The 71238-nt window shown below is 39.5% G+C and overlaps 8 protein-coding genes across 8 annotated transcripts in view; 2 read left to right on the top strand and 6 right to left on the bottom strand.

Moving 5' to 3' along the window:
- Positions 1-305, bottom strand: part of LOC144666215 (uncharacterized) — an 11862-nt gene extending 11557 nt beyond the window's left edge. Inside the window, exon 1 of the mRNA XM_078527609.1 lies at positions 197-305. The gene's annotated coding sequence lies outside the window, so the exon portion shown is untranslated. The remainder of the gene's footprint in view (positions 1-196) is intronic.
- A 2835-nt stretch (positions 306-3140) lies between these two features.
- LOC144666267 (N-acetyltransferase 8-like) lies at positions 3141-9876 on the bottom strand. The gene is made up of 2 exons (XM_078527682.1): positions 9765-9876; positions 3141-3916 (listed from the first exon to the last, which is right to left on the bottom strand). Exon 2 carries the CDS (start codon positions 3912-3914, stop codon positions 3165-3167), a length of 750 nt encoding a protein of 249 aa, XP_078383808.1. The 5' UTR covers positions 3915-3916; positions 9765-9876; the 3' UTR covers positions 3141-3164.
- Positions 9877-21124: 11248 nt separating this feature from the next.
- Positions 21125-23064, bottom strand: LOC144665617 (uncharacterized). The gene is made up of 2 exons (XM_078526877.1): positions 22736-23064; positions 21125-21518 (listed from the first exon to the last, which is right to left on the bottom strand). Exons 1-2 carry the CDS (start codon positions 22818-22820, stop codon positions 21301-21303), a joined length of 303 nt encoding a protein of 100 aa, XP_078383003.1. The 5' UTR covers positions 22821-23064; the 3' UTR covers positions 21125-21300.
- Positions 23065-33361: 10297 nt separating this feature from the next.
- LOC144665882 (beta-parvin-like) lies at positions 33362-44750 on the bottom strand. The gene is made up of 13 exons (XM_078527164.1): positions 44610-44750; positions 43474-43557; positions 42928-42998; positions 40854-40956; positions 40489-40550; positions 39151-39232; positions 38347-38530; positions 37912-37931; positions 37708-37769; positions 37191-37259; positions 36299-36400; positions 35190-35259; positions 33362-34212 (listed from the first exon to the last, which is right to left on the bottom strand). Exons 1-13 carry the CDS (start codon positions 44731-44733, stop codon positions 34136-34138), a joined length of 1110 nt encoding a protein of 369 aa, XP_078383290.1. The 5' UTR covers positions 44734-44750; the 3' UTR covers positions 33362-34135.
- A 10508-nt stretch (positions 44751-55258) lies between these two features.
- LOC144666032 (melatonin receptor type 1B-like) lies at positions 55259-64412 on the top strand. Its single transcript, XM_078527387.1, has 2 exons — positions 55259-55324; positions 62993-64412. The coding sequence occupies exon 2, from the start codon at positions 63212-63214 to the stop codon at positions 64232-64234; it is 1023 nt and encodes a 340-aa protein (XP_078383513.1). The 5' UTR covers positions 55259-55324; positions 62993-63211; the 3' UTR covers positions 64235-64412.
- LOC144664951 (melatonin receptor type 1A-like) lies at positions 55362-56414 on the bottom strand. The gene has a single exon (XM_078526145.1). The coding sequence runs from the start codon at positions 56412-56414 to the stop codon at positions 55362-55364; it is 1053 nt and encodes a 350-aa protein (XP_078382271.1).
- Positions 57457-58509, bottom strand: LOC144664950 (melatonin receptor type 1B-like). Its single transcript, XM_078526144.1, has one exon. It carries the CDS (start codon positions 58507-58509, stop codon positions 57457-57459), a length of 1053 nt encoding a protein of 350 aa, XP_078382270.1.
- Positions 64413-65555: 1143 nt separating the features above from the next.
- LOC144664949 (N-acetyltransferase 8F1-like) lies at positions 65556-70406 on the top strand. Its single transcript, XM_078526143.1, has 2 exons — positions 65556-65635; positions 69557-70406. Exons 1-2 carry the CDS (start codon positions 65556-65558, stop codon positions 70404-70406), a joined length of 930 nt encoding a protein of 309 aa, XP_078382269.1.
- Positions 70407-71238: the final 832 nt, after the last annotated feature.

The following is a 71238-nucleotide window of genomic DNA, read 5'->3' as shown; positions in this document are numbered from 1 at the left end:
GGAACAGCTCGTTCATCTTTACTGAGCCACAACAAATAACTACCAAAGGTGATCCTATGCCCAAACATCGTAAGATTAATACAATTTGTATGCTATGATGCTTGAGTGTTGCGGGTTCTTCAGATTCCTAGATTCGCCTGGTATTCATGATAACTGAATACATTTTGAATGTCGTTTGACAAACCCTAAACCTTACCTTCTTATAGTATCGTTTGTTGTCCAAAATCAGCCTTTCTATCCTGCATCTTCACGCCTTGAAAGTCTATAAACTGCTTGTTTTCAAACTTCGCCAAACAATTCGCTTACCAAAGCAAAAACTGAAACCGGAAGTACATCTTTCGTTTTCTATACGAAGAGGGGCTGGGTACAAGAACCTTGTATCCTGGTGACCGGGGGTTTAGGAGAGGTGTTAGGATGGGGTGGGTGATGGCCACTAACAGGGCCGCTATAGATCATGTAGCGCTAGTCCAAAATTTTAGACCTCCTATTTATTAATGACATTCTCGGGGAGGGAAGTGTTCTAATTTGGTGCTTTTGCTACCCTACGCCCTATAAAGGTACTTGTACTGAGAAATTCACAGCCGCTATTTTCTTAAGTTTTCTTCGATTGTTGAACGTGCGAAAAGAATCGCGAGAGAAAATTAACCCCTTTGCTATTCACGCTTGGGATGACTGGGTCTGTGGGCTGGGTCTCTAAAGTGAACGCCCTGGGAACGAGGTTGAGCCTGGTAAACACTGAAGACAATGAACAGCCTAGGGCAACAATATATTTTCCCCTTCAGTTCATAATTTCGCAAAATTCTGCTGAGAAACTACCCATTAGGGCACCAGTCACTCACTTTATTGTCCGACTGCGAAGGTCGAAGAAGGACGCGTGTGGCGAGAGCGGAGCGTGTGTTACGCGCCCGAAGAACATCGTTCGCGCGAGTATTGTTTCTCATTGTCATGTCACACGCGTGCTTGTTTTCAGCACCCCAAGGTCAGTTTCATGAATCACAGAAAACTAATTACAACTTAAAAATATTGAAGATCCGATACCAGGATTCATTATAAGAAGATAAAAAGCGTTCTCTGGCAAAATTTTATCCGTCGAAGACAGCAGTCTGGCTGTCTTCAACGCTTTTTATCTAATTACAACTTGTTGCCAAATCGTCTCAAGGAATTTCCACAAGAGAGATAGAAAGAAGAACGAAAACGACAACCTGGAATGAAAGCGTGCACGAAAGGTTCTATTTTTGCAAAAATTGCATTGGAAATGCTTGACTTTGTCATTCACGTCAAACTTAAATACATACTTAAATGAAATATAATTAGTGATAAGTCATTTCACACAAGAATCGTGCTAATACAGTTAACACCAATTGGATTATAGGAAAGAAATGTTTCACGCTGCGTAGCTAGTATAAACGTATAAAACGATAGCTGATCGACATAATCCAGCCAAGGATGTCTTCATAGTAAGATGAATCCAGTCAAATCTTGACATCTTGTAAACAATACAAAGCCAATGCCCTAAAAGCCTGCGTCTCCTCGGGTATCAAGCCGACAGTTTCAAAACACGCTTTCTTTGAGGACTTTGAGTCTTTTCTCGCTCAAACTCCGAAGGGGCTCCACGTTGAAGGTAGCTGTCTTTCAAACCATTCCAATTTGTCTTTTTAAAATGCCTCCTTTTGTTGTGGTTTTCTTGCCTAAACGACGCTGGTTTCCGGCTTGGTGCGACACTTTCGACTCGTTCTTTGTCCCATAAACGTCGCTCCAGCGCAACAAGTCTTGAATCAAAGCGGTACAAGAAATAACACATGAAGCCTATCGTGCACAGGGCAACCAATAAATTAAAGATGAAGCCATAGCAAAGCGAATTGGGGTAGCTTTTCTTGTTCATCGCAACTGCGGCGGGGAAAAATTCACATCAAACATTCCTTCTTCACTTGAAGTTCATCGTGATGTCAAGGTTTATTATGCATAAGCAGCCTTTGTGTAACTGATAAGGTGATAGACGGATTAAATTTCAGTTAAAACATGCTGTGGTAAAATAAATATTTTGTCTCTTGGAATGCGTGCAATCCTCTTTGGTTTATGCTTTGTTATGATCCACCGCATAGGTTCATATGGAATGTTATTAATTGCAGAAACGTGAGAAAAAAAGGAAAAAGAAACGGGAAAGGAGTAAATGTATGAAAGATTAATTGTCAGCTGTCACTAGACCGGTATTTATCATCATTTTTGTTCTTTTCAGTTCAGATGTCAATTCCATTAATCCTCTTAATGACAAATACTGCGGATTTTTTTTTTAAATACTTATAAACATAGTTTCGAGTTCCGTATAACAATAGGCTAATTCTTGGGTGCTCAAACTGAATGGTTCCGTAACATGTCTGTACAAAAATAGAATTCAATTTTCTCTGTCTTCTGGATCTGTAGCCCCTCTCAGTACTGTAAAACTGTATGGTCTGTATGGGTCAATTGTCTGGTTGTTTGCAAAGTACATCAATCCTTTGAATGAAAACATGATACAAGGCACTGGAGGGCGAGCCCCCTCCCTGGGGCGATGAAACACGTACAATACAAAAACGACCGAGATGAAGGGAGATACAGTGGAACCCCGATATAACGATATGCCAAGGGAGCAGTAAATTTATATCGTTATATTGAGGAATCGTTATATCGAAGTTCCCGATATCGCCGTAAAATAACCGAAAATATCGTTATATCGGGGTGAACCAAACATATACTTTTTTACTGGATGAAGAGGCTTAGAATATATTGTCGTATATCATCGTACAAAAGACTTGCAAAGCTGTTGTCAGAAACGTTAGAGATAACCCCTTTACTGTTATGTTATTATAGTAAATTCAATATTTTGCTTAAATTGTGACTGTGAACTGAAAATATCGTTATATCGGGGAAGATTTCTCGTTCGGTGCGCTAAATTTCGAAGATCCGGCGTTATATCGGGGTTCTGTCCCATACATTTTACTGTAACTTTTGCGAGGACATAGAATATTCATCGTTATATCGGGAATATCGTTATATCGAGGATCGTTATATCGGGGTTCCACTGTATAAAGTAAATTGTTGATAAATTTTAAGTGTTTTCCAGTCCACAAGAAAAAAAAAACACTACCTCGACTATCTTCAAGCTATATATGGAAGAAATTACACCTTCATATAACTTTATTTAGTCTTTCAAGATCGTAACAGTAAACATAATGATAAAATCCTCTCAGAGCTATATTAGCAAGTCTTTTGGAGACCAACTGAAACCCGTGCTTTGGATAAAATCTAAGGGCTGCCTCTTGAGCGCTCGTTGTCAACAATACGATTTCTTTATAACCTATCTCTCTTGAATAATTCAAAAGTTCTCTAAGCAGTTTCTTAGCTACTCCTAGTCGACGAAACTCGGGCAAAACGGCCATTCTCCGAAGTCTTCCGACGGCTTCCCGAGGTTTTCCGAAGCTGTCCTCGTGGTCGGGAACAAGAGCGACCATGCCGATGATGTTTCCATTGAGCTCCGCTACCCACATGTGGGACCTCTTTTGACACAAATAAATACTTTCCACGTTGTCTAAATCAGTGTGTAAGCATTTCTGAATGTATCTCGAGAAACCAGTCTGTAATCCAGCAAACAAGGCAAGCAATAAAGCAAAACAGACGAAAAAATAGAGCGTCAAGAACCAAGAAAACCACACAAAATTCAAAACCGCTGCGGGTAGTGATAAACACAGTCCATAAAGTACACCCTGGCACATGACGTCACGGACAAGCGGACCACGCATTTCTCCCATACTTTCTGCAAAGATTTTGCGAACCACGTGACTGTCACGTGATTGGAACGAGCGAATAATGACGTCAGTGTTTCTGAGTTGTTTGACTTCCGATTGAGTCGAATTGTAATGGGCGCTTTGTAGTTTCATATCTGCATGGAAAAAAAAATTAACAACCATTATGATAATCATTATAAATTTAAATATTTATTAGCAAGTTTGATGCCATATTCAGAGTTACCACGCAAAATGAGCCAATTTGATAGATAAATCCAAAATTTGGACATATGAAATATGGGCCAGGATTATTTTTTCAATTTTTTTTTGTTCGTGATAGGAAATGAGTAACATCATATTAATACCTTAAAAATTTGTTATGGAAACTTGTTATGTCAGCATATAAATAAAATTCTCTTTTTTATATCACATTTTCTTACAGTACCATATCATGAAGACAGTTTTCTCTTGGTGATCAGTTAACTTTATATGGAGGACCCACATATATACAAGCAGCTCCTTTTTTCTCTTAGTTTATTTTATTTTATTTCATTTTATCAAACAGCTTAAGAAAGAGAGAGTAAAAATTGCCTCTGGGGTTGAGTTGTAGGCATTTTACCCCAAACAATTTGTCCCTCTTGTTTAATTTTTGGTCTGTCATCAGTCTTACCCCAACAAAGGTAAGGTTAAGTCTGCATTCTAGCCTAGTGGCCTAGTACATCCTTTACAGCATTCAATACCCATTTTAACACCTGGTTGACTGACTTAGACAGTGTCTTCCCGAAGAACACAACATATTAAATGGGATCAATTTAGGTTTCTGGGAAACTGCTCACCTACCCCTCCCCAAACCTAACATTAACCCTTACTTATCGCTTTGGACAAAATGTTAGGTTTGGGGAGGGGTAGGTGAGCAGTTTCCCAGAAACCTAAATTGATCCACATAATGACCCTGACCAGGGATTTAACCACTCGATCCGGAGTCCAGCACGCTAACAGTAACTATAAGTCAGACCACCACACCTAACAAACATTACTAACAATACTAAACAATGTCATTTTATTTTTTAACTGAGTGTTTTGTATGGACACTTAGGGAGAAATTGTGTGAAATGCTGTGGCCTAGTTGTTCACCACACTCAGACTGGACTTCAGATCAAGCAGTCTGGGTTCCAGCCCTGGCCAGGGTCATTGTTTCAAGTCTTTATTTCGCCTTCAATAATTCATTACATCACATATGATATACATTCTAAATACGGCAGGAGATCTAGCAAGCTCTGCAGAGCTTTTTTAAAGATCCCCACTTAATTATAATTATATTATTCATAATAGTTAACTAATATTAGAAGGCGGATATTAGTGTCTTGTTCAAGGATCAGGGATTTGTTTCATATATATATATTTCACATTCTCTTAAGTAATGATATATAATACTCATATTTATCTATCTTGTATCATTACTTTGAACATATAACTTAAAGGATTTTTTGAAAAGATTGTAAGAATTTATTTTTCTTATCTCACTCGGAAGACTGTTCCATACAATAGCTCCCCTATATCTCATAGAAAATTTACCATAATTTGTCCTGTTAAATTTAATATGTATCTGTGTTACTGAGCGTGTATTATAAGAGTGTAAGTTATCATTGGTAATAAAAAAGTTATTAAAAAATGCTGGAAGCTTGTAATTGTGCATTGTGTTTCATTGTGTTGGGTTCTTGGGCAAGTCACTACTCTCAAAGTACCTCTCTACCCAGGTTTTTAATGTTAATGCTGGAAAGGGGGTTTGGGGGGGGGGGGGGGCTGGGGGGTAACCCTGCATGGACTAGCATCCTTTTTGGCTATAGGTCGCTTAGGTAACCCCAAGCGACCTAAGCTAAATTAGGCTAACAAGAGAGCTCTTTAAGCTTACCAAATGCTAATTAGGCTAACCGGAGTGCTGTTTAGGCTAACCAGAATGGTAGTTAGGCTAACCCATGTACTGTTTAATAGTATTCACCGCCTACATGAACTGAGTGGTACATGATATAATACCAGTATTTCATGAGCTGTCCCACTATTGTTTCACTACATGAAATGAGTGCAAAAAAGCCAGTCCCAAGTAGAAATACTCCTAATTCCTTCCTTCTACAGACACTAGGATAAGCTCTGGTACCATGTCCCATGGACTTTTTAAGGAGAAATTACACATAGATGCTGATCCATGGCAGTGCTATCCAATGATAAAAAAAAATTCAGAGTTTTAAAAGAAGTCTGTCGGCTGAGCAGCTTCACCTGGTGGTGGACAAAACACTGACCCCCAGTCCATGGACTACCCCCATGGACTACCCAAATGGACTACCTAAAATGGACTACCCCTAAAAAATGGACTACCCTTAAAGTACTATTCCGAGTGTGTACCACTTACTGAGCTGTTGTTATACACACATAATTTGCACTTACGTCTTACCTTGTTTATTTTCAAGCCGTATGTATCCCTCTAGCCGCCATTTTGAATATATTATACTAAATGAACATCCGCTGATCACGAAAGTGTAGACTCAAATCAAGCAATCAATCTTTGGACTCATAGAGACAGACAAAACAGGCACTGCACTGCACTACAGAAGATCCAAACTTTTATAAATAGTATCAGATAGTTGCTTGAGACGCATCTTAAACATTTGGTGGCCAGAGAAAATTTTTGAATGAATAACTTTGGCAGCGCAGCGAGGAGAACAGAACCGGTAGGCAGACAGACCCTGAGGAAAAAATAGTGCTGAGTCTGGGCATGAGTCTTCGCTTTTTGAGGTCAGCAGATGTATAGTGTAATTCATTCAAAATGGCGGCTAGAATTGTCGAAAGTAACGGAAGTAAGTGAAAATTATGTGCGTATAACAACAGCTCAGTAAGTAGTACACACTCGGAATAGTACTTTAAGGGGTAGTCCATTTTTTAGGGGTAGTCCATTTTAGGTAGTCCATTTGGGTAGTCCATGGGGTAGTCCATGGGGGTAGTCCATGGACTGGGGGTCAGTATTTTGTCCACCACCGCTTCACCTTCCCCTGTAGCCTAAAGTTCAGTCATAATATCTCCTCTGGTCGCTTTCTTTTGAGAAAGTTGCCTGAACCAAATACACTAGTCCTGTAGTCACTAATACATGTACCCTTTGGTGACATCATATTGGTCTAGCTTTAATTCACGTTGAAAAGATACTGTTAAGGCCATCAGTTGTGAGAGAAAGATCTATTGAACAACAGAATCGTTGTACATCTAGCAAACTGACACATAATGCATGAGATTATAATCGACTGCATGCAATTTTCTGGTTGATTCTGATTTGTTTTTTTATGTACTAGCAATAACAAGAAATTATGACTTGAAAAAAATGATACACTCTTGAGTATTCTTGCTTTGCTTTAATTGGAATGAAGCCACATAGTCCATAAACATTTTGGCAGTTATAAGGAAAGAAATTATAAATACACTACAAGAGCATTCTGCTTGTTATGCGGCTGATGGACACTGGCTGGACAAAAGCTTGCTAGCAATAAAAGAAATTTAATTTGGAAAATGTATTGATAATTTTTGCATCTGGAGGTACAATATATGATAATTATTGCAAATTAAAAAAATGGCATAGATGGAAGTAAAGAACTAATAAAATCAATTTCCCTGAGTGTTTACAATACAAATTTGTGAAATTTGAACCCTTTGCATGCATTTTCAAATAATTTTTAGATTGTGCTAAAACCAAATTAATTAATAATTACACATTATAAACAAAGAATGATGTAGGTGGTTTCATACAATGGTAGGAGTGCTCAATGCAAATACATGCAGGGCCGAATACTAAATTAAAGATAGAGACTGTATGGACAGTTACTCAAGCTTCACGCACAAGGCGATCATCAGAAAGTGCCGTTAGTGGCAGTCGAAAGAAAATTTAAACTACACTCATGGCAGGTGGTTTGAGCAATCCTGCTTCTGATTGGCTGCATAAAATTTGTTTTTGTGCCTGCATTTGGTGATCAATTTAGATCTCTTATTGAAGAGAGTAGCAGATGTCATTAGCCAAGTTCTTTGGTTCAGTTGCCGTCTGTCTCCTGTCACACGGTTAATGTGAATTTGTGTGACAAAGGAAATAAACTAAACTAAACTAAAACTAATTTCAGGATAACCCCCCTTGGGTATAAAGCATGGTTTACTTTATACAACAGCCTGGATACACTGTGTGCAGCTTTGATCAGTAGCATAACGATTAGTTAAATATTTTATTTTATCTGGGCCATTCTATTTTATATCAATCCTCCCCCCCCCCTCACAACCTGTTGATGAATTCGGTCAAAATCTCCCCCCCCCCTTCCTCTTCTTGGAAGATTTGACAACCAAAACATTCATTATTTTCTTAGACTACGAGCAGTCCCTCGAAGAGTCCGTCGAGCTTGAAGCGAAAAAATGAACATGCAGGGGAGAAGGCGGGGTGAGGTGAGAAGTGAAAAAAATAGCAACTACCCGCAAAGCCACAGCGTTTGACCTTTCATGGCCAAGTGACTTTTGACTACAATTTCAAATCTAATTTGCCATGTACCAAATTTTTTCCACATTTTAAGGTACTGTCAATTGACACCACTGCACTTAGTTGGGTTTGTCACATACGCATAAAACTCAAAACTTTTTCCACAAATCGTCTGCAAAGTTTTATCTGTGGCAATTTATACAGTTCCAGCAATGTTTATTTTTTTAACACTGATTCACCTCAGTCTATGGGCTAATTAATGTTAAGGCAACTTGATGTAAGTGTTTAAAGTGTTTTTGTTTGTTTAAATTTGTTAATTCCTGGCTTGTGCTATAAACAGCAGTAACGTCTTGTTTACGAGCCTTGAATTTCGGTGGAATAAAGCATCTTTTAGTTGAAATTTCTTCTCTATTATTTTCGCTCCGTACTTTGGCAGACTTGCTGCACATACACTGAATTAAAAATGTTCTTGGGTGATGCAATTATATAGCGACAAAGTAAGTCTCAAGAAGAGATTTTGAGAGCTCAAAAGCTCCTGCTCCCATCGCTTCGCAATATGACTGACACGCAAGTGTTGACATCTTGCTGTCAAAGCTCCTGGGGGGAGGGGGTACTCCCATATAAGGGCTATACGGTCGGGGTATGTGCTGCTCAACAGGGTATGCTTTTTGCCTCTCTGACTCTGGAACAGGGTATACAATTCAGCCTTTTGACTCTGGAACAGGGTCGAATTTTTTCCCAGAATCCTGATTAAACATGATCAAATTTAGCTATGAAACTCCGCTCCTCTTATCGCTTTATCTCCAAGCCACAGACAAAGTCAAGTGAGCTCTTTGTAATATACGCTAGTGTTTTTTTTTATCTATCTATGTTTAATTCCATTGTGGATATTGTCTGGAACAGGGCCACCTATTTTGCAATGTTCGTAGGGAACAGGGTCGCAAATTCATATTTTTTTCTCTGGAACAGGTCCAGAGTCTCAGAGACTCAGCGGCACACCCCCATAGTAAATTCTAGGGAGTAACCCACCTCCCCCCCCCCCCGGGGCAACGCTCCAAGCGTTAGCCAATCGTATTTTTGCATTGTGAGAGCAAACACACTGACTTTGCCTGGCTTTGCGGGTAGTTCCCCTTTTTTTTCGCTTCTCGCCTCGCCCCGCCTCCTCCCCCCGCGAGTTTTTTTTTTTTCGCTTCAAGCTAGAGAGACTCTTCGAAAAAAAATTTTCGCTTCAAGCTCGACGGACTCTGCGAAAAATAGGGACTGCTCGTAGTCTATTATTTTCTTATGTTCCGAGGGTTCCCACAGCGACGATACTCGAAGTCAAAAATCAATGAATTTCCAATGTGCGAGCTTAAAATTATTTATTTAAAATGAGGATTTACAACAGAATAAAAAAAGCTGGCCATGCACCATGCCCCTTCTCGCATAACGGGCGATTACTCCTCTTGTGAACATTTTTGTATGCCAAAAAAATTCCCCTGACAAGCTAAGTAAAATGTACTAACCTTTAGAAAGAAATCCTGGAAAAAAATTTGAAGATTTCAGCAAATTTCACCTCAAGAAGACGAAGATCCGAAAGAACAAACTTCTCGAACATCAACATCCCACGGGCGCGTAAACTGGTCAGCTGTTTTGTTACGTCATATAAGCCACAACGTAATGTCATCATCAGTAAACTCGGTAGGGAAACAGTGATCGATTGAGTCATGCAGAGGCCTAAGGAAAAGACTTAAATTGATTTAAATTTTTGGGAGATTTGAGAAATCGGGATCCCACCCAGACCTGTACACCTTTGAAGCAATACATGCACTGCACGATACTGCTGGCCACGCTGAGACTGTCCCTTTTCCTCCTAAATTATAAAGGGAGCTTTCTGATGTAGCTTTGTCGCTCGTTTCAGCTCGTTTCCAGGGGCCCTGTCAGGGTAAATTTCGAGAAGCGACACGAAGGAAACGTTATCCCTGTCGCAATATACACCCTTTCAGTGCTAGTTTTTGTCGGCTGTCAGTACTCTGGAACAAGATTGTCGTTACATTTTTAGCTATTTTGGAGCAATTTTTTCGCCTGTCGCCAAAACCCCTTGGAAGGCCTCAAAAAGTGGAGGATATCATCTGTCTTGATTTGACAAAACGTGGACTCCATGAACCAACAGAGTCAGCCTTTAAGCAAGATTGGCGACCGAAAAAATTGAGGGGGTGTTCCATTGAATACAAATGGGGCAGGTAGCCTAGGCCATCATGTCCTAACAGCCCTAGGGAGCCGTGGGTCAGCTGTTGCCAGCTGATTGCAGGCTGGCTGAAGGGGTGGTTAAAGTCAGCTTTTCCTTGTTTCAGGAAAGACTTTGCTTTGAAATGTGGCCAGGACGACCTCCAGGACGGGTTCCCGCTTTTCATTTTTAGCAGTTGGGCTCACCAGCCTTGGGCCTCTGATAGGTTAGCTGTCAGTGACCAGGCATGGGAAGGCTCTCTAGCAGTGCCCCTGGACAGGTGGAGGGGGAGGGGAGGGTAAGTCCAAGGGAGTTGTAGACTGGTTGTTGGCCTTTGGTAGTTCTCAAGCCATGTTTGCTTAGATCAGGACAATCATATAAACATCGATTTCGCTCATATTGTTTGGTACGCAGTCTGTAAATTAGCTCAGTTGGTAGAGCGCCGAACTGTCGTGCGGGAGGTCTCGGGTTCGACTCCCAGACCGGACCAACACTCAGGGTCTTAGAATAACTGAGGAGAACGGGCTTTGTAATGACATCTGCGAATGGTTAGACTTTCTAGTCTTCTCTGATAAGGACGATAAACCGTAGGCCCCGTCTCCTGCTTCTTCAGTATTATGATCAGCATCGAATCAGCAGGGGACGTTAAAAAACCCACACACTATTAAATCGTAAAGAGTATGGCACGAAGTTCCTGGTGTTGTGGTCTGTTCTTTCACATGTATCTCTGGGTGGGGTGGTGGGTTGAGATCATACATATGGACGGATAGCGGCTGCCCAAGGCGCCTGATATGCGGATGTCCTGTCTCATCCTATAATTCTAATTGTAAAGCGCATCAGCGTCACATGACGTAACAAACCAAAACTGAATATCAAGTCTAGCCGGTAAACGAGGCTGAACCCACGCGCGAGAAAAGAGAGCCCAAGATAACTCCAAAAGCTTCAAAACTATGTACTGATATTGTCTTTGGACACGATCTGTTCGTCCAAGATCACAGTTTTCAACGAGCTTAGCTCTCGAAACCGTTCGCTTCTCGGAACAGATAATATCCTCATACCGTAATGATTCGATTTAGCGCCCGGGGCGCTTATTTACTTTTGGCACCTCAAGGGAGGGCGCTTATTAGAATGGGGGCGCTTATTGGAATAGGGCGCTTATTGACAAAAAAAAACATTCAAAGGGGGGCGCTTATTCAGAAGGGGCGCTTATTGGAAGGAGGGCGCTAAATCGAATCATTACGGTATGAATATCAATGCACATTTTCGCGCCAAATGTAGGTCATTGTTTATACATTACCTCTTTATGACAAACTATCGATCTACTTGAGCTTACCATTCGAATTGTACTCAATTTGTTTACCTTTTCTTATTCTTTCACAAGACATATTTTTGCTGAACCCATTCACGTTCGAACCCTTAATGCAGTAAAATGCCAATCGTGCGCTACAGGGAGTTTCCCTTAGTATTTAATGATTCCAAGCAATTTCCTGTCTGAAAATGTTCAGTCCAAAAAAGTTCAGGTAACTCGATTCTTAACTTTTCTTTATCCTATATACTGACGTTCAGTTTCACTTTACAGTCGGATTACGTTATTTTACGCCGTTTGCAGTTTCTACCCGGCGGTACTGAAAAAAGTTTTATACGGGGAGGCTCCGCCCAGAGGTTCAACCTGTTACCATTTTATACACTATTTTGACAGAAAAGTTACTCCTTTCGTTTACCTTTTTTTTTAAAAAAAGGTACCCCTTTTATATACCTACATGACATAAAACAGTATGTCTTCTTGTCAATTGCTTGTAGCGCTTAATAAACTGCGCCTCTTTATTTGAATATATAATACAGACTCTTTTATATACCTAAATAAGAGATTTCCCTACCCTTTCATATACTTAAAGTTGTGAAATCTCTACACTTTTATATACCTTAGGGCTGGAAAAGGTACCCCCTTTTGGGCGGAGGTCCCCCGTACAGATCATCGTAGGGAGTACCCCTGGGAGTTTCTTCAGTAGATCTCCCAACGCCCCCCGCCCACTCCAACCAAATCTCAGTGTGACTTTAAAATGGGTGAAAAGTGAGTAGGAGGAGACGAGGGTGCTAAGAAGAGTCTTGAACAATCCGGTTCGCCACATTAATTTTATTTTCTGTTGTCAAACGTAAAAACAAACAACGAAATAACAATCAGATGACTTTATACAAAAAATATCTAGATAAATAACGCTTTGATCTGAATAGTGTACAGCTCAAAAGAGTCCGATCTTTTCTAAATTAACCTTCGCAAAGTCAGTCATGTTCCAAAAAAAAAAGGACAGAGGCCTGGAAACTATCTTTTGGATTGTTGGCGGAGCGGTCCTGTGATCAATCAGAGCTGCTTGACCCTTTGCCAAATACTTCCTCAAATTTCCTGTTCCACTGATTTAAGTATTCTGTTTCTGCCCTCTGTTGCTGTTCCTCTTTGCGGAGTAGTTCTTTCAGTTTATTTCTCGAGTCTTGCCCTGCTCCTTGGCTAAATTCAAAACCATTTCGTTTGCTTTCTCGATTTCTTTCAGTTCTTATTTGATGGTAGTTGTTGTCATCTAAAAACAAAAGAACCTTTTTATTGTAAGCTTTACAGCGACTGAGCCGAGCTACAAGTAAGGGTTAAGGTGACAACATCGAGGCAGAAAATCGAGTATAAACCAACAAAGAAAACAAAAAGGCGATTAGTTTTTTTTTATAAAATGAAGCACTTAGAGAGGATAATTTCAACGAGTGCTGCAAAGATGGCGATTGAAAAAGCCGGAGTCTAAACAGGGTAGCAAACTAATAAGCCGCACTTAACGCAGGACACTGACCTCTCAAAGTGCTTCACTTCACCAGGATTAAAAAAATGAATTCTGGCAAATTAAATGCAGCATGGGGGCTTAATGAATCTGAAATGTTATTATCTTCAGTTCTCTGTAATCCAGAGGCCCCGGGTTTAAATCCACTTCCCTGCCACTAGATGGATTTGTCTTCGGTGGTCCCAAATTCAACTCCCCCACGCTTTGTAAATAGCCAACTGGTTAGCCTACTGCCAGTTGGGGTTTTTAACGTTTATGTTCGATTTGCAATATTTGTTTATTTATTTACAGTGTCTACAATTAGCACAACAGTGCTAAATACATTGACACTGGGCGTACTTTTTGCTATTTATTCATTTTTTTTTTTTTTGGGGGGGGGGGGGGATTGGGCGGGAAGGGGGGTACTTATTTTCGGAACTTTACAGTACAATCAGTCCTTAGGGTATTCCACCTACCTGAGTCTGCAATTTGTGGGAGTACTACTCGGCATGAAAATCCACAAATAAAGTTGAAGAGGACAAGAAGGGCGATAAGTTTCTGCATGGCTAAGAGGGAGAACAGAGCGAACAATTAACTTTCAGGCCACTAATCTACACTTAGGAAATCTCAAAAAATAACACGTCAAGAATTTGAAATGTTATACTGAGAGAATCGTTGTATATTCTACTAGTCCAAGCCTCAAGTCTATGCGGTATTCTGTACTCGAGGTATCCGTCAAAATGTTTCACGCAAATTTATAGAGCTCAGTATGGAAACACCATATTAGTACCTCTCGGAAAGACACTTATACGGGAGGGGGGGGGGGAGGAGACTCAATAAGACCCCGTAGAATTCTCTTCTACTTTAAAACATTCACCCTTCGTCAACTAATAAACATTTGCATAAGCACTTCTCTCAGTACCTCAAATGTTGCAATTGCTAAAATCACAGAATGAGTCCTTTTTTTATAAAACGTACATCTGGTAGCCATCATGGTGGCGCGTGGCATCAAAACTTCAAAATTCAAAATACTATACTTTAAAGGTCTTTAAAAAAAGATGCTATGGAGCTAACAAATCCTAGAACAAGATATATATTTAGATCGACTAATAGCCAATTAAAGATAAGAACTTAGGGGCGTTGCTAGTAAAACGTTTTTCGTTTCTTAATGCACTGGTTTTAAAGGATCTTTTTTGTATAAGAACGTTGAGGCTGAGATAGCCTCCCACGCAGTCGTTTTTAGGGGTGATCGTGTTCCACTCAAGATCGCCCCTAAAAACGACTGCAGGGAGGCTAAAAGAACATGCTAATGCTAATATAGAAATTTTTATTAAAAATGGACTATTATTTTTAGGTTTCCTGCGACACAAATATAAAATTTGGCTGTTCAAAAATTTGGTAAAATCCGTGACATAGTCCCTTTCTGATCTCTGTTTTAGTGTTAGGATGCTACCGTATTTATTCAATAAAGCGCCCTGGGCGCTTATTACATTTTTGGACCTTGAGAGTGGGCGCTTATTTGAGGTTGGGCGCTTAATCGAATAAATACCGTAGTTGTATAAAGCTATTCTAGGACCGTTATATATGTCTCATCAATAAACAAGATGCCCCCTCTTATACACCCTTTTAATAAGTCGAGGGGCCATTTTGAATTTTTTTTTCCGCGAATGACGTCATTAATAAAATATTCAAAATTTCACCTCGGCTTTCATTTTAACAACGTCATTCGCTGTTTTCACCGTTCCCATAATACATCTTGTTTACCCCCCAAAATTTTTGCATAAGCATTGTTTTCAATTTCTCTTGGGATTTACAGTGACGTGCAATCGTCCCCAGAGAAATTGAAAACAATGCTTATGCAAAAATTTTGGAGGGTTATTTAAATAAAACAAGATGTATTATGGGATCGTGAAAAAAGCGAATTCGCGGAAAGTTAAATATTCAAAATGGTGTCTCGACTTATTAAAATGGTGTCTCGACTCTGGTTTTCTTACTAGTATTAAGTTGGAAATCATTTTGTTTTCGTTTTACTGCAGAGTGATTAAACAACAAACACTATATCAGTCGTTCATTTGCCGTGCACGGAACTGTGTGAATGTATTGATTGAAGAATGACCCAAGCGCACATTACTGATCATAGAACACTGCTATAAATGCAATTTAAGAGAATTCCCTTAAAGGGATACTGTCACGACTTCACTTAAAAAATTCAAGAGCCCAAAAACGTATGGAGACCCTCAATTAGTGGTCTAGTGTTGTTTAAAATTACCATGCTAGTGTACTGGAGCTATGAATAAGTAACATTATTTTGATGCCATCAGGAATTTTAGATCTCAACTTGAAAATGTCAGGCTAAGAAAAAAAAAAACAGCGAAAACTTACAACGGCTTCCCTCTTCCTTCAGTTAAAGCTTTATTTTGATGTTCTATGCGCATTTCATGTACGAGCTATAGTGCCTCGCCAAGTTTAGTACTTTTTCCTGAAAAGCATAAAAATCCCCGTGACAGTGTCACTTTAACCCCTCTTACCTTGACCGGGGAAAGATCAATAGATTTTGTATTTGACTGGTTCTCGACAACACTCGGCCCCTTCTTAGCTATTTTGTAACCTTCTCAAATCAAGTGAGCTCTGGAGGGCGTTTAATTATAGGCATTGACATACAGTGTAGGCGTTTGGAGCGTTTAGAAAGGGCTCTAATTTGTGTAAATGCTTGCGGAAACTGAAGATCAATGACTCATTAAAAAGACCTTAACCATGCCTTGTCCTGCTAAAAAGCACCTGATGAAGTGGCGAGAGCGCATAGAATATGAGACAAAAGGCGAGGTATATTGTGCGCTCTCGCAAGCAAAACAGCAGCAGCCCATGCCACACATTTGCGTGGCCAAGAAAGCCAATAAAGTTGTTTCATCAGAGAGAAAAAAGGATTTTCGTGCGAAAAATCTGGTAGTGATAAAAGGGGAAATTCACTGCGCTATTACAGGAGTAGAAGTTTACGGATTGTCTGGTTTACTTACGTTAGTTACACAATATAAATTATGAATTCAACCTCCTTTTCAATCACAAATTACACGGGATTGGATGAAAGCTGAAAAGGGACTGTATTTCTTACAGTTTTTTAATTAATTTGTTTGTGTTCTATTTTTCCGCTTGCAGGATAAAAGTTGACGAAACAAACTGCAATTATAGCAATATACATACAGGATATTACATGGCGGCCAGAAGATATGAACAAAAAATTCACGTCTTTGAGCCAACGTGTAATGTTGTTTTTTCTTAAATAGCCAACAACTACAGAAGTGTCGAAAGCAAAGACCTTTAACCCTTAGAATCCTAAGGTTCTGGTATTTTTTAAACAGTTTTCTGGGCTCAAACTAATCTGTCGAATTTCGTGATTGTATATAAGAAGCCCAAGTAAAAATGTGTGCTGTTTCAAAACACTGAGGGCTCAAAGTTTCATTGTGACGTCAGCATTCAACCGTTTCTTTCTTGTTGAGCGAGCATACGGGCTCGAATCTGGCGAATATTTCGTTTATAAGTGTTTTTTTCGAGTCATTTTCCACTGCAGAAGCCCCCAGGCTGGCATCATTAAGCTAAAATGGTGGGTAGAGGCCAGCATCTGAAAGAAACCAGAGGTGAGAGATGATTTTGTCTTGATTGGAACGCCAGAAATATTCGAATCGAAAGATGGCGGTTCATTGGTAAAGTTGTCTCTCTGGCCGTTCTGTGGGTGGATTCCAAGACCTGCCAAGGCATTTTGGACGAGTTCTGACTTCCAAAGAATGCAATCGGTGCAACATTTTGCCGGCAGGATTGGGTGGCTCGACACTTATAAAAAATATATGGAATAAAGGTAGGAAGCCTTTCATGCCGCCGCCATGACTGTTTTTCCCAAGCATCCCTTTCGGTCAGCAACGAGGAAATTACAGGTTTGCAAGCATAGCTCTAATCGAATAGTAATTGCTGAGTCTGCTGAATGATTGATGGGAAATTTCCTTGGTGAACGGAAGGGAATAGGGTCAAAGTTTGCTGCAAATGTATATTTTTGAAGTCAGAATTATTTTTTCATTAAAAAAAATGGAGGCAAAGATGTGTGTTTTTTGTTGTTGTCCTGTTACGTAGAAAACGGACATTTTCAGATTTGCTGCTGAACAAACAACCATATGCAACAGAAATCAAGAGTTTTAGTCAGTTTGTTGGCTTTTAAAGCTATGAAAATTATCACTTTGCCATAAAAAGCAGTCATTACTATCATGTGCCCAGATATGTAAAAGCTAGAGCTTTTTCAATCACTGCTGGTATTTTCCACGCACATATGCGTGGTTAGGACTTAAAGGGTTAATATGGTAACTCTTGCACTTTGGCCGGGATGGAACCTCTTTTAAATATTTCTCCTTTTTTCCGTACACTTTTCAAGAAATTTAACTCCTTGAATTGTTTTGAGTCAAGTGAAGTTTCCTCCTTTATGTTTGTATTTTAATGCAGTTCTTAGTGAACGATTTAAAGTTGGTTCAGTAAATATAACTTATTTGACACTTGCCATCTTTCAACCGGTGTTTGGTAAAGTTTGACAGCTGTGCAATGGCGCGAATGACGTCATCGTAATCCTCACCAGTGAGGACATAGAAAATACGCCACTACGGTCCCGGATGTTTGTTTGTATGAATTTTTTACAGTGGTCTATTTTCCAGTAAAACACTCGCGTCTGTATAATTGCGGGCCCAAGAGAGGCCCGCAACCCTAATCTTGACAGTGACCAGCGGATTGCTTTTTACGCGTGCGCGCCACGGTAATAGAAGGCAAACAGAAAACGGAAGTTGAAAATTTTGTTCTTCCACTAAGAACGATCGGAATGCGAAAAATGTGTCAATCACGACAGTTTGTCGTAACACCGGAAGAGAAAAATCTGTTCTCCAAGAACGATTGTCACACAAGATCTAGGCTCCTGTCAGTCTGTCACATGGAAGATTGCAAACATTGCAATTTGCAGACTTGTATTACAGGTGTTGCTTTTGAGAAAGTTTGCTCTGATTGTATCACACATAAACCACGCCACGGCGAAGCGAATGATTCCAGCAACGGTTATTCTCGTGAAATTCGTTATAACACTGACAACATAGCGAGTTTATCGACCGAGGAAAATCACATCTCAATTCACACCGCGTGCTCGTCTACACTTCAAAAAAACTGTCAATCAAAAAACAACTCTGACTGGTTCGCGGCCGGTTCGAGGCAATTAAGCGTGACGCGTTAGTCGGAATAATTGTCTTTTGTCCAGTGATTTATCATTAATCGCGCCACGTTAATAAAAGGCGAGCACAACATAGCGAGTTTACCGACTGAGAAAAATCACATCTCAATTCAGACCGCGTGCTCGATTACACTTCCCAAAACGATAAAAACATGCATTCCTTGCTTGATGCATTACTCGGAAGAATTGTCTTTTGTCCATTTCTAAGTGCGTCAAGGCCCGCACTTTCTAACCTGTGGTTACCACAGGTTATAGCTACTGCGCACACTCGGTTGCGCGGCACCGCTATGACCACTTTTTGAGTCGTGTAACAAAGGAAGTTTCTTCCCCCCCCCCCTCACCCCCTGGATGAAGATTGCATTGGTCTTGCACCAAAAACAGATCATGTTTTTTTCGAATAGCTCTGTCAGAATGCAGTTGATATTTTAAGTGGAGAGTCGCGCGAAAAGATATATCACATCTGTATTAGTTGGTTCAACATCTCACGGGCGCGTAAACTGGCCAGCTGTTTTGTTACTTCATATAAGCCATCACATAATGTCATCATCACCATCGGGCGTAAAAATACACATGAAATTGATCGGCTCAGGCCCCGTTTACACGGGTCCGGACAAGTTTTTGCACGGAAAAAAACTTGCACGGTTCCACCTTGCGTTTACACGGGACCGGCAGAACTGGACGAATTTTTGAACGGCTAAGTGTGCAAGTTTTGGACCTGAAAAAAGCAGGTCAAATTTTTGACCGGCACGGTTCCATATTTCATACGGACTCGTGTAAACACCCGAACCGTGCAACTTTTTGCTCATGATCAGTTAGCGCTGTTAAGGCCTGGAATCTAGTTATGTTTTGCCTGGTTGCTTATCGAAAATGAAAGATTTTGTTCCATTTTGTCACATTTAAGATAAAAGAAGCAAAAACGTAGATTGCAGATATGAGGAGACGAGCGGCAGCAGCATGCATCGCTATTTTGGCCGGATTAGCTAGGCTTTTGCAGTACACGTTGCTGCAAATGGCTATTGTTTCCGATCTTCTTCATCAATCGAGGCATCTTACACATTTGAATTTCTTGGTAAGCATGTACAGCTTACGAAACAACCAACCGAGGAAAAAGTCACGGGCCAGAAAGCCAAAGCCAAAGTTTTTGTCTGCCGCCTTGTTTTATTTATCGCGTACTTCATCAGCTGCAACATGATTGGCTTAAAACATTAGCGATAACCAATCACAACAGAGACGTAAAAAAGCCATTCAAATGCCGCGACTGGTCTAAAATTTGCACGGATCCGTGTAAACACCACTGCAATCTGTAACAGAATTTGCACGGATCCATGTAAACAGGCGGTCCAGGAACAAAATTCATCCGTGCAAAAATTTGTCCGGAAACTACGTTTGATTTGAGTTCTTGTGAGGTTTGAGAAATCGGGATCATGCGGACCAGCTCTTAGACAGATACAAGATACTTCATGGTGTAGCGCCTAGCTATCTTAAGGACCTAGTCTCTGTCTTACCGGCCTCACATTATCAACTACGCCGTAACAATAGTGGTATATTGTTAGAAAGACCTCGGCTGAAAACGAAAAAGACTTTGGGAGATCGCGCGTTTTTGATAGCTGCCCCATTCTTATGGAACAGTCTTCCTCTGCCAATAAGACAGGAAACATCCATCGAGTCTTTTAAACGTTCTGTTAAAACATATTTATTTAGAAAGGCTTTTAGTTAGATTTGTTATTCGTTTGATTTAATATTGTGATTCTTAAATTTTACTATTTACTACCTTTCACTATTACTCTGGAAATTTTAATATGTAAATATTGTAATTTTAAATTCATTTTTACTGTGTAACTTTTTTAATTTAGTTTAATAATAATTATTGTAATGCGCTTTTGAATATTTTTATAGAAAAAGCGCAATATAAGTATTAAATATTATTATTATTATTATTATTATTATTATTATTATTATTATTATTATTATTATTATTATTATTATTATTATTATTATTATTATTATTATCTGCCGAAAATCTGTCTGAAAAGGTTCAGCTCAATATCTGAAATATGGGTTTAACGGAAATATCTCTTTCGCGTTTCAGGGAATCCAGAAACGCTTCACTCATCCCATATATCTATTTTTTGCGGTGTTTTGTAAATTTTTGGGTGATTTTTAGGGATTTTTGGGAAGAGATAGCTTTTCTTAAAGGATTAGTAAAATTTAGAGAAAAAAGAAATATTGGGGAGTAATGTGATTTTAAAATTAGAATTCTTCAATCCCTTTTTTAAACCTCTTAAATTTCATTCAAAATCAGGTAGAACCCCACCTTAACGCAACTCACTCAACCCCTTCTTTCTGTCATCCTTTATACGAACAATCATATTGTACCATTTCAAATTTTAGATCAGGTTTTACTTTATAGTCGGATTATGCTATTTTAACGCCGTTTAATAATAATCAAAATAATTGCAGTTTCTAATAACTCCTACCCCCCCCCCCCCCACCCCCCCACAACCAAATCTCAACAACGGGTGAAAAATGAGTAGAGTCTTGAACAATCCGGTTCTCCAATTTAATTTCATTCTCTGTCGTCAAACTTAAAACAAACAACGAAATACTGACAATCAGATGACTTTATAAAAAGACAATATCTGGATAAATAGCGCCTTGATTTGAAAAATGTACAAAAGAGTCCGATCGTTTCTAAATTAATCTTCCCAAAGTCAATCATGTTCCAAAATCTGCCGGATAGAGGCCTTGAATCTATCTCTTGGATCGTTGGTCCTGGAATGATCCTGTGATCAATCAGAGCTACAAGACCCTTTGCCGAATACTTCCTCAAATTTCCTACTCCACTGATTCAAGTATTCTGTTTCTGCCCTCTGTTGCTGTTCCTCTTTGCGGCGTAGGTCTTTCAGTTTATTTCTCGAGTCGTATCCTGCTCCCTGGCTAAATCCAAAACCATTTCTTTTGCTTTCTCCATCTTCTACAGCTCTTATTTGATGTTGGCTGTTGTCATCTAATTAAGAGACGAAAATTTTGCTATTGGTAGATCTTTTATAGCTAGTAAAAATTATACTGCTTACATCATACATAGCGATTGAACGAGCTACAAGCAAAAGGCAGGGTCAACGATTCAGCAAATCAAGTACAAAAAGAATACAGAGGATCATTAGTTTGGCAAAAAAAAAGCATTTGCCTAGAAAGTGGTGGACTTTAAAACAGGGTTGGTAAACCAATAACCACACTTTTTACATCACGCCCACATGCACTATACAATAATGCAATTTAGCCTCTGTTTAGTCTAGCCTGCGAGCAGGCTTAACTTATATCACATGCGCGGCGAGGTGACCGGTGGATAGGCGCCAAGCAAAGGGCTTGCCCCGCTCACGTGTCGAGGCGAAGCCGCGCGTATATTTCCCAAACGAGACCCTGTTTGCAGGCTATGTTTAGTCCTGCTTGTTAGGCACGGTGTTGTAATGGCTAATACTGTATTTACTCGAATAAGCGCTGCGGCGCTTATTTAATTTTTCGCGCCACAAATGCGGCGCTTATTCGAGGGCGGCGCTTATTTAAAATTTGGACGCCACAAAGAATCTAATCTTTAACAATAATTGAAAATAGCATCTTTTAATTGTCAGTATTCGTCTCTTGCTGAAGAGAGAAGTGGCGCTAGCTGTCCTGACAAACTTCGCGGCCTCGAACTACGTAATGCAAGAATGTTGGATAGAAAAACTAATGGGCGAGCGGTAAACACTCACTTTGTACTGCAAGACATCGCTTTTGATAGAAAGAAATGTCCAAGTTTATTTTAGAGTTGCTTTGTTTCAAATTTGGCTCCGTGGATCCGGCGTTTATTTGAGCAAAATGTTTATTAAACAAGGGTTTTTAATCGTTATTTGTGGCATAGATGTATTTTGCCATCAACCCTTAAGCATATTACACCCCAAATGAATGCCTGAAAGGCTTACTTACCACTCTACCTTGGAGACCCGGCGTTTATTCGGGGCCCGGCGTTTAATCGAGAAAATACGGTAAGCGCCACATCGGGACTGCGGCGCTTATCAACTTTCTTGTCCCAAATGCGGCGCTTATTCGGGGGCGGCGCTTATTCGAGTAAATACGGTACGCTAGACTCCGGATCGGGCTGGGGTCACTACATTATGTTCTCGGACAAGACACATTACTCTCATGGTACTCCCTGTGTATAAGCAGCCTCTGATGTGTTCAACCTACCTAAGTCTGCAAATTGTTGGAATGATCTGCTTGATATTCCACCAATAATGTTAAAGAGGAGAAGAAGGGTGATAATTTTATTCATGGCTGAGAAGAAGAACAGTACGAACAATTAATTTTCGGGCTTCCAACCATTACTTAGTCTAAGTCACAAGACCGCCTTCTGTGCCTATCAAGGACAACCTTCCCTCTAGTCCAGTTCTGGTCCTTTCTCTGTTACGCAACGCTACGCTTTCGCGGAAACAGAGCGTAGTATAGCGTGACAGAGAAAGGGAGCTAGAACTAGAATACCCTTTCCCATACCTCGACGCGTGCAACCTAATGTAATTCAGAGCGCCATGTACAAATCATAGAAGTGCTAACGTACAAATTAAAGGACAAAATCATACACACCACATACAAAAATATAGCAGAGACGCGTTACAGCGACACTTTTCGTTACACACTGTACACATCGCATTGGTAACAGTGGTAACAGTTTTGATTTTGTACCTACCACCGATTGCTGCAACATGTCCCTAAAACAGGTCCCTTCATATCTAAGCACCCTACTAAAAGTGCCCCACATACAACGGGCTTCATGACCTTTTTGAGAGCTTTCGTGCGTGGCCGTCCTGGGAGATAAACGCTGGAGTTTATTGGCGGGCGAGGCGAAACAAACGCAAAGCGCAAAACGGGAATGCGAAGGTTTTTTGTGTGTGTAGCTTCCTACGCAGATGTTTTTTGTACGTCACGTGATCTCTTCACCTCACGTGAGAAGGATCTCGTGATAAGGTAAAAGATCCATAGAAGTCTATTTTTTTGACCACTTCAGAGTTAAATGCGTTTCAAACATTTTTAAACGCAAAATTGGTGCCGATAATAAGACTCCAGCCAAATGTAAAATAAAATAAAATTAGTAGGGCCATCTGATCGATAGAAAGTTATGTCATCAAAAAAGTAGATGTCTTCACTAGCTTATTCTGCCGTTCACAAAACCGCCTGAGCCACGATATCTTTTTTTATCGATTGAGGACTGACCGAAGCGCACATTCAATTACTGATCAAAGAAAACAGCCATAATTGCATTAGAGAATTCACTGAAGGCCCCTTACCTTGAGCGGAGAAGAAACCAATGGATTTTGTATTATTTGACTGGTTTTCGACAGCGCCTGTGTCCTTTTCAGTTCCGTAGCTGTTATCCGATCAACTGAACACTTGAGGGTGTTTATAGGCATTGGCAAAGAGCGTAGGCGTTTGGAGCGTTTATAAAAGGCCCTAATTTTTGAAAATGCTTGCGGAAAGATCATTTATTCAATAAAAAGCCTTAACCATGCCTTGTCCTGCTATAAAGCACGCGACCGAGGAAGTGACGAGAGCGCATAGAATAAGACACAAAAGGCGAGTGTATATTGCGTTCTCTCGCAAACAAAGCACGGTTTAATTATAATTATAGCAAACCACGCATTTGGCCAAGAAAACCACTAAAGTTGTTTTATCAGAGAAAAAAGATCTACAGTATTTTGAAAAACTTTTGCAGTTTTCGTGCGAAAAATGTGGTAGTGATAAACGGGAAAATTCACTGCGCTATTACAGTTGTACAAGTTTACGGACTGTCAGGTTTACTTACGTTAGTTTAACACTTAAATTATGAATTCAACCTCCTTTTCAATCACAAATTACACGGGATTGGATGGTAACTGAACGCGTTACAGCGGCACTTTTCGTTACATACTGTGCACAACTCATTGGTAACAGTGGTAACAGTTTCGATTTTGTCCCTACCACCGATTGCTGCAACATGACCCTAAAACAAGTCCCTTCATATCTAAGAACCCTACTTAAAGTGCCCCACATGCAACGGGCTTCATGGCCTTATTGAAAGCTTTCGTGCGTGGCCGACCTGGGTGATAAACGCTGGAGTTTGTTGTCGGGCGAGGCGAAACGAAACGAACGCAAGGCGGAAAACGAGAATGCGGAGGTTGTTTTTTTTTGTGTAGCCTCCTACGCAGATTTTTTTTTGTTCGTCACGTGATCTCTTCACCTCACGTGAGAAAGATCTCGTGATAGGCAAAAAGATCTGTAGAAGTCTTTTTTTTCCCGACCACTTCAGAGTTAAATGCGTTTCAAACATCTTTAAACGCAAAATTGGTGCCGATAATAAGACTCCAGCCAAATGTAAAATAAAATAAAATTAGTAGGGTCATCTGATTGATAAAAAGTTATGTCATCACAAAAGTAGATGTATTCACTAGCTTACTCTGCCGTTCAAAAAACCGCGCGAGCCACGTAATCTCTATGTATCGATTGAGGACTGACCAAAGCGCACATTTAGCTACTGATCAAAGAAAACAGCCATAATTGCATTAGAGAATTCACTAAATTAAAGGCCTCTTACCTTGAGCGAAGAAGAAACCAATGGATTTTGTATTTGACTGGATCACGACAACTCTCGTCCTCTTCTTTTCCGTAACCGTTTTCCGATCAACTGAACTCTGGAGGGTGTTTATAGGCATTGGCAAAGAGCGTAGGCGTTTGGAGCGTTTATAAAAGGCCCTAATTTCTGAAAATGCTTGCGGAAAGATCATTGACTCAATAAAAAGCCTTATGAAACCATGCCTTGTCCTGCTATAACGCACGCGACCGAGGAAGTGACGAGAGCGCATAGAATATGAGACAAAAGGCGAGTGAATATTGCGTTCTCTCGCAAACAAAGCACGGTTTAATACATAGCAACCCACCCAATGGGCCAAGAAATCCAATGAAGTTTTTTCATCAGAGAAAAAAGATCTACAGTATTTTGAAAAACTTTTGCAGTTTTCGTGCGAAAAATGTGGTAGTGATAAACGGGAAAATTCACTGCGCTATTACAGTTGTTCAAGTTTACGGACTATCGGGTTTACTCACGTTAGTTTAACACTTTGAATTATGAATTCAACCTCCTTTTCAATCACAAATTACACAGGATTGGATGGTAAGTGAACGGGTTACAGCGACACTTTTCGTTACACACTGTACACGTCTCATTGGTAACAGTGGTAACATTTTCGATTTTGTCCCTACCACCGATTGCTGCAACATGTCCCTAAAACAGGTCCCTTCATATCTAAGCACCCTACTAAAAGTGTCCCACATGCAACGGGCTTCATGACCTCATTGAGAGATTTCGTGCGTGGCCGACCTGGGTGATAAACGCTGGAGTTTATTGGCGGGCGAGGCGAAACAAACGCAAAGCGCAAAACGGGAATGCGAAGGTTTTTTGTGTGTGTAGCCTCCTACGCAGATGTTTTTTGTTCGTCACGTGATTTCTTCTCCTCACGTGAGAAGGATCTCGTGATAAGGTAAAAGATCCATAGAAGTCTTTTTTTCCCGACCACTTCAGAGTTAAATGCGTTTCAAACATCTTTAAAACGCAAAATTGGTGCCGATAATAAGACTCCAGCCAAATGTAAAATAAAATAAAATTAGTAGGGTCATCTGATCGATAAAAAGTTATGTCATCACAAAAATAGATGTATTCACTAGCTTACTCTGCCGTTCACAAAACCATGTGAGCCACGTAATCTCTATGTATCGATTGAGGACTGACCGAAGCGCACATTCAATTACTGATCAAAGAAAACAGCCATAATTGCATTAGAGAATTCACTGAAGGCCCCTTACCTTGAGCGGAGAAGAAACCAATGGATTTTGTATTTGACTGGATCACGACAACGCTCGTCCTCTTCTTTTCCGTAACCGTTTTCCGATCAACTGCACTCTGGAGGGTGTTTATAGGCATTGGCAAAGAGCGTAGGCGTTTGGAGCGTTTATAAAAGGCCCTAATTTCTGAAAATGCTTGCGGAAAGATCATTGACTCAATAAAAAGCCTTATTAAACCATGCCTTGTCCTGCTATAACGCACGCGACCGAGGAAGTGACGAGAGCGCATAGAATATGAGACAAAAGGCGAGTGAATATTGCGTTCTCTCGCAAACAAAGCACGGTTTAATACATAGCAACCCACCCAATGGGCCAAGAAATCCAATAAAGTTTTTTCATCAGAGAAAAAAGATCTACAGTATTTTGAAAAACTTTTGCAGTTTTCGTGCGAAAAATGTGGTAGTGATAAACGGGAAAATTCACTGCGCTATTACAGTTGTACAAGTTAACGGACTGTCGGGTTTACTTACGTTAGTTTAACACTTTAAATTATGAATTCAACCTCCTTTTCAATGACAAATTACACAGGATTGGATGGTAAGTGAACGCGTTACAGCGACACTTTTCGTTACACACTGCACACATCTCATTGGTAACAGTTGTTTCGATTTTGTCCCTACCACCGATTGTTGCAACATGCCCCTAAAACAGGTCCCATCATATCTAAGCACCTTACTAAAAGTGCCCCACATGCAACGGGCTTCATGGCCTCATTGAGAGCTTTTGTGCGTGGCCGACCTGGGTGATAAACGATAGAGTTTGTTGTCGGGCGAGGCGAAACAAACGCAAAGCGCAAAACGAGAATGAGGAGATTTTTTTTGTGTGTTGCCTCCTACGCAGATGTTTTTTGTTCGTCACGTGATCTCTTCTCCTCACGTGAGAAAGATCTCGTGATAAGCAAAAAGATCCGTAGAAGTCTATCTTTTTCCGACCACTTCAGAGTTAAATGCGTTTCAAACATCTTTAAAACGCAAAATTGGTGCCGATAATAAGACTCCAGCCAAATGTAAAATAAAATAAAATTAGTAGGGTCATCTGATCGATAAAAAGTTATGTCATCACAAAAGTAGATGTCTTCACTAGCTTACTCTGCTGCTCACAAAACCGCGTCAGCCACGTAATATCTTTTTTATCGATTTAGGACTGACCGAAGCGCACATTCAGTTACTGATCAAAGAAAACAGCCATAATTGCATTAGAGAATTCACTGAAGACCTCTTACCTTGAGCGGAGAAGAAACCAATGGATTATGTATTATTTGACTGGTTTTCGACAGCGCCTGTGTCCTTTTCAGTTCCGTAACCGTTATCCGATCAACTGAACACTTGAGGGTGTTTATAGGCATTGGCAGATAGCGTAGGCGAATGGAGGGTTAAAGGAAAGGCCCGAAGTTTTGAAAATGCTTGCGGAAAGATCAATGACTTTAATTAAAAGCATTAACCATGCCTTGTCCTGCTATAACGCACGCGACCGAGGAAGTGACGAGAGCGCATAGAATATGAGACAAAAGGCCAGTGTATATTGCGTTCTATCGCAAACAAAGCACGTTTTAATACATAGCATCCCACTCAATTGGCCAAGAAATCCACTAAAGTTGTTTTATCACAGAAAAAAGATCTACAATATTTTGAAAAACTTTTGCAGTTTTCGTGCGAAAAATCTTGTAGTGATAAACGGGAAAATTCACTGCGCTATTACAATTGTACAAGTTTACGGACTGTCAGGTTTACTTACGTTAGTTTAACACTTTAAATTATGAATTCAACCTCCTTTTGAATCACAAATTACACGGGATTGGATGGTAACTGAACGCGTTACAGCGGCACTTTTCGTTACACACTGTACACATCTCATTGGTAACAGTGGTAACAGTTTTGATTTTGTACCTACCACCGATTGCTGCAACATGTCCCTAAACAGGTCCCTTCATATATAAGCACCCTACTAAAAGTGCCCCACATGCAACGGGCTTCATGGCCTCATTGAGAGCTTTTGTGCGTGGCCGACCTGGGTGATAAACGACGGAGTTTGTTGGCGGGCGAGGCGAAACGAACGCAAACCGCAAAACGAGAATGAGGAGGTTATTTGTGTGTGTAGCCTCCTACGCAAATGTTTTTTTTGTTCGTCACGTGATCTCTTCTCCTCATCACGTGAGAAAGAGCTCGTGATAAGCAAAAAGATCCGTAGAAGTCTACTTTTTGAATGTTTCTTCGACCACTTCAGAGTTAACTGCGTTTATAAAATAAAATTAGTAGGGTCATCTGATCGATAAAAAGGCATGCCATCACAACTGAGTAGATCTCTTCACTAGCTTAATCTGCCGTTCACAAATTTAAAAACGCGTCAGCCACGTAATCTCTATGTATCGATTTAGGACTGACCGAAGCGCACATTCAATTACTGATCAAAGAAAACAGCCATAATTGCATTAGAGAATTCACTGAAGGCCTCTTACCTTGAGCGGGAAAGGATCAATGGATTTTGTATTTGACTGGATCACGACAACGCTTGTCCTCTTCTTTCCTGTATCCGTTTTCCGATCAACTGAACTCTGGAGGGTGTTTATAGGCATTGGCAAAGAACGTAGGCGTTTGGAGTGTTTATAAAAGGCCCTAAATTTTGAAAAGGCTTGCGGAAAGATCATTCATTTTAATTAAAAAAGCCTTAACCATGCCTTGCCTTCCTGCTAAAAAGCACGCGACCGAGGAAGTGACGAGAGCGCATAGAATATGAGACAAAAGGCGAGTGTATATTGCGTTCTCTCGCAAACAAAGCACGGTTTAATACATAGCAGCCCACCCAATTCGCCAAGAAATCCACTGAAGTTGTTTTATCCAAGAAAAACGATCTACAGTATTTTAAAAAACTTTTGCAGTTTTCGTGCGAAAATCTGGTAGTGATAAACGGAAAAAATCACTGCGCTATTACAGTTGTTCAAGTTTACGGACTATCGGATTTACTTACGTTAGTTAAATACTTTAAATTATGAATTCAACCTCCTTTTCAATCACAAATTACACAGGATTGGATGGCAACTGAACGCGTTACAGCGGCACTTTTCGTTACACACTGTACACATCTCTTTGGTAACAGTCGGTTGTAACAGTTTTGATTTTGTCCCTAGCGCCGATTGCCTGGATTGCTGCAACATGTCCCTAAAACAGGTCCTTTCATATCTAAGCACCCTACTTAAAGTGCCCCACATGCAGCGGGGTTCATGACCTTATTAAGATCTTTCGTGCGTGGCCGACCTGGGTGATAAACGCTGGAGTTTGTTGTCGGGCGAGGCGAAACGAACGCAAACCGCAAAACGAGAATGAGGAGGTTATTTGTGTGTGTAGCCTCCTACGCAAATGTTTTTTTTGTTCGTCACGTGATCTCTTCTCCTCATCACGTGAGAAAGATCTCGTGATAAGCAAAAAGATCCGTAGAAGTCTACTTTTTGAATGTTTCTTCGACCACTTCAGAGTTAAATGCGTTTCAAACATCTTTAAAACGCAAAATTCGTGCCAATAATAAGACCCCAGCAGCCAAATGTAAAATAAAATCATCATGATAAAATTAGTAGGGCCATCTGATCGATAAAAAGTTATGTCATCACAAACTGAGTAGATCTCTTCACTAGCTTACTCTGCCGTTCACAAAAACGCGTGAGCCACGTAGTCTCTATGTATCGATTGAGGACTGACCGAAGCGCACATTCAATTACTGATCAAAGAAAACAGCCATAATTGCGTTAGAGAATTCACTGAAGGCCTCTTCCCTTGAGCGGGAAAGGACCAATGGATTTTGTATTTGACTGGATCACGACAACGCTCGTCCTCTTCTTTTCCGTAACCGTTTTCCGATCAACTGAACACTGGAGGGTGTTTATAGGCATTGGCAAAGAGCGTAGGCGTCTGGAGCGTTTATAAAAGGCCCTAATGTTTGAAAAGGCTTGCGGAAAGATCATTCATTTTAATTAAAAAAGCCTTAACCATGCCTTGTCCTCCTGCTAAAAAGCACGCGACCGAGGAAGTGACGAGAGCGCATAGAATATGAGACAAAAGGCGAGTGTATATTGCGTTCTCTCACAAAAAAAGCACGGTTTAATTATATAGCAAACCACACATTTGGCCAAGAAATTCACTTAAGTTGTTTAATCAGACAGAGAAAAAATGTACAGTATTTCGAAAAACTTTTGCAGTTTTCGTGCGAACAATCTGGTAGTGATAAACGCGGAAATTTGCTGCGTTCATTATAACGGTGTACAAGTTTACCGACCTTTTCGAGACGGCCGGGTTTACTTACGTTAGTTTATAATTAACACTATAAATAATGAATTCAACCTCCTTTTCAAAGACAAATTACACGGGTTGGATGGTAACTAAAAAGGGACCGCACCTCTTGCAATTGTTTTCTAATTAATTTGTTTGCGTTTTATTTTTCCGCTTACAGGATGAAAGCCGAAACAAACTGCAATTATAGCAAACACTATTTACTCGAGCGAGCCAGCTCCGGTCCTCTAAACTTTTTTAAGCAAAAACGCTGTTTACCCGTTGAATTGTATTTTTTGGTGCTACGGTGCTAAATTTCCATAAACTTTGCTAGAAAAGAAACTTTCTAAGTTCGAGCTGGATTTTGATGAAAATTGCTTTGATCTTGCACCAAAAACTGATTAGGTTTTTTTTTGGATTAGCTCTGTCAGAATGCAGGCGTTATTTAAATTGGTCAGTTGCAAGGAAAGATCTATGCTTATTCAAAAATCCGCTCACATGCAAATTGATGACATGAAAAGTGGTTCAATGTGACTGCTCCAAATGCCGGAAAATGTCGGGTTTAGCACTGACCAAAAAGGTTCACCGGGTTGAATAGCTCATTTTGATCTTTGTTCATCACAAACGCCAAAGCATTAAGTTTTTAGCTTGCACTCAATTAAGGAAACCGTTCACGGAAGGAATGACAATAGCTTGTTTAATGAAAGGCAGTACAACTGTATGGTTATGTAATCAGCTTCCATATAAGAACTATTAAAATAGGCATTGAGAGCGTTCTTTAGCGTGGCTTTACACTCTCTTCTCCGCAGAGGCCTCTTAATTTTTCGTAAGGGCTGGGAAATGGAGAGAGGTAAAAATTCGGGGGCAACGTTGCCCCCGAATAGAGAGCCTGCTTGCAGGCTACGCGCCGTGCGCTCCCCCCTATTTTTCATTTTTCGTGTTTTTTGCCTTCCGCCACTGAAGGAGCCTCTGCTGTCAGTTACTTACACTATGCTATGCCATGGCCAGCGGAAAATGTTGGTAGCATCTAAAAACTTAAATGGTTTTGATTATGTCCGCCTGTTTTATTAGAGTGTTGTGTTTTGTTAAATCAGATTGTTTCCGTACCAAGATTATGGCGAAAATCTATATTAATAACTATGAGAATCAACCAAAACCTCCGTTACATTCTTTAAAAAAAGTAAAACTAAAAATTAAAAACCACAGGCAATAAATGTAGGAGTTGATTTGACAAAGTACGCCGCAAAGATCATTTTAATGGAGACTTTTTTTAACAAGCCTCACACCACATGCGTAAATCCTACACCACATTTCGTATTTTAATTATTTGCTTTTTTTACTTTAGCCGACACCTGGGCGGCGAGGAACCGACTTTTTACGTCAGTTTTGTTTCCGCAAAGCAAAAATTATCGGCGCTTCCCAAACAATATACAAAGTGATGACAAGATTAATGTGACTGCAGGCGCACATTGTCTCCTCTCTTCCATTTCACGTTTATCAAGTCTCCCTTTCCCTACAGCCCTGATGAAAGCACTCGAAAGTCGACTCAAGTTTTATTGCCTTATAGTTGTAATGTAATCAAGGACCGGAATGAGACAGGCGCGCGATCAAAGAGAGTTCCGTTAATCGCTTTGAAAAACAGGTGTTGGACTCATTCATCATTAACAACTCGTCATTCGCGAAAGCCGAGGTTAGAAAGTGGGTGTTTCCAACACCCAAGCGGGCTCTGAGAATGAACGTCACGGACACTTTTTTTATATACAAAATTAATGATAAAACATACAATTTAACATACACGTGGACAGCCCTAGCGCGCGAGAATTCTTGCAGTTGTTGTTTCACGACGTATTAACATCCTTGCCTAGACGGGCGTTCACTAGCACTGACGTATGCTCAAACTGTATCTACCGTTTGACCCACTGCCCCCAAGTGGGGACCCAAGTCGATATGAGCTGATCTAGTTGTTGTTATTTTTACTTTCAATTGATTAAATGTGAGTCGCAATTAAGTTTATTTCAATTTAAAGTCCATTACTCTTTTTTGCTTCACACAGCGTTCACACTAGGCCAAAACTGGTCTAGATATCACGAATGAAACATGTTTCACTTAGTGTTTACCATGATCAGCTAGTGTAAACAGAATATTAACTTTCCAAGCACACGATTAGGCGAGGGAAAACAGCAAGTACTGTATAGTAAGTCAACATGACCGCCGATATATAGTCACCCTACCAAAAAAATTAGTGCTAACCGCAAGCAAACAGCAGTGTCGCACACGATAGCCGGTTGCCAGCCTACAAGCCGCTGCACTGCAAACTGATCAGCGGTTATTGTAAACGCAAACACAGTGATGATCGGCATAATCACAAGGCATAGTACGTCGTAGTCACCGTCACATCCAATTTCGTCCCCATAGCCCACGTGACCGCTGCTCAAGGAGAACGTGGGCTTTGGGAACGAGAATGTGGTCACCTCGAGCAAGTCACATCATGTGAGAGTCAGTTTACATTGCTTTTATTTAAAAAAATATTCAGAATAAAATAAAACTATAATTCCCAATCTATCTTCAGTATAATATTGCGGTAGCATTTCACTCTGAAATTTTAACTTAGTCTGCAAAAATAAATGCCCGTCGCCTTCTTCATTTTGGGTCACGCAACACATCTAAAAGCGTTGCGTGATGGTTTGATAACCTGGTCGGAAAAACGCCTCTTCAGCTCCTGATTCCCCCCCCCCACCCCCCTTTCCCGGGAGGGGATAAAAAAGCTTTTCGTGCTTGACGGGTCGCTTGTTTGCATTCCAACAAGTTCAAGAAATGCGTTTTTAACTACTTTCACAACAACTTACATCATTTTATAGTATAATAATAATAATAGTATCTCACGGTTCTATGGTACAAAAATATTGATCTGTATTAACAAATTAAAAGGTTTCCTTTTCCCGAATATTTACCGCACTAAACCTAGAAAATACCCAAACCAAATCCACTTTCTCTTAGTTACCCCCTAACATGGCACAAAGTCTGTGGATGAAACCCTAGTGTGTGACCATTCAAATGAAAGCTATTGAGCAGTACTTTTATGTGGTACTGTTTATTATGCTGTACATGGTGGTTATAACTTCAGAGTCAGGGGTGAGACCCTAGTGTGTGACCATTCAAATGAAAGCTACCGTGCAGTACATTCATGTGGTACTGTTTCTGCTGTACAAGGTGGTTCTAACTTTAAAGTCTGCGGATACAACCCTGGAATGTGACTATACATATGAAAGATAGTAAGCAGTACTTTCATGTGTCACTGTCTTTTTTTTGCATCTATGAAGCATGTGGACAGGTTAATTAACGTGACATTGTTATACAAGGGATACATAACCAGTGAGAAGCAGGGGTCTGCATTATTTTGCCACTACTGTCAGTACTAGAATAATATTATACACAATCAAGCTAAAGCGCACTCGCTCGTGGCTTATTTGATGTTCTTGTACTTCTGGAACAAGCAGTAGAGGATTCTTAGTGTTGACTTTAAGTCCTTTTGAACAACATCTAGGGAGAGATTTACACACATAATGTCAACATCAGAGAAGAGAGGTGGGAACTGTGCTGCGAATTGAGAGAATGCTGAGTTATAGCATTTGAACAACAGAACGGGAAGAAATAAACACGGTGAGGTCCGATATACATTATATATTTAACTGTCTTTCGAGGAAGAAGAGGGGAAGCACCGAGGCCTATTAAATGGCAAGTGTGCTGGACTCCGGATCAAGCGGGCTGGGCCGGGTTTGGGCCCTGGGCGGGGTCATCCTGTTTTGTTGTAAGGCAAGACACGTGTGATTCTTATAGTGCGTTCTTTCACCCAGTTGTAATAAAAAGGGTTCTGGCAAATTAATGCTGGGGTTGGAGGGAGCGGGCGGGGGGGGGGGGGGGGGGGGTGGAATGCAGGTCACCAACCAAGGAAAGGGAAAGGTTCTTTAAGTGACCCGCTCAAGTAGCTCACAAAACCCTTTAAACCGATAACAGTGTTTAATAATTATGCACTGTTATTCAACGAACAATTTGCTAAAATTCTTACGAACACATCTTGTAAAAAAGTAACCTGGCTCACTCGAGACTTTTTAAAAACCAAAATCCTGCAAATATTCAACGCTACTTTCGGTTTTCGTTGATGTGAAAATGTACAAGGCGTTTGAAAGAAAACGTTAAAAAAAAAAGAACAAATCAAATTATGAGCTCATTAACACGATGGATAACAATTAAAATTCTTTATTATTAGAAATGCTGTGGAAAAAACATCTTTCAGGAACTGTCTTATCTTTTGGTTGTGCAAAAATAATTGATCGTTTTCTAACTGTCTGTTGGGGGCAAGAACTGCACACGCGCACTGCGATCACCAATGTATGACCTGCAGCAAAAAAATTCCTTGACTTCTCAAATTTAGAAACTTAGAATTTTCCTGACTAAATAATAAGTTGATAATATGTGCGTCAGAGTTGCAGTATTAATGGAAACAAATAGTGCGTTACCTTCTGGTTTGGCATAAAACTTCATTCCACTGTCTCGCATCAGATCGATGGCTAAGGTGACATTATGAAGCTGTTCATTGTAAAGAAAGAACATTAAATTAACCACTTGCTTATTTAAATCAATTTAAATAACAAAAGGAACCCATTTTTTCTTTTTTGTTGTTACACAGAAACCTTTTTAGCAGGATTATTACCTCTGGCCACAGACTATTTTGGTTACAAAATTTCAGTAGTGGTTTTTAGCATTATACATCTAGTATACATCTAACTATATAAATACTGGTTCGATCCATACTACTAGGGGAATTGTGTGGCAGTTTCATTCAATTGGTCGAATAGAAAGTGCCCCTGGTTTCATTCTTATCCTATTTAATTCCCCCATTAATTAAAAAGGGTAATTTTCTTCAAACTGTGCTTCTTTCCATTGAAATCCAATTTATGGAGCAAAATCATTGTGAAACAAGCAAAAATTGGCGATAAAGCAATCTTGGGTACTTTTGCTTAATTAAAAAGGGTAATTCCCTTCAAATTGTGCTTCTTTCCATTGAAATCCAATTTATGGAGCAAAATCATTGTGAAACAAGCAAAAATTGGCGATAAAGCAATCTTGGATACTTTTGCTCAATTAAAAAGGGTAATTTTCTTCAAATGGTGCTTCTTTCCATTGAAATCCAATTTATGGAGCAAAATCATTGTGAAACAAGCAAAACTTGGCGATAAAGCAATCTTGGGTACTTTTGCTTAAGAGCCAGACAAACTGCAATCACTGGGATAAAAAAAAACGTTTAAGACCTTCCTCTAAAAAGCAAAGAGCCCATTGAAACTACAATGCAATGCACATGTATTAGAAAGAAATGGAATAGTACTTAGCTTACCAAGGCTGTCTACCCAGAATCCCATTTGGTCTTATCGTTCATGGTTTATGCTTTTCACAGGGTCAACGTTTTTTTTTTTCAGTTTGGTGTGTCTATAGCATCAAATAATAGCACAGTGGATGATTTTATTTATTCTTAACACCTTTCTGTTCCACAATGTACTGATATTGTGAGGAGAAGTTAGTTTCTTGATCACTTTTTGTAGCACACAACTTAGCATTTACTGTTGCTCACCTTTTGATCTTTGCTGGAAGGCGTGATGTAAAACTGGTATAGAGGAACAAAGAAGCCCTCAAGAAGCCCCAGCAGGAATATAAGATAGACACCATCATGAAACTGTACCAAAAAAAAAAAAACAGAAATAAGGTGTAATTAATGTTATTTGTCATTCAGTCTTCACCCCTGCATGCCAGGTACATGTATGTAACCCTGTGAGAGGTATGTAACCTCACATTTTAGTTAAGAAGAAAAAAAAATAAATAAGATTGCACGGTTTTTCTATATATTGAATTTTGACCACCTTGTTTCCAAGGTATTCTCCACTTTTGAAAATGCCAGAAGACTGAAACAAGACAAGCCGTCATTTTGAAAATAATCTCGGAGAAGACCCTGGAGATGAGGTAGGAGATTTGGTTATCTCAGGTTTTGTTGAATTTAACAATTATTCACCAAAGTAAAGGTGAATAGTGGTGGATATTTACCGAGCGGCAAGGTACATATCCACTATACAGTATATCAGTTGAATAACTAGGCAGACCAAAAAAAAAAAAATTATAAATTCTTGCGTTTTGTGAAAAATAGGGAGATCTGAAATGATCTACAAGCTACATGGCAAACAAATGCAAATAGATCTCATTTAAAGCATATTGTTTAAAACAATGAGAATAACTGCTTGTTAGATACGCACTTGTACTTAAGGTGTTGTTCATGTTTGCATTTCAGCTGAATCACTCACTCAGTTGACGAAATAAGATTTCTTTGGATCAAGTTGTTTTTTTATTAGTTGGCTAATGTCCGATGACCGACTGTTATTTGCAGCCCTGCATTACTGAACCAATCTTTAAAAATCACTTTCAAATTAATATACATGTACCGCACATACACATATGCATCATGTAAACCACACCTGTGAATCGATGTCAGCAACCTCCAGACTCAATTTGCCAAGGTGCTTGTTGACAAAGCTTTGAAGAGACTGTCAAAAGAAACAAGTCCACATAAAAATCCATTGCATCATTCTGAAAACTTTAAACTCTATTTTCATGAGTGTCAATAAAAGCTCACAGTTTAAACCACTAATTGGGGACACTAAGTAAAACTTAGGGACACTAAGTACAAAAAGATTGTATACCTTCTCCAAGAATACTGAAACAAAGTTCCATAATATATGTATATCAAGAACAAGAGGGAGAGTGTCTTGCAACATTTAAAAAAGCTGAGAAGAGAGTTGAAAATATGACGCATAGCAGAGTGTTTTTGACGAACTTTGTGGTGGTGGAATGCATTGTCCTGGCCCATGAAAGATCATACATGTACACATACTGACTCTGTCATAAGAGTTTGATTTGTTTTCTCCTAAATTCATAAAGTTGTATCCAAAAAAAAAAAATTATTTTTGCACACATTACACTACTGCACATTACCTTTTTCACAACATTCAGCTTTTCAGGGGCATTATCAAAGAGGGCATCAAATGCATCTCTTTCTAAAATAAAAAAAATGAAAGGAAAATGCTTAAGTGATTGACTTCAGGAAAGAAAAGAAATCTTATCGAAATAGTATTGATTTAGAAATTATTATCACTATCAAAACCCTTATTAAATACTTCAAAACAGCAAATCTCTTACCTGGCTTGCCATTTTGTGCACTGCAAACAATCAAAGATGATGCGTTAGCAATCACAAATGACAAAGTGATATCATTTCTATGTTTCATGTACTGTTAACTTGTCTAAATGGAAGCCCTGATGACATTTTGAATTTGTCAGAGGAGGCAAGCCCATCAAAACAAGAAAAAGACAATTATACCAAATTATGTCGCAGGTCTATCCCCCCCCCCCCCCACTTCCCATCCCACTTCTTGGAGCAAAAAAAGGTCCCCCTCCAACCTTTTACTTTTCAAGCAAAAAAAGGGGGCAACCATTTCATTTAGCCCTCTTCCCCTTTTGCACAATAAGTGGGTGTGCGTGGGGAGAGGGTGGTAGGGGGGGAGGGGGTGGGTCTCCTGACCCCACCCCTAGGTCTAGCATTGTTTATGTATATTAACACTGTACAAAGACTCACTCTTCCCCCTCAGTTGCTGCTGTAATTTCCTCGACAACCTTCATAGGTAGCAGGATTCCACCCTTCTTCTGTACCACCACCATGTTTATTGTGACACCACCAGGCAGCTTACGTGGACACTCAAAATGATGAGCCAGGGACACTAACAGATGAAGTATGGCTACAATATCCTTGTCATGAATGCCTTGTGAAATGAGAAAACATGACTTTAATATGGTTGCTACGTTGACTTGCATGGGCCCTTAGCCACTGGGCAAGCATGCATGAAAGGTTACTTGTCCCAAATAATCAGACAGCACTTTTTTGAAGCCCTGAGCCCTTCCCCATCAAGCTGATACACCACTAGGTCTTCTACATGTACAGTGTATGAAGCTTCTTATTTCTTTTGACTTTAGGATTAGACTTAACATTAATCCTCAAATAATAGAAAAAATATTGGATGATTAAGGTCAGGTAACAGCAGCCTTGATAGTGCAGAGCTAGGATTAGTACGAAAATGGTTGCCAGGTTTGAAAATTATTATGAACAATTTTCCAAATTATTAATTAAAAATGATAAAGTTAGTGAAACACAAAAAGAGCTTCAAACATTTAAATGCATTAATTTTTGTGTTTTTTGAGCTCTGGAAATATCTTGAATGAATAATAAAACAATAATTCTAGTTGAATTTGGCGTAGTATGATATGAAGAATAACGCAGATCAAGATCTGCATGATTCTTCATTTCATGCACGGCCCCATCCAATAGCTAAATAACAGTAAATTTATGAAATAACATATCTTGAACTAAGTAAGTCAAACTTACTATTTGCTGACCATTTTGCTCGATGATGAGGAATTCCTAAGAGCTTGTCCACTTGCTCCAATAAAACAGACAACTTAGCTTTCTGTTGAAATCAGATGTAGACCTATCAATCAACTCATAGCATAACTTTCCCAGCTACAGACCTGAGCAGTTTGGACGACAATGAAACCCTAATTTCCCAAAACCCCCAAGGGAAGAAATGTGACCTGTCACACCAAAACAGTATCCATTTGAACGGCTGAAACCACGGCAAGGGAATGGATGAGAAAGCTCTTACCATTCGAATGGCTGACAGGAAATTTTTTGAATGGATAGCTCATGCCATTTGAATGGCTGACACCCGGGGGGGGGGGGGGTACTCCCATATGTGGCCTACACTGTATATAGGTATTTGCCGCCCGATAGGGTAGGGTTTTTGAGGTTCTCGGTCCTTAAAATTAATAGGGTATCATTTTTGCTCCTTTTGGCAAAGTGTTCCTGGTGTGATCCTTATATAGGGTACCTAAATTAAATTCTATTAGCTAAAATAAACGCCCAGCTAAACGACAAAAGATATCTGAAAACTGAATTTTCTGTTCAGGTATTAGAAAAGCGATTTTATAAAGATTTGTGTCTTGCCGTGCGCGGTTAGCCGTTATTTGGGTCGGTCACGGAACATTTCTCCTCCTCTTGAATAGGGTGTCATTTTTTGGTTTTGGGCCTTAAAAAGGGTATCAATTTTCGCTTTCTTTATCCTTAAATAGGGTCAGGGTTTAAGAATCTTGGTGGCACACCCCTGTCCGAAATTTATGGGAGTACCCCCCCCCCCCCCAGAGGCTGACAATTTTTTCAACAGATAGCTTGAGCCGTTCAAACGGCAGACACTTTTTTGAACGGATAAATAGAAGGTTCAGTCAAGAAATTGAGGGTTCAACTGAACAAAATGGGATTCCACAGTAATTCTCACATACTCCTAATCTTTTAAGATACTTCTAAGAATTTGGTAGCCAGTCAATACAATCAACTGCAATAGCCTAAAGAATTAAAACTCTAAAATTCTCATGCTTTTGGCAGGCACATTACGGTAGGTTTTCTAAGACAAATAACAACAAACTGTTTATTGCTTGACTAATGTATCATTTCCATATACAATAATTCCTGTTATCATCTTTATGCCATTAAGGACACGGTAGAATCTGGCTAGCAGGGCATTCTTCACTACGTCTTCATTCTTCATTCTTCATACTTCATTCTTCACTACGTCTGCTTGACAATTGTCCACAACATTTTCATTTTACCTTTAAAAGTTCTTACACTGTAGTACACTGTCAAGCATTGATATAAAATCTCTTTTTTTACCTGGCTCTCAACTGATTGGGTAACTTCTTCAAATTCAGCAAGCTTGATGTTTGCAAGTTTTTCTAAAAGGAAAAATTTCACACCGTTGTCTCAACTTCACAAACTGGAAAAATGTATACATGTATTAAATTAATTTTGTAAAGCCATTTTCATTTGTGTTCTTTGTATTAACTTACACATACAAAATACACTATTTAATGAAAGGCACAGTAAAAACTACATGTACAGTGTAGTATCTTAATAAATATTTAGAGAAAATAAAAAACAATAGTTTCTGGGGTTATAATTTTCTTACAACTTATATTGATATGACTTGTTCATAAAAATTATGGCTTTAATGTGTATATTATGAAATCTGAACATACCCATAAGAATGGCAAGAATTTGGCCATCATACAAATCCTCTGTAATATCTCTGAGGACGATTCGTAGCTCTGACAGTTCGTCATTAATCCAATCTAACAAAACCTACAAATAAAATTCAGAAGACACAAATTATTGTTAAGGTTCACTTTCAAGGAAAAACATTAGATAAAATGCAGCAATTAAACACCAGTTGTCAGTGCAAGTTAATCACAGTCTATCTGACTCTTGTTTATGATTTGGATAGAAAACAATTGCAGAGGAACATGCAGCCCAAGTGGAGGGGGATTCCCCACATGAAAGAACTGGGAATGAGATGGTCTATTTTATTAAAATAGGCCATATTTACGATAACCATCATGATGGTTTTCATCATGTAATGCAAATTAGCCACATTATCTGTTAGGGGGCAAACATTGAAATGTTGATGTTTCCTCGGAAAATTGGCTCGTCGAAATAGTGAACTATCTAAGCACGAATAACATTTGAAAGCCAAGTTATGAGCCCAGGGGGTACTCCGGCTTGTAAATGACGGGGATGATCGAATGGAGGCAAAACACAAAACCCAAAAAATCCCTAAGTCTTCCGACATTACCCAAAAAATCCCTGGACCAAAAAGACCCCCCATAATACCCCCAAAAATGCTCTATCTAAATCAAGTCACCCAAAAAAATACTTGCCAAATTTTCCAACCCAAAAAAAACACGGAATCGAAAATTTCAAACCCAAAAAATTCCTTCGATCATCCCCCACAATACCAAGCCGGAGTTCCCCCCCCTGGGGTAATGGAACGATGATTCCATTTTTATGGTTACTTTAAAAAATTAAAGTTGCTGGACAACTTGACTTGTTAACTACCAAGCAGTTTTCTTTTTATGAAAGCACCGAAAATGGGTAAAACAGAGTATTTTTCTCATGATACTCAGACATACGGTATGTTATGAAAAAAATTATCAGACATAATAAGAAGCAACTTAACTTTGTCTATTTAAGCTTTTTTGCCTCCTCAGAAATCACATGCCTAATGTGCATTGAAAAGCAAAATCAAACATGTTGGCTATCATGAATAAGGCCTATTTGAAGTATAAAATTTGGAGGTTGGGTCTCACAGGGTGTTCAGGACAGATCACCAATGTTTCTAGCCATTAGGGGCTTTTTTAGGGTTACACAAGTTATGAAAAAATTTAAAAAAAAAACACTGTCATACATAGACCAATTAGGCATGGAAACTGGACTGCACCCAGTCTGGAAAACATGTATGTTACGCCGAAGATCTTCGGCGTGGAGCTCGATAATTTACGCCAACTTCTGGCGTATTTCATAGGGATTTGGCGTAAAACTTCGGCGTATCAAATGCGAACTTTCCAGTGAGGGACTGCACTGTATGTACCTGTACCCATACATGTACCCACAAAAAATTAATAAGGACTCTCCCAACATGCTATTTCTTTAAGCACAGTGGTCAAATGCTCCCACAAGCTTACTGTGCATGTACATATAGTTCAATAGTCCTGAGTGCATCTGATCAGAGTACAGAAGGGTTTGACTTTTGTTGGGAAAACTGGGATTTTTTTTTCCCAGAACAATGAAGCTTACATCATTTAGTGACTACAGTCAACTCTCTGTTACTGGACACCTCTACAAGATGGACACCTCCATAACACAGACCATCTGGTCTTGGTCCCATCCTTGCTATTTTTAGTCATTTTGCTACAACTTAACTCCTTATGAACCTGGCGACGGACAGTTGAAAAAGAGATGCTGGCAAGTGGAGTCAGCTAGGGAGAGCAGAGAAAGAGGGCAAAAAACAGGCAGCAGTGGTAGTCTCTGGTAACGGCCTAATGTGCCCAAGGGTACAAAGAAGATTGAGTGAGTAAGTCTCCTTATGATGAACGGTTGGAGCCAGTCCTGACGGTGTCCATTTGAGAGAGAGTTGACTGTAACATCCTTCTTTATCCCTCAAGCTTATAATTATGATGATCAGTCTTATTGCAGTATTCTTATTCGGGGTTTGTTACTGAAAATGAATGCAACCAAGTCAAGCAGCAAAAGCTTAATCATCATGTTGACAGTTACCTCTTGTAGTTCTTTAACTTTTGGATTTTCGAGGGAAGCAGGCTCCACCATTGAGCGTTCTTCATTTTCATCTGTAAAGTGTAAAATTTAGTTAAGTGAAACAATTAATTAAATCAAAGTAATAAAATTCACTTAATCCTGGACAGTTTGTCGAATGAATGCAATTGGTAGATTTTGATCTGTTTTGTTTCTTTTTCTTAGGTTCATTGATTAACAAGGTTCATTTTGAACTTCATATTGCATGGGTTATTTGTAAAGGGCAGAGAAACAAAAAAAAAATGCAAGGACTTTCAACTCCTAATTTGCTTTTTAATTGCACTGAAAGACCTTGTTCATTGGTTTAGAAATTCAAGGACTTCCAAGAAATTTTCGACTTGAAGTAATGTACATGTACTGTGTACACTGTACATAAAGTCAAATATAAATAATTAAACAGTCATAACAATCAGTGAAGCATGCATATGTATACAGGTATATTGCCTTTACACAAAAACAACTTGCACAACTCGTAAGAAAAAACAAACAATCCAGCATTTCACCACTAACCTAAATCAAATGAATCTGGAGTAACAGCAATGGGTGTTGTAGGAGACTCGATAGCGAGACGTCCCTCTGTTTCAAGGTTGTTCACTGTAATAAACATAAAAAATGAAGCTTTTTGGTGATATTTCCCCATAATTAACAACCATTCACCAAAAATGGAGGTGGCTAGTGGTGGTTATTTACCGAGTATTAAGCAGCGAGGTAATTATTCAACACTAGCCACTGACACTGAGATGAAAAGTTGCTTTAGTATATACTAAAACAGTGAGATAATACATGTATAGCATGAAAGGATGATATTTGCCTAGTTTATTCCTGTCAAAAATTACAATTTTCTTGCCCCTGCTGCTTTGTTGCTTGGAGGCGAATAGCAAATGATATTCTGCGTTCACCTTCACCACCTTTTTAGTGTTTACTAAATAGCCTCTATTCCAGAGAAGTTTCAATTCAAATCCCAAACATGCGAAGTTTATTTACTCAGTACATGTACATGTAGCTCACGTCTGCATTTATAAAGTGTAGCTGTGTTCAGATGCAAATGCAGTTTTAGTGTGTAAATGTATGAATCTAAGAAAAATCTATGAGGTAAACCTTTCTATAAATACAAACCACATGAAAATTGTCAAAATACACGGCTGGGTATAAATTATTTTGATGGCTTCTTCGGAAGAGGGAGATTCCCTGACTTTCGAGCAATAATTTCTTTTTTTTTATAACTTAGTTTTATCAGTCACTGGAAATTAATGGATGTAGATTAAAAGTAATACTTTGGATAAAAAATACTTATCTCAAAATGTTACATACTTAACGGTTTGTCAGAGTTGCTTTGATAAGTCAGGAAGGGTGTGTTAAAGTGTTGGAATTTACTGTGGAATTTTTTAGACAACCGAAGGATTTGTGAGTAAATGTGTTTCAAACCTTCACTGAACACCGATGAAATTTGAAAGAATTTCCCATTAAATTAAGCACTTGAATAACTGCAGAATTAACTATCTTCAAAGGCTAATCGAATCGGGAAATACAGCAAAAGAACGGTGGGAAAATTGTACACAACAACTCAATGTCTTATCACGATCGATCGACACAACTTTGGAAGATGTCAAAAGAGAACGTTTTGATCTTCGATCAGAGTATTTTACCTTCTTGTCCTTTCTTCCTTCGAGTGAGTGTTCCTACCCAGCCAAGCTTGCCTGTATCTTTCTTAGAACTCTCTCGCGTTAGTGTACCAGTTGGCGAACCCGGACTTGCAGGAGAGGACGCCATGTTTGTTGCAGTTTATGTTTCCCATGAACCCTTCCTGTAAGTAAAAGTATACTTCAAGTAAGAACTATTTTCATTGGGTAAATCGCTGCGCAGCTGACCAATAACAGTGCTTGTTATATCGTCGTCAATCGGAAAATCTGGAAATTTGAAAAATGGCGGCGCACCTTTCAAAAGAAATATTTTTAGACTGCTGCCATCTTGTGGGCACATGTTCAGCACTGCCCCTGAGATTTTAAGAACCCGTCGTTGTATTTAGCAGGGCAGGGGATTGGAGGGGAGGGAAGAGGAGATGAGGGGAGAGACAAGGAGGGTCCCCAATAGGGTTTTCAGATCCCGCCATCTCGGCTAAAATTCCCTCCGGGGGGGACTCAAAAAAAGTTTTCTACGGGGATGTCCCGCCTCGAGCTCTAACCCCTTACCCTTTTATATACCATTTTGACAGAAATTGTACCCTTTTCGCATACCTTTTACTGACAAAAGGTACCCCTTTTATATACCTGAAAGACATGGCATAAACTTAGAACACGACGTTTTTTTGTCATTTTCAAGTAGCGCTTAAGGTGATTCCACGGTATTGCATTGCGCATCCTTTCTGCGCATAAGTTTTCGCGTCATTTAGCGCGCGCACACAGAACACTACGAGATTCCCTTCAGGCTAAGCTCGGTAAGGAAATAAATGGTCATTTTCTCTTAAACGAGCACGGTGACCCCCATTTTTTAATGCATTAATTTAAATGTCATACGGTTGTCTACAATATATCGCGATTTTAAAAAAAGTTTAAAATTCTACATTGAGATATTTTAATTTTAATGCCGTAAAAAACACGTTTTTAGGTAGTGCCGTTAATGTGCGCACGAAGCAAAATCTTAAATTTCTTTCCTTATCTTAATTCCTGTACAATAAGAATAGTTTTTAATATAAGATCAAAGTCTATTTTGTTGAACTAGACTAATTCTTTAATGCAAAATGTTTTTTCTGGAAATAATAGCGATCCCCATTTGGATTACTAGGGTTCCTAATATATATCTCGCGGGTCGTATATTTGCTATAATGTCCATCCATTTTACACAAAAACTAGCGCGGTGACCCCCTGTTTTATTTCATTTTTTTAATGCTCATAACATAATTGTAACCTGGACCAAGTTTCAGAAAATTTTTAATACTCCTTCTATTTCAGTAGAATCACCTTAATATAAATAAATTAAGTTATTATATCTCTGAGATAGTACGCACGCTGTGATTGGTCAATTTAACGGGCCGTATTCTGCAGTACGGCCCGCGAAATTTGACTGAGAGTTCTCCTGATGCCGTACGCCTTTGCAAGTTGAAATTTCTCGCGAAGAAGATTTTCAAAACTTCCTTCAACGTTCGCAGTCAGAGGAAAAAAGCGAGGAACAAAGGCGAAGCGAAGAAGGTCTACCGAACTTTAAACTCAATTTTTGTGATCTGTTGGAAGGAGAAAACTTCCCTGATGCGGCGGACTTAGAGCAACCCGGGCAGGATTCAAGTCAAGAACTTGAAAGTTTCATCAGTGCCGAGAAATATGCAAACACGGTCAAAAAGACGAAAAGTGAATGGAAACGGTTCGACAATTATTGTCAAGAGCAGACTGATGGAACATTTCATGTAGAAACCGTACCTGCTGAGGTCCTCGATAAGCTCCTCGGAAAGTTTTTCAAATACATATATGTTATTTGCCGGCCGGGAGGTCCGTATTGGGAAAAACTGTTCCCGAGGTCTTGAGTACGGCCCGAGGCCGCAGGCCGAGGGCCGTGCTCAAGACCGAGGGCACAGTTTTTCCCAATACGGACCGACCTAGGCCGGTAAATAACGTTTTTATTTTTTTCCTAATTAAGTTTGTTTGGATTTAAGAAACCGTGAAAAAATCTGTCACAAATAGACTAGTCGGTATTTGCGTAAAGTCATTCTCAGATAAATCAAGGAGCATTTTTTAGTAAAAGTTGGTAACAGTAGTTTTCTTAAGTAATTTGACCTGCTGAAAACGAAAATGCTTGTTACCAAAATTTTTTTTGCGATCTTCAGTCTCAAAATGACGTCACAAATAAAGACACCTAAGATGACGTCATTACACCGTTAACCCTATCCGTAACTTCCTGAATATTAAAGCAATCACAATGAAATTAATAGGATATATAGTATGTCCAAAAATCTATTTTTTGTAATACGTCATGTGTAATGGTTACGTTATATCACGTGACAATTACATCATGATGTCAAAACAGGCGCCATCTTGGATCCGCCATCTTGGATTTCATAATTTTCCCAAAACATCAGAAAATCGTCCAAAATTACTAAAAAAAAGTACTCAAAATAAATAAAACGTTGCTGAAAAACTAAAAAGGTGAAAATAATTGCATTAATGTTAACTTAATTTCATTAATAGAAAACAAAAATTACAAATTTTGGAAAAGAAAAATATGCCCTTGACGACGAATTTGTAACACAAAGATCCGAAGAAAAGGTCAATTTTACGTTTTGTTGGAACTACATGGAAATTGACTCTATCCTCTTAATTCTCACACGGGCTCATAGAGAGGGGATATGGGATCTGTACTTGCAAGTTTCCGCCCGATGTTGCCATATGAAGGGAAACTTCCTTTTTAAATGGAATGCAAGGAAATTCAGCCAGGTCAGTGCTGATCACAGTCTTGAATGGCTAAATGGGATAGGGAAAAGAGCAGGCGGGATCGTGGACATATCCAAGAAGTAATCAGCATTGAGTAGAGCGGCACTGTTCTATAATCCCCTGTCACAGATTGCTGATATTACACTCACAATGTTTGGATTGAGCCAAGAAGTTTTCCCACAACAAGTCTACTCCTGGTAGGAAAGATTGGGGCAAGAAGGATGAATCTTTATTGCTCGCCATTCTTAAGTAATTAAAAGTATTTTCGCTGTTAAATACCGAAGAGCTTGGTCAAAAAAAGCAAAAACAGGTGAGAGAATGTGTGGTGCAAAAGGTTGGAAACTGTGTCTTGACAGGAGCAAGATGAATCGCCAAAGATGAAATTCTGGGACACGATGCACAAGAATAACGCTCCCCATTTCGATAACTTAAAAGCCTTATCATTGCCTATAAAGCTGGTTGTTCAGTACTTTTATTTCTTCTAAGATATATTTGAAGCAAAAACACCGCCAATATGAATAAGTATAAGGCAAAGATGTAAATGACTATTTCCTCAGTAATAGCGAAACGTCCAAGGAATGTGTTCGTATTTTTTAAATGAAACCGTTCCTTTTCATAGACCCAACGAAGATTCCATAACGGTAAAGGTATAGATCTCAGTTGTTTCTTTAGCTTTGAGCCACAGTTGAACAGCCTATAAAGTCGACAGTATTTATTATGTTTTTCATTCAGCATTTCAATTATCCTGTCGCTGTGTAGTTAAATGGCAAGCTATCTGTGGCGTCTTTACATGACGCCACAGGTTGCCTGGAATGCTTTCTGTGGCCTATTCTAAAAAAGGCAGGAGCTAGGTTGGAGGCAATTTTTTTGGTATGACTGACTTATTCCTTTAGGCTCCTGGTGGGGCAAAGGGCGTCAACAATGCTTCGCCACCGAACTCTATTTGCTGCCGCCTTCTCTGCTGCGTTCCAGCTGATGTTAGCTTTCTTTAACTCCTCCTCAGTTGATCTTCTCCAGGTCTTTGCAGGTCTTCCCACCTTTCTTTTACCCTGCGGATTCCACTTTAAGGCCTGCTTGGTGGTGTCAGTGCCTGGTTTATGTAGTGTGTGGCCGATCCAAGCCCGTTTCCTTCTTGCTATCTCAGTTGGTATGTGCTCTTGTCCTGTCCTGCTCCAAAGTTTTTTGTTACTGATCCTTTCTGGCCAGCGAATCTTGAGGATCTTTCTGAGGCACTTGTTGACAGAGCTTTGTAGCTTATTTGATAGAGCTTGTGTCACTTTCCAGATCTCTGAGCCATAGAGAAGCGTAGCTTTTACATTAGTGGTATAAAAAAGATGCAAATATACAAAGTTAACCCTATCCAGACCGGTAGGGGAAGGTGGGAGGGGGAAGTAACCGCGCTAACTTTAAAGATGAATTCCAGTCCGTACTGCGCAATCTCGGCTGCAATGTTTATGTGAGCCCACACGAAGGAAATGTTTACAAGCAAAACTAAAAATTCCGCGACAAACTTACCTTTTTCTTCATTATTAACGCCAGATATCCTTGCAGAACAAATAATAACGAGTAGAAGAACCTTGACGCTATTTCAAACCGACGTTTTAGCTCATCGGAACTTCTTGAACGAAACGAACTGTAATGGCGGACTAAAAAACGTCATGTATGCTGTCACCGAAGTGTAACGTTTCAACGAATTCAAAACAAAAACGTAAACAAAGCCCGAGTCTGCGCAGTACGGACTGGAAATCATCTTTAAACGCTTATAACTTTTTCAAGATTTAACCGAACGCTGCCAATTTTGCGAGTTTATCTAAAATTTATCTGGGAATAATTTGGTAGGATAGGTTGTTGTTTGGGGAACTTGACATTAAAATGGCAATGGCATTTTGACAGGAATGTTTTCCAAAATTTGTGATTTTTGTGTTATATTAATTTCATTAATAGAACACAAAATCTTTTTAGTTTTTTTTTGTTTTGCATCGTTTTATTTATTTTGAGTTCTTTTCAGTAATTTTAGGCGATTTTCTGACGTTTTGGGAAAAAATTTGAAATTCAAGATGGCGGATCCAAGATGGCGCCTGTTTTGCCATTATGATGTAATTGTCACGTGATGTGACGTAATCATCCACGTGACGTATAACAAAAGATAGATTTTCGGACAAACTATATATCCTCTAAGTTTCATTGTGATTGCTTTAATATTCTGGAAGTTACGGTTAGGGTTAACGGTGCAATGACGTCATTTTAGGTGCCTTTTTTTCTGACGTCATTTTCAGACTGAAGATCGCAAAAGAATTTTTGGTAACAAGCATTTTCGTTTTCAGCAGGTCAAATTACTTAAGAAAAATCCTGTTACCAACTTTTACTAAAAAATGCGTCATAACTTTCAAATTTTATGAAAGTCGTCTAGTCTAAAAATCTTTGTTTGTATACGCGCGGATTTGATTTCAATGTCGAGTCCGACTTGATCAACATTGAAGCAAGAGTCCACAATTAAGCAAGACAAACTTTAATTCCGAATAAAATAGCTTCGCTTAAAATGAACCGTACTCAAGAAATGTTTAGCTTAATTTACACTGCAGAAATATCAAGAAAAGTAAATGAAGTCATACTAAAATATAGCACAAAAAACCCCGCCAAATTGATTTCGGCTTCCCGAACAATTCCCTATAGGCTTAAATGTCTTGAAAAGTCTTGATAGAAGCTTTGCAACTTTGCTAAGCCTATTTTTCTGATTCGGAAATACTCTTTGACCGAAAAGCAGTTTAACAAGCTATTAATACACTTGTATTTAACAAATTAATAATCTCTGCGTTGATTGTTGTTCTGATAAACAGTGCCAAACTGAATGAAATGCGTAGCGTCTACGTACGGCACAATATTATGATAATTATTTTGTCCGTTTTTAATCAAAGAATCTCATTTTCTTGAATGATGGTAAATAGTGTTCTGTTTAAGCAAAAAGTGACAGATAAACAATGCAGTTTAGCACATAGATAGAGTCTAAAAAACCGAATTAATTTTACCGCAATGGCGTGAAAATCATTGCGAGATGAACAAACAACGGCAAACTGCGAACGGTAAACTACAACTCGATTTTGTTGAGAAATAAATAAATACCTCGCCTTTTGAAGAACTTTGAGGCCTTTAATTCCACTGCTTTTTTGTCCTTTAGCATTAACAATGGATGGTGAGGCTATTTTTGTCTTTGGAGAGCAAAACTCTCATGTGTTCGTTAGACTCAAAGGTGCAAAATGATTTCGCGCCGTGAGCGGTCCGTATGCGGGGTCCGGATGAGAAAAACCGGACCGCTGGAGCGCGCGCAATTAGCCAATCAGATTAAAGGATTCAGGATTCCGGACCGCTGAGATGCTTGAGAGAAAAATAAGTACGCAAATGCGATAGAGCTGAGTACGAGCCAGACAGCATTTCAAGCTTTCAACGTAGCATTCAACGCCGCCTTAAAGAGCTAAGTTTTTTAAGTAGTTCCTTCAAACTTTATACGTGTTTTCTCGTTCAGTATTTTCTACAAACACTGCCATAAGTTTTCGAAAGTTTGATAAGCTATAACGCATGTTGTCAATCGCGGCACTTTCGTCGCCAAGCAAAGACTCCTTTAGAAGTTATTCCAAAGGAAACTTGCACTGTATCTAGTTTTATCCTGTCACTGAAATTATTGTAAAACTAATTGCAGAAATAAAGTAGTAAAGGTTGGATATAAATTATGTTTCACTCACTTATCAATCGAGCTATTAAACGGCCGAATTGTTACGACAAAGCCAATGAAATTCACTCGTCCTTTCGCCTTTGACGTACGTCAGTCAAACGAAGCCGCTTCTAGCACTCTTGACTTGAAATGGTTTCTTTTCTCCAGAGTGAGAGATATAATAAATATCTTATTAACCTCGTTTTCTCGGTCCGTACTTTAAAATACGGATCCTCGTTTTTTTTTTCCGTCGACTTATGGCCCGCGCGCTTCGCGCTTGGGCCATAAGTCGAAGGGAAAAAACTCGGTCCGTATTTTACAGTACGGACCTCGAACTCGATTAATAAGAGGTATATAATACAGCCATAATTGCATAAATTGCATCTCTACCCTTTTATATACCTGAAGCCTGAAAAAGGTTCCACTTTCGGGCGGAGCCTCCCCGTGTAGGCCATTATAGGGAGTCCCCCCCCCCCCCCCCGCGCCCGGGCTAAAATTTTACCTCAATCCCGCTGGTGATCCCGAATGTTTTAATCGTCTTACCTAATCCGGATCCTGCCAATTTATTGTTTCTTAATTCCTTGCCTCAACAATAAAAGGCCTTTCAGTTGGTATACATTCCCTCTCAGCACTGGTCTTGAAGTCGTTGGTCACCGACAATAAGCTTATTTCTTTCTTTCCGTGTAACTGGCAGGTGGAAAAACGGCTAACTTGTGCAAGTCTCAATAAATCACAATAAACGCTTTGTCCGGTTTTTTCGACGTTCACAAAGTCACAACTTGATTTTCTACACAAATTCGCGAGTCCCGTTCATAATTTCTATATATATTCCGAATCTCTCTTCCTTTGCCTTCTAAAATCCCTGATCTCGGCCTTCGAATAAACCAAATCCCGGATCCCGAAAAACCTATTGGGGATCCTCGACAAGTAGAAGGTCATACCCATTTTACCCTGCCACAAAATAGAGGCTATACCACCTAACTAAACAACTTATTAAACTGATTATTTTTATTATTATTTATTATTATTAATATTATTACTATTTGTTTTTGTTTCATGCATCTTGTATATACTTTTAGTGCATGTATTTTCTCAATATATGTATATACTACACCCTAGACGCTGAATTGTATGCTTTTTCCTTATATGGCTGTCAGGTTACGTATTATTCAATCTAAAACAGTGGATAGCGCTTTTGGCGCGCGTTGATTGGCTACTCAAACTCGGAATATCCTTTGTTATTATTCAACAGATGCGCGCGCTGCCCATATATGGTCAAAATGTTAAGGATATCTGTCATCCGTACATAACAGATATCCTGCGATATTCGTAGGTTGCGAAGATTCGTCCGAAATCTTGTAAAGCGCTGCATAATTACAGTTTTTCTATGTCCAAAATGTGTTTCGTTGACAATTTGTTGAATAATAAAACAATTATCCTGCTCAATCTTGCGGAATATCGTCTGATTTTAGCCAACTCGGCCTACGGCCTCGTCGGCTAAGTATCAGGCGATATTCCGCGCGATTTCGCAGGATAATTGTTAACTATTCACCTCCGAGGAACGTACGCGCGCAAGAAAATTGTAATCTTTGAAGAGAAAAAACTCAAAAATCATTCTTTCGGGCTATATTATCTCACTGTTTTAGTATATACTAATCAACAACTATTCACCTTAGTGTCGGTGGCTAGTTGACAATTATTCCTCGAGCGCGCGTTTGATGTGAGATGGTAGATAGCCAACTCGGCGCTACGCGACTCGTTGGCTATAACGAACTCATATTCAACAAGCGCGAGTGGAATAATTGTTTTATTAAAAACGCCCAAAGAATTACAATATTTGAGCTCCCCAGCTGTTTTCGATAACGCTTATTGGCTACCATTTTGTGGTCAATGGTATATCCATGGGCTCATATACCATTGCCTGTTAACAGAAACCCATAAGGGTTGAAACGTGTAACTCTCTATGATTCGCGCGGTACAAAGCGTTTGAACATTCGTTTCCATAATACCATATTTGGAAAATCAAAATTACAACATTTGGATTAAATTCAGCGCGCGCTAGCTCGCGCACGATGGCGTATGAACAAGCTTGGTTGAATAAAATTAAATTTGGTCAAATTCTCCTGTTTTATCGTCGTTAAGTAGTCTGTAGAACTTCATTTGGATACACTTAACGAATTTCTTTAGTTCCTGTAAGAAATTTACGTCATTTGGGTCGGAATCTAAGTAACTAACCGAAAATCCGAAAATGCTGTTTTTGCGTGTCCCATTACGTGTGTAAAGCATTCGCGTACAAACTCTTCGTGTTTCCAAATATGGTACTTGGCAAAACTGAATATTCAAAGGCTGTGAACGCGCGTTACACGTTTCAACCCTTATGGGTTTCTGCTGTTAACCAATAAAAAACTCAGGAATTGCAATACACCATTGCTAGTTTTTAATAATTAACAAGGCTATTCACCAAAGTGGAGGTGGCTAGTGGTGGATATTACGAGCTGCGCGGGAGGTAAATATCTATCACTAGCCACCGACACTGAGACTGACACTGACACTGTACTCACATGACAAAATCGACCAGCTCAACGTCAACCATGGCCAAACGCGTTTTCACGTGCGTGGCAATTGCGCAAGATCAAAAACCATGTTTGCGCAGGTTTCGCGCAAACATGTTATTGTGCCCATTAATGGCCACGTGCATTTGCAATTTTAACGAGTAATTTGACCATAGAGCGGCTTCTTTTTTAGCTGGGCTAAACAGGAAATGTTATTACGTTTTTTCGCTATGAGAGGTTAACTTTCTCATGATTGAGTACTCGGAGCAATTATATGTCAGTATACGAGTTACTCGGCAAAACTAAGAGTTTTGTAAAGAGTGGTAACTCAGAAATACTTAGAGTAATAAAAAGAGTCTCGATTGGGTACTCAGAGCAATGCTAAGGGTCACTCGTATCTGTTCAGGGTAATATAAAGAGTAAGTATAAAGAGTAACTCATAATTAATGAGTTGCTGAAAATCGCACGATAACGAGTACTTCACTGCTTAATTTAATATCGAAGTTTAATTCAGTTCTCATAGAAACAATACGACTTTAATGAAAACATCAATGACGACGGTAAATTAAAGGGACTATGTCACGGATTTTACCAGATTTTTGAACCGCCAAAATTTCTATTTGTGTCGCATGAAACCCCAAAATAATAGTCCATTTTTATTGAAAAATTGCTATATTAGAGCACTGAAACTGTTAACGAGACATTTATGGCAGCGGATGGCTCGGATGGAAACGGACTGCAATTTAAAGCCGGAGTTTGATTTGTATCCGCAAATTAAGGTTATATCTTCCTTTAGATGTTCAAAGATAATGTTTTTTTATGGGTTAAATTGCCAACCACTAATTTCAGGACAGTTAAGACCAAAAATCTGCGAAATCACCGTGATATAGTCCCTTTAATGTCCAGCCTATTCAATCCACGACAAAATATCAAATTGAAGCTCAGTCTCACCCCATTGTTCTCATTTAGTACCTATTCACCATTTTCTTGAGTACCTAAAGTCTTGCTTGTGCGCAAATTTCCACTTAATGATTCATGGTTATTTCACTTGTTCAAAGTGTCGACTGTTGAATAATGGTACTATAGTTTGTTTTCTCTGAATTCTGCGACCGACGGCGGCCGCTTCATCACCTTAGCAATTTTACAATGTGTTGTCAGAACTACGTGTCCTGGATCGAAAACCTCGAGTCCACTTCACATAGAGTGGATATAGCCTTAATTTGTAACTTTTCCCTTTGAGTACCAAGGCAGTAGAAAACTGAAGATACCGCTTTGAGATGGGTATCATACCGGCCAGGATATCCCCAATTTTAAAAAAATCGCACTTCTCAGCAGACAAATGATGACAATGATAGAATTAGTTTTTTTAAGAATTATAGCTAATTGCTGACCATGAACCAAATCTCGTTTATATAGAGCTTATATTTAACAATTATTCCACGAGCGCGCGTTGGCTATGGCGTGCTACAACGATCTCATATCCAACAAGCGCAAGTGGAATAATTGTTTTAATTAAAAACGCCCCGGCAAAGAATTGCAGTAGTTTAGCCCCCAAGTTGTTTTCGTTGGCGCGTATCGGCTACCATATTTGTGGTCAATGGTATATGAGCTCATATACCATTGCCTGTTTACCAATCAAAACGCAGGAATTGTAATATACCATTGCTAGTTTTTAATAAAAGGGAGTAACCCCACCCCCAGCGGGAATAACAAGTAGCGATGTTAACGAGTATTTGGGCCAACGCTATATCGCAATTGGGATTGATGTGTGCTTTGCTGCCCTGGGTTTCTTCCGTTGTCACTGTCAGAAACATCTTCCAAAACTCCCGTACATCGACTTGGTTTCAAACAGAACATGCCACTCAAGATAGCCTTGTACTCTCGCCTGAACTGCTTATTCGTTGCAGCATATATGAAGGGGTTAATGGTGCCACTCATGTAAACCAAGAACCCGTGTGTAAGGTACGCCTGTCGCGGCAATGAGGGTTCCCCGCGCGCGGCGTCAATAAGATCGATAATACAAACTGGAAGCCAACAGCATGCGAAGCCCACCATTACTGATGCTAAAGATTTGGTCACTTTTGCTTCTTCCACGTTAGCTCTGAGTAGCTGGGGGTTATTTTCTTGCGAGAAAACTCTGTTTGATCGCGAGACTGTGTAGAAAACCTTGGCGTAGCAGATTGTGATAATAATTAAGGGAGTGGCGATGTTAACGCACTCTACAAAGACGGTGTAGGCAATGTTGGTGTAGAATGTGTACAGACACATTGCCTTACCGGGCTGGAACTCAAATCCGCCATGTCCGAAGAAAAGCGGAGGCACAGATGCGATGAAAGCTGCGCACCACACCACAATAATGTACATCAAAGTTCGTTGTTTTCTAAACAACGCGATGTACTTTTCAGGTTTCACAACGCAAAAATATCGGTTTATTGCAATTATTTGCATGCTTTGAAGAGATGCAAGTCCAAAAGTAAACACTCCAAATCCGTGAAATCGACAAAATCTTGCGCCAAAAACCCACTGTCCACGAATAAGAGTGGTGACTGAAAAAGGCATACACCAGGTGGACATGAGAATATCGCTGACAGCCAGCGCTACAACAAACATGTTGGAAAGCGTACGAAGCCTCTGGTTTCTGTACACAGCGTAACAAACAGAGAGATTGCCAACGAAGGCCGCAACATTGATGATAGCAAACAGAACTGTTTCAATCCAAACTAGTTCATCGCTTCTCGTAGCAAGCTCACGAGAAAGCGCTTTTATCGAAACCATGATGACTATGGGCAATGATACTAACAAATCGTTTTTCGTTTAGACGCGGTTTAGCCGTGAGTTACTTGTGCGTTTCTTTTTAAATAACTGAGTTTTCTCAAGTAGTTTAATATTGGTATTGACAACACACCTTAAAGGTATTGAAACAAAATTAAGGGTTCTTTTCATTGCCTGTCACTGAACGGAACTGCTTCGTGGTTTGAACACCAATTACGTAGTTGATTGACCATCAATATTACAGTTCACTTTTTGTGGGCAAGTTTTAATTTAAATTTATGACGACAGTTTGAAGTGCTGTTTAAAATTCGCCAAGGATAATAATTGCGTTCTTTTATAAATGCGTGTCGATTCTTTTGCGCAGTTAATGAAAGATACAATAGAGAGAGATATATATATATCGCCTAATTACAATTAGAATGTTTGAACAAGCGAATCCCGGAAGTTTCATGTATGTTTTTCATGAATACACAATTTCAAAACTCTTTAAGGTAGTCTTTTTCTCTGACGTAAACGTTTAATTTTTTTTTAACTCAAAAAGAATAATTAAGGGCCGTTGACACTCCATCCAATTTTGTTTCGGATAGGAACGCGTTTTGTTTCAATCCTAAGCAAGCTCAGTTACTATTCGCTGTGTTGACACTGGCCACTGTATATTAAGGTCATTCCTCTAAAATAGAACCTGCACTGGGATTATTCTTTTCATATTGATTGTTTATCATTAAGGAACTTTAAAAGTTTTAAATATAATTATAAATAGCGGGTCCCCATACTCGTATATATAGCAGCAACAGCACCCTGTTTATAAGCAGTAGTTCCTGCGAAATTCATATTTCCAGCGATTGTGTCTTATTCTACACTGGGAATTGGTTGACTTATTTTACAAAATGAAAAAAGTTATTGCTCTATTCAAATCAAGAGTCTGATTTGCCTGTAAACCAATCAAAACGTAAACCAATCAAAACGCAGGAATTGCAATATACCATTGCTTGTTTTAAAGAAAAGGGAGTAACCCCACCCCCAGCGGGAATAACAAGTAGCGATGTTAACGAGTATTTGGGCCAACGCTATATCGCAATTGAGATTGATGTGTGCTTTGCTGCCCTGGGTTTCTTCCGTTGTCACTGTCAGAAACATCTTCCAAAACTCCCGTACATCGACTTGCTTTCAAACAGAACATGCCACTCAAGATAGCCTTGTACTCTCGCCTGAACTGCTTATTCGTTGCAGCATATATGATGGGGTTAATGGTGCCACTCATGTAAACCAAGAACCCGTATGTAAGGTACGCCTGTCGCGGCAATGAGGGTTCCCCGCGCGCGGCGTCAATAAGATCGATAATACAAACTGGAAGCCAACAGCATGCGAAGCCCACCATTACTGATGCTAAAGATTTGGTCACTTTTGCTTCTTCCACGTTAGCTCTGAGTAGCTGGGGGTTATTTTCTTGCGAGAAAACTCTGTTTGATCGCGAGACTGTGTAGAAAACCTTGGCGTAGCAGATTGTGATAATAATTAAGGGAGTGGCGATGTTAACGCACTCTACAAAGACGGTGTAGGCAATGTTGGTGTTGAATGTGTACAGACACATTGCCTTACCGGGCTGGAACTCAAATCCGCCATGTCCGAAGAAAAACGGAGGCACAGATGCGATGAAGGCTGCGCACCACACCACAATAATGTACATCAAAGTTCGTTGTTTTCTAAACAACGCGATGTACTTTTCAGGTTTCACAACGCAAAAATATCGGTTTATTGCAATTATTTGCATGCTTTGAAGAGATGCAAGTCCAAAAGTAAACACTCCAAATCCGTGAAATCGACAAAATCTTGCACCAAAAACCCACTGTCCACGAATAAGAGTGGCGACTGAAAAAGGCATACACCAGGTGGACATGAGAATATCGCTGACAGCCAGCGCAACAACAAACATGTTGGAAAGCGTACGAAGCCTCTGGTTTCTGTACACAGCGTAACAAACAGAGAGATTTCCAACGAAGGCCGCAACATTGATGATAGCAAACAGAACTGTTTCAATCCAAACTAGTTCATCGCTTCTCGCAGCGAGCTCACGAGAAAGCGCTTTTATCGAAACCATGATGACCATGGGCAATGATACTAACAAATCGTTTTTCGTTTAGGCGCGGTTTATCCGTGAGTTACTTGTGCGTTTCTTTTTAAATAACTGAGTTATCTCAAGTAGTTTAATATTGGTATTGACAACACACCTTAAAGGTATTGGAACAAAATTAAGGGTTCTTTTCATTGCATGTCACAGAACGGAACTGTCTCGTGGTATGAACACCAATTACTTAGCGGATTGACCATCAATATAACAGTTCACTTTTTGTGGGCAAGTTTTAATTTAAATTTATAACGACAGTTTGAAGTGCTGTTTAAAATTCGCCAAGGATAATAATTGCGTTCTTTTATAAATGCGCTTCGATTCTTTTGCGCAGTTAATGAAGGATACAATAGAGAGAGATATATATATATCACCTAATTACAATTAAAATGTATGAACAAGCTAATCCCGGCAGTTTCATGCATATTTTTCATGAATACTAATACTGCAATAATTATTGCTGTTCATTTAAAACTCTTTTAAGGTAGTCTTTCCTCTTACGTAAACGTTTAAATTTTTTTTAACTCAAAAAGAATAATTAAGGGCCGTTGACACTCCATCCAATTTTGTTTCGGATAGGAACGCGTTTTGTTTCAATCCTAAGCAAACTCAGTTCTATTCGCTTTGTTGACACTGGCCACTGAATATTAGGTCATTCCCTAGAATACAACCCGTACTGGGATTAATCTTTTCCTATTTAATTTGTTGTTTATCAATATAGGAACTTTTAAAATTTTTAAATACAATTATACATAGCGAGTCCCCATACTTGTATAGCAGCAACAGCACCTTGTTAATACGCAGGTAGTTCCTGCAAAATTCTTATTTCCAGCGATTGTTCTTATTTTACACTGGGAATTGGTTGATTTATTTAACAGAATGAAAAAAGTTATTGCTCATTCAAATCAAGAGACTGATTTACTCGTTTACTACATTTTCTCGTTAACGAGAAAAATGATCAACCAAATTACCTAGCTCAACTCTCTGGCGAGCTTTAGCCAGAAAGAGAGAAAAAAGACGCCATATTTTCGCGCGCTAATCACCGCGTGAAATTTACACCCTGTAATTTGAGGATGCGCTTAGTCTTTGGTAAAGGTAAAGTCTGTGTCCGAGCCAAGTGGCCCATACATGACAGCCGGAGCTTATCCCGGTTTCCGTAGCATTAAGCGACTAGGAGTATTGCTACTCCCTCCTGGATGGGATGCTAGTCCATCGCAGGGTTATCCCCAGCAGTAAATTCGCCAGTACCCATTTATACACCTGGGTGGAGAGAGCCACTATGAGAGTTGTCTCCCCCCGCCCCCCCCCCCCGTCGACTCCGAGACGAGCGCGCTAACCATTAGACCACTACGCCCCACACGAAAGAGAAAAAGAAAAAAAAAGAAAAAAAGAAAGAAAGAAAGAAAGAAAGAAAGAAAGAAAGAAGGGTATCATGAGTTTGAGTGCAAGTGTACAAACTATACGCATTACCGAGTGAATAGATGTATCAGTGAAGTTAAGATCGAAGTTTTTCTCTTTTTTTAATCTAAATGCTATTGCGACTAACTTACTGCAGCAGAGCTCTGCAGCAACATTTCGCCACTTTGTCTCATCTCGCAGTCGCTTGTGGGACTGTTCAGTACTGGGGCCAAGGCTTCTCAACCTAGTAACCGTCCCACAAGCGACTGCAAGATGAGACTCGCCAAAGTTTTCTTCTCGTTTCTAAAGTAGCAAAGCTTTTTCGCAGAGCATGCGGAAGTCGATTTTTGTAACTGTTCTTAAAAGCGAAGCCGAAATAAAATAAGGTTTAATAAATAAAGATATATATTTGAAGTAAGGATTGTTTGTTCGAGCACTCTCGACAACTGGATTACGCCATAGGAAAACAGCTTGCTAGACTGAAAGCTTTTTATTTGATCTAAAGTTTCTGTCGAAAAGTCTTGTTTCCTTTATTGACTAGTAGTTCAGCAAAAAACAATGAATCCTCAAGGTGCTAAGACATTTCAGTGAGTGAACTAAGGTTTTAATGAAGCTTGTTAACTTGTCATTCCTGAGTTGGGCTGCAAAGATGTGATCGATCTCACTTTCTAATCAAATACAATGTAGTTCATTATCATGGTTAAATTACTTATTCTCCAATCTTACAGCTGAAAATACCTTCTAAGAAAGTTTTTAGTTCGTTCAATGCAAAAACAAATAAGGCTAGCTTATGGCTTACAATAATAACCTTTGTTAAATTCCTTTTCAGCAAAATTTTCGTTTTCATGATTAGTAATACATGACCTATATTATGATTTTAAGCTAAAGATAAGTCAAGGTCGTTGCAAGGACTCCTTCCACAAGCTAAATATATCTTATTTTCCCGGAAAATCGTAACTTTTGGCCGCAATAAGCGTAAAACTCGTTGAGTTCGAATTCAAGAACTTGTGCTTATTTGGAGAGCTTAAAAGTTCGATAATTAAACTGAGATATTTTTAAAATGCGGTCCGGCTGCGACTCTGCGGCTCTCCGCTTCTCGTGCGCGCGTTCTTTGGGCAGTGTGGCGGGGCTGGGTCAGTCGTGTCTCGTCGCGGCTCGCGCCTTCCCGCACTCATCGTGTGGTCTCCCGCAGCGAGCCTGGGGTCCTCCTCCTCTCCCGAGTCTCCACGGCGTCCCAGTTTGACGACATGTGTGTCCCGGGTCTGCTCGGGACACTCTTGTGTGTCTGGGGCTGTGTGTGGATTCAAATATTTCTAAAATAATCTTTAAATTTTACGATAAGACCAAATGCAGATTATAGGTGATGTCGAAGGTGGGAGGATTCCCTTTCAAAGTGCACGTCAGTTCGTGTTTGTACTAAAGGAGCTACGTCAAGGGATTTAGTGTATTTTTTGGTCTAAGCTGTTCTGAGATTAGTGTAGGCCACTAAAGCCGTGAAAAACGTCATCTTTGAACATCTGAAGGAAGACAATTCATAACCTTAGTTCGCAGAGAGAAATCAAACCATGGCTATAAATATCGATTTTTTTTTTAAGACGCGCGGAAACATCTTGAAAAGTTTAGCCTTAATTTTTTCAAGTTGTAATCCATTTCCATCCTAGCCATTCGCAGCTATGCTACAGACGCTTGTCAACAGTTTCATTGCTCTAATATAGCAATTTTTAATAAAAAAGGAGCTATTATTTTTTAGGTTTACTACGACACAAATAAATATTTGGCTATTCAAAAAAGCTGTTAAAATCCGTGACAAAACCACTTTAAATAATTGAAAATACCGTCCTGGGAGTTAGCCATTTTACCCTCAGCTATCATCAATATTGTTGACTCTGCAGAGGTCAAATTTTCCTAAATACGATTGTTGATGGAATTAGCGCTCACTCAAACCTATCGCGATTTCTAAATCGATTTTGTTATTGTTCATACCTTCCAGCAGCGTAAGACAGGTGCAGGTCTCAGTAAAGAATTTGATTTAATTTTTCGATTTGACAATCGTGCTGCGAAGTGCTGCAAGATTAATACACGATAATTTTGTTGCCGCGTTGCCCGGAAGGGGGGGCCCCCCCTCGCCCCCAACCCCACCTTGGGGGTTTTCGAAAAAAAAAAAAAAAAAAATAAAAAAAAGAATTTGAAAAAAAAAAAAAAAAAAGTTGTTTTCTGCTTGTTGGAAGCATTTATGACAAAGACAAAAATCGATGCTAACTTTAAAATTTAATGGCACTAAATTTAGCTTAAAGCCTTCTGCAAACACCTAGTGTATTCACAGACCTTCTTGCCATAGCATTAACACGATGAAAACCGCATCGAAGTTGATCGAGTAGGCAAGAGGGTGTGAAGTGAGTTAAAACCACTAGTACCACATCTAGAAACTGATGAGAAATAAGCTTATCAAGACCTCACAGTGGCCAGTATCAACATAGCGGCAAATAAGAGTTTGTTTGATTTGTTTACGATTAAAAATTTAAATTTGTTGGTATTATGATTGCGAAAATCAATTATACAACGCATTGTACTCGTCAGTCCCAAAATTGTTAAGATTTTACAAAAGAAAATTACAAAAAAAAGGTTTCGATATTTAATTTAAAATGCACTTTCGTCGCAACACGAAAAATCATTTCTACTAGATAAAAAGGCGTTTGTTTGATTTCTCTTCAGACTTAATTGTCAACGGAAAATATCTACCTGGTAATAATTGCACAAAACAATTAATTTAAAAGAAAGATAAGGGTTATATTTGGTCAATTGTAAACATGGCGACAAACTGTCATTTCTTTGCAAGAAAAATGTTAAAATATTGCCAAAGCAAGGGACGTTAGAGGGCAAACCCTGTAAAAACTATAAGTGCACAAACAAAAACATGTTTCCCTTCCTGACAGTCGAAAGAAGATGCCCATTAAAACCACTTAGCTTTTGTCTTGGTATCTTGACCTAGCGTATATATTTACACAGCAAATAGGCAGGTGCAACGGACGTTGCAACAAACAGTTTACACGTACATTAGTGGACCAATGCTAGCCAAGCGGGTGGCCGCATATATTTATAGTGAGAGATGAAATTACTTATAATTATTTAAGGAAAGATTCAGAAGACACCATTGTGGCTTGACATCCTACAACTTCATTTCAAAAATCAAAAGAGGCTTGTTTTAGTGACCAACATTTTTTGCTCTACAATTGTGACGCTAATTTATTATTGACCTGTTCGTATTATCGCCCGTGACATGGAGTCGCTGGAATCGCTTTCTCTCGAGCTTGCTAAAAGGAGCGACGAATTAGTATGTATTGAAACAGTTCTGTTTGCTACCATCAATGTTGCGGCCTTCGTTGGAAATCTCTCCGTTTGTTACGCCGTGTTCAGAAACCACAGGCTTCGTACGCTTTCCAACATGTTTGTTGTAGCGCTGGCTGTCAGCGATATTCTCATGTCGACTTGCTGTATGCCTTTTTCAGTCGCCACTCTTATTCGTGGACAGTGGGTTTTTGGGGCAAGATTTTGTCGGTTTCACGGATTTGGAGTGTTTACGTTTGGACTGGCTTCTCTTCACACGATGGAGATAATTGCAGTCAGCCGATATTTTTGCGTTGTTAAACCAGACAAGTACATCGTGTTGTTCAAAACACAGCGAACTTTAATGTACATTGCTGCGGTGTGGTGTGTAGCTTTGATCGGATCTGTGCCGCCATTTTTCTTCGGACATGGCGGATTTGAATTCCAGCCCGGTAAGGCAATGTGTTTGTACACGTTCGATACCAATATTGCTTACACCGTCTTTATTGAGTGTGTTTACATCGCGACCCCCTTAACAATTATCACGATCTGCTACGCCAAGGTTTTCTACACAGTATCGCGATCAAACAGAGTTTTCTCACAAGAAAACAACCCCCAGCTTCTCAGAGCTAACGTGGAAGAAGCAAAAGTGACCAAGACTTTAGCAGCAGTAATGGTGGGCTTTGCATGCTGTTGGCTTCCAGTTTGTATCATCGATTATATTGACGCCGCGCGCGGGGAGCCCACTTTGCCGCGACAGGCGTACCTTACATACGGGTTCTTAGTTTACCTGAGTAGCACCATCAACCCCTTCATATATGCTGCTACGAATAAGCACTTTAGACGGGAGTACAAGGCTATTTTGAGAGGTATGCTTTGCTTACGATTGTGTCAATGTACGGGAGTTTCTGAAGTTGTTTCTAGCAGTGAAAGCCGAAGAAACCACCAGAAAGCACAGACCACGAGTTTGGAATAAGACAGCTATAAGAGAGTACAATTATACTCAGACGCTTCTATCCGCAAGATATTTAAGAGACATTTTTGGCCCGGGCCAAACGTCGAACTTCACATGAGTCGAACCTAATGCAAATGACCAAAAACAATGCGTTTTATTCATGTGCAAATAGTTGGCGAGAGGCGTATCAAGGTCAACAAAAACCGAGAGCAAGCCGTCTTATTGTTTTTATTAGCATTACCCAGTGGCTGTTCCATTAAGCTGTTCTCATCATCATCATCATCATCCTCATCATCATCATCATCATCATCATCATCATCATCATTATTATTGACGGCTTTACGGCCTCAGTGACGGCTACAATTCTGATCCCTGGCGCTCCAACACCCTTCTATCGATCGAAAGAGAAAAAGGTACCGGCCTTATGAACGTCTGTAAATGTTGTAATTAAAAAAAAAAAATTTTAAAGCAGATGTTAATCGTTTCCCTTCAAACCTAGCATTATGACTAAGTTTCGCATGCCTTTTCAAGAAATGATATGAGTTTTTAAATCGGGTGAATTGTAAATTTGAGATGTAAACAGTAACCTCAGTTATTTACCCAATTCAAATAACAACCTAGAGTAGAACCTCCGTAGTTTAATCAAGAAACTTTGTGGATAAACTGCAAGCATATTGGTGTGTTTTGTAGAGCCATGGGTCATATCAGTTGGGAGTTCTATTTATTTTTCCCATGTAATGGCGGAATACGAAATTATGAATTTTTGAAACAAAATATACAAGCACTAAGATACTTGATGAAAAAAAGTTATCAATCTTAAGATCTCTTAGTAGTTCACGAAGGAGACGATCGAATTGATCCAAACTGTCTCATGGTGCATCTGTACTACCCAGAACTCGACACGGCTTTACACAACATGGCCGCCAAGACATAAAGAGTTTAATGGTCTTTATTCAGGCCTTGTTCACGAAAAAAAAAATACCAGTGTATATACAACACTACTATTCAAAGAACTATAAAAATAAGTATATTAGGTTATTAACAGTTGGAAAGCTATAAATAAATATAATAAAAATCTGCAATATCACAGCGATGAATTAAATACTTTACAATGATAAGTTCTAAGAACTAACTAGCAAGTGTCAATGACGTGCAAGTCTGGTGTTTTACGTGACTGAAAAGTTAATCTCAAAGATGTTATGAGATGTCAACAATTTAGGACTTCCCGTGCAGTTTGACCCGGGAATACATCCAGGGATGCTCACATCACGTAATTTGTTTTGGGTAGAGTCAGGCTCCTGGTAGAGTTCCCATCTTATTTATTTGTAGTCCACGCGAGGAGATGCGCGAAGCGAATTTGCTTGGAAACAGCTATGAAACGAAGAGGGAAGCCAAACTTGATCGTTCACCAGTTAGTAAAAGGTAAGAAAAAGTAGAAAGCGAAGATCGATTCGATTGATTAAAAGAAGAGAGGTCAGCTCTCTGCCAGTGACAAAGATTCGTGCTATAACCAATTGCGGTCTTTGACTTCGAACGAGACAGGGAAAAAAATTGGCGCAAGCAGTTCAAACATCCACAGTTCGGTACAAGAGCATAGCGAGGAGGAGGATTCCACTGCTGTTTCTACTCAGCTAGAATCACCTCTCCCCAGCACGGACAATCTCCAATTTCCCGACAAAATTTTCTCGTACTTTGTTTAGAAAAAACGGACAACAAACACTTAATCTCAGCCCCAGTGAGCAAATTCACTTAAACAGAAACATTTGAAAAAAAAAAAACACATTTAAATTTCAAAGTCGACATGTTTTAGATACTCTGTATCCATCATCAGTTGGAAGATGTTTACAATTTTGAAAATATAAATACACACGAGGTGAAAGAAAGTACAACACTTGAAAAATGTAGCTGATTACAAACAATAAATTACATAATACCTAGGGGAAATGACATAATTACATAGGTAAAGAAACAAACACTTATGATGACAATGTCATATAAACATAATCTCTTTATTACGAACACTCCGATGATCAGGCGATGATATTTTGTGTCTGTAATACTACTTCCTGTTTTTGGTTACAAAAATATTTTTACTAGCAGCATGTCGTTGTAGATCATTTCTTTTGAAAACAATGAATTGTATACAGTACATGTAACTGAGATGTACAATGTTGTACTTCACTAAAAGACAGTGTGTTTCATGTTTTTAATAGATGAGTGTGGGCCTCATTTTAGTTTCTCGTGCTGTCAGCGGTCTGGAGTCATAAAAGTGACGTCATAGTCGTATTAGAGAGGTTCAACTGTATTCGAACTTTTCAAACGTTCACTCGCCGCTCGACAAAGATCGATTATAAATCAACAGAAACAATCAACGTTAAGTTGACGTTCCTTATCGCCAAATTAAAGAATAAGGAGGCATTAACAGAAGCGATAAACTGTGTGTCGGAAAACGATGTGTTGTGTATAGAATTTGAATACAAGCTATAGAGCAGTTTTCACTTGAGTGTCGAAAGTTAATTGCGTTTGCTTTGGTTTTGCATTGCTACGCTTAGTGATTGGCTTGAAAATCTCGCGCCACTTTCTTAGCCAATCAGAACTAAAACCAAAACCAATCGTGACTCGCTCGCGCACGTTTTCCCGCGCTTCGTGCCGGCTACATGTATTCGCTTCGAGTTTTGATTGGTTCACTGGTTTGTCTGTGTCCTTTGTGATTGGCCAGAGTAATTACTTTGGTTTTGGTTTTACGACACTCAATTGAAAACTGCTCTAATGCAGTTAGCTAATTAATGATGGTGTCACGCCCCCGGGTCACGCCATACGATTCTTAACGACAAGATGTTGCAAATCAAGCATAGTAAGGAAAAACTGACAACAAGGCAGTGGTGAAATCTTTAACGGTTAAAGTGCAACACTATATATGATCAAATTTTCCTCCCTTGCAGTTTTAAGACCCGTTTACACAGGCGATTTTTGTCGCGCAACTCAATACAATTTTTGTCGCGCCGAAGTTGCATCAAGTTTCGAAAAAGTTCGAAACTCCTGCGACACGCATGCAAACTCGCGGTGATTTCATGGGGATTTTTTCACCGCGATATCGCAGGCGACTTCATGCAACTTCGGCGCGAAAAAAATTGTATTGAGTTGCGCGACAAAAGTCGCCTGTGTAAATAGGCCTTTTAGGCGTATGGTACAGAATTCAACAAAAAATTCAAAATCTTCTGTCTCAAACATCTGTTTGAGTTTCGGAGATATTTAAGGTTAAAACATTCGTAAAATATGCAAATTAGGGGACTAACGACGTCTTCTACTCAACCCATTTCTTAAATGATCTCTTATTTCAAAACTTACAATACTGATACTGACAACACAATCCCATAAGTTACTACAATCGTCCCTAATAAATATTGCAATCCAAGAAGAATCCAAGAATTTTATACTTCTTCATTATTTTGTTGATAAAGTCCGGGAGCAATAGAGGTGGTGAGTCATTCGGGAGCTTTCTTTGGTAAATGGAAAATACGGAAGAAAAGGATGGTAAAATTTATCAACCAATTTACGTCAAGTATAAAAAGTGAGTTATCTTGGTCAATTTGCTGCAGATTCCAATGAAGCTTGGCAGACTAATTGTTCTACTGATGACACACTTACAGTTATAATAAAATTATTTTACCATTACAACTTACTCTTTTCCATTCCCCACCAACCTGTTTTCAAAATGTTAGAGACGTGGAACTCTGTTCCTTGATTCCATTGTTCTACCAGTAATAATCTAAAAATGATAAAAAGTTTGAACGAAACGTGACCACCAGAACAGCAGACAAAAGTCGTTGGTATGATCATGACAGTCAAGGAAAACGTTGGAAGGTTCGCAGCAATATAATGCTGTAGGCAAGAGGGTAGGCCATGAGGTAGGCCACAGGGTAGGCCATAGCCTACACCATGACCTAGGCCCTATGGCCTACCCCACATTTTGTTCGCACCCCTTACGGTAGCATTACTGTTAAAAGGAAATCGTTTATTTTTCTCGAAACAATTTTGGATTTTAATAGTACTAATTGATTTGACTACCTTATTGTTACTCATTTTCGCGGGACTTAATTTTCGCGATTTTAGCGATTTTCAAAAAATCGCGAAATTTAAGACCCACGAAAAAAGGTTCTCGCGAAAAATAACGACGCGAAATTTAATACCCTTCTTTACAGTTCGTTATGAATATTCAACGTTGCCGTCAGTTTACTACTTAATTACCTTGGTACATTCGTCAAACTAGCTCTACTTTATTGCAAAGGAACATGTCAAATTGTTTTTAAAGTTTTGTTTTGTTATATGGTTTTGTTCAGTGTCATTGGAAACTGTTGCAGTGGAAAATTAAAATGAGTTAGACCAATTTTGAGACTTACTGTTTGTTAATGTAGACCAGTATTTTGACAATTTTCGCGAAATTCAATTCCTGTAATCGTAATTTTTGGGCCAAATCGCGAAATTTAAGTCCCGCGAAATATGGCCGTTCCATTTTCGCGAAATTAAGTAACAATAAGGTAATTTTCAAAACTCTGACCACCGGTAGGCAGGAGGGTGGGCCTTAAAGTGGGCCACAGGGTAGGCTATGGCCTACACCATGGCCTAGGCCTTATAGCCTACCCCATGTTTTCTTCACACCGCTTACGGAAGCATTATTGTTAAGCATTATTGTTTTTTTCTCTCGAAACATAGGGATAAGTTGTACCAATTGATTCGACTACTTGTACTACAATCGAACCTCTCCTAACGTACGCCAGGAGCCCATGACGCACGCCTCTACAATATGAACAACTCCCCATTTTAAAGGACATTTCACTAGCTCCTAAAGAGACCAAAACTCATAAAAACTCAACCTATATAATACGTACACCTCCATAATATGGACGCTCTTCCCTGTCTCCTTGGTGTCGGTATAAACGGTTCGACTGTATCATTAAAATATCGCAGCATGTTAATTGATTTTTACCTTCAAATTTTAAGGCCCGTTTACACAGGCGATTTTTGTCGCGCAACTCAATGCAATTTTTGTCGCGCGAAGTTGCATCAAGTTTCGAACAGGTTCGAAACTCCTGCGATTTTTCGCCGCTAGTCGAATTACACGGGTGCAAACTCGCGGCGATTTCATGGCGATTTTATCGCCGCGAAAAAATCACCGCGATATCGCAGGAGACTTCATGCAACTTCGACGCAACAAAAATTACTTTGAGTTGCACGACAAAAATCGCTTGTGTAAACGGGCCTTAAACACGTGAATGTTTAGCACAACATGAAAAAATTCAAAAGTTAATTAAGTTAGTTAAAGTTTTGTTTTTTTCCTATTAGAATTACACTGATGGGTACTTTAATCGATTATCACCATAGAAGCCAACTTCATTCTCATCCAACAGCCAAGGACGCAGTAACTATTCGGTCCTTCCGTCGATCTGACCAAGCAAAATGTCAACAGATATTTCTGGACGGTTGGCAAGAGTTCATAAGAAACCTTACCCTTGATGTCTTGTCAAGAACATTATGGTACGTAACTACAACAACTGTCTTCGCATCGCTTGCAGCAATGTTGTGGTCAGCGGAGATCTTGCTGCTGCATGTTTCCATGGTGTTTATTCTGTGCGCGTTGTTTTGCATTATTCTGCAGATATCTAGCCGTCAGTTGATTAACTATTGGCTTAAAACCGAATTGAATGACATCGGGAAGTCTTACATGACAGAGGAGGGCTCCAGCCACATGTGGGTGGCAGAGTGGAGTGGGAATGTTGTGGGAATGGTGGGACTCATTCATAAAGAAAGCGACGGCCTGGGAACTAACGAACTGAAGCGCATGTACGTAGTATCAAAGTGTAGGGGAATGGGCATCGGTTCAAAACTGCTCACTGAAGTGATCATATACGCAAGGAGACAAAAGCTCGACAAGATTGTGTTAACAACATCCACCAAACAGCTGCCTGCCATGCGGCTGTACAGGAAGTACGGGTTCAAACAAGCGAAAGGCAGTCCCGATCGCTCAGTTGACATCCTTGGAATTATAAAAGAATTTGGTCGGTCAGTTCGCGCTTCAGGTTGTGGAAAACAATCAGAAGAGTCCATGTATACCCCCCTGGGCGAAGTGTTATTGAAAATTGTATCAAACAGAATATGCCTTGAATTATCTATAGCCTCGGCCGAAACTCCCTAAAAGTTTGTTTTCTTCCCTTCAGTAACTCTGGGAATCAAAGTCGATGATAGTTGAACGCCAATAAGAAAATTTATCCAGCACCATTATGATTTTCAGTATTTAGTTGCTGTTTGAGTTCTTCTCTCATAAACACACTTCATTTCATTATCAATAAAATACACTGAGAGCATAACGTGACTGCGTGATGCAGTTAAATGTGTGTGTAACTGTTCATTGACATAATGTGATTGCGCGATGCAGTCGTTGTGTTACTCACAAATGACCACTGCTCACCACTAGAGTTCTCAGTACCTCAGCGGTTAGTGCGTCCGACTGTCCCATCTGTGAACTCAGAATTTTTCTGAGTTCTTCTCTCATAAATACACTTCATTCATTATGTTTTATGGGAAAGTTCAATAACTATGGGTTACGGGTGGAAGAAAGGAGAATGGGGAGGGGGGGGCTCAAAGAAAGATTAGCAGAGCCTTAAAAAACATAAAAACTAAAAAAATTGCAGGGGCCTCTGGAAAGTGTTTGGTTTGGTCTGCTTGAAACAAAACCAACTACCTTGGTTTTTAATAATCTTTTACTTCATCATCATCATCATCATCATCATCATCATCATCATCATCAATAAAATTCACAAGTAAGAGGTAGAACTTTCAAGTTCAAGGTGTAAACAATGACGTCAGCAAGTATTGCCCTAAAAAAGGATTTGTAAATTAAAAAAAATGTAATTTATTTACCTAAGTAAATTGATCGAGAAACTTTGCGAAAATGCTATAGAAGTATTCGGTGAATTCAGTAAACCCTTGCGTCGGGTCAATGCCCGATTCCCTCTCTAGCGCGCGCC

This window comes from Oculina patagonica, chromosome 9 (genome assembly GCF_052425735.1).
Source record: "Oculina patagonica isolate OP01 chromosome 9, crgOcupat, whole genome shotgun sequence".
NCBI classification, from domain to species: domain Eukaryota; kingdom Metazoa; phylum Cnidaria; class Anthozoa; order Scleractinia; family Oculinidae; genus Oculina; species Oculina patagonica.
This window is presented reverse-complemented; position numbering and strand designations above follow the sequence as displayed.

Bases quoted from the DNA above. Each gene is read 5' to 3' on its own strand.
- LOC144664949 (XM_078526143.1), top strand. From the start codon at position 65,556: ATGCGCGAAGCGAATTTGCTTGGAAACAGCTATGAAACGAAGAGGGAA. The intron at 65,636-69,556 runs GTAAGAAAAAGT...TTTTCCTATTAG, and splicing joins CGTTCACCAGTTAGTAAAAG to AATTACACTGATGGGTACTT.
- LOC144666032 (XM_078527387.1), top strand. From the start codon at position 63,212: ATGGAGTCGCTGGAATCGCTTTCTCTCGAGCTTGCTAAAAGGAGCGAC.
- LOC144664951 (XM_078526145.1), bottom strand. From the start codon at position 56,414: ATGGTTTCGATAAAAGCGCTTTCTCGTGAGCTTGCTACGAGAAGCGAT.
- LOC144665882 (XM_078527164.1), bottom strand. From the start codon at position 44,733: ATGGCGTCCTCTCCTGCAAGTCCGGGTTCGCCAACTGGTACACTAACG. The intron at 40,957-42,927 runs GTAACTGTCAAC...TTTTATTTGTAG, and splicing joins AAGTTAAAGAACTACAAGAG to GTTTTGTTAGATTGGATTAA. The intron at 36,401-37,190 runs GTGTGGTTTACA...TTTTTGGTACAG, and splicing joins TTGCTGACATCGATTCACAG to TTTCATGATGGTGTCTATCT.
- LOC144665617 (XM_078526877.1), bottom strand. From the start codon at position 22,820: ATGAATAAAATTATCACCCTTCTTCTCCTCTTTAACATTATTGGTGGA. The intron at 21,519-22,735 runs GTAGGTTGAACA...TCTCTTAATTAG, and splicing joins CCAACAATTTGCAGACTTAG to ATGACAACAGCCAACATCAA.
- LOC144666267 (XM_078527682.1), bottom strand. From the start codon at position 3,914: ATGAAACTACAAAGCGCCCATTACAATTCGACTCAATCGGAAGTCAAA.
- LOC144664950 (XM_078526144.1), bottom strand. From the start codon at position 58,509: ATGGTTTCGATAAAAGCGCTTTCTCGTGAGCTCGCTGCGAGAAGCGAT.